This window comes from Nomascus leucogenys, chromosome 9 (genome assembly GCF_006542625.1).
Source record: "Nomascus leucogenys isolate Asia chromosome 9, Asia_NLE_v1, whole genome shotgun sequence".
Classification (NCBI taxonomy): domain Eukaryota; kingdom Metazoa; phylum Chordata; class Mammalia; order Primates; family Hylobatidae; genus Nomascus; species Nomascus leucogenys.
This window is the reverse complement of record NC_044389.1, coordinates 83,134,737-83,206,825: the sequence shown is the minus strand read 5'-3', so window position 1 is coordinate 83,206,825 and position 72,089 is coordinate 83,134,737. Positions and strand designations below refer to the sequence as shown.

General features: G+C 38.0%; 1 long non-coding RNA gene across 1 annotated transcript; it reads left to right on the top strand.

Moving 5' to 3' along the window:
- The first annotated feature begins 57,085 nt into the window (after window positions 1-57,085).
- LOC115836718 lies at window positions 57,086-63,886 on the top strand. The gene is made up of 3 exons (XR_004031740.1): window positions 57,086-57,409; window positions 58,523-58,642; window positions 61,113-63,886. It is a non-coding gene; the product is annotated as an uncharacterized LOC115836718 (long non-coding RNA).
- Window positions 63,887-72,089: the final 8,203 nt, after the last annotated feature.

Below are 72,089 nucleotides of genomic sequence, written 5' to 3'. Positions count from 1 at the left end.
ATCATCCCACATAACTACAAATTTGTACCCTTCGATCTGCATCTCTCCATTTCCTCTTCCTTCCCCCATGTCCTTGGCCTTGGTAACCACTGTTCTACTGTCTGTTTCTATGTATTCAACCTTTCTTTAAATTCCACATATAAGTGAGATCATGTGGTTTTTGTCTTTCTGTGCCTGGCGTATTTCAGCTAGCATAATGTCCTCCAGGTTTGTCTGTGTTGTTGCAAATGGCAGTATATACTTTTTAAAGATGAAATTTTTATTGTGTACATATACCACAACTTTTTATTTTTATTTATTATTATTTGAGACAGAATTTTGCTGTTGTTGGCCAGGCTGGAGTGCAGTGGCACGATCTCAGCTCACGGCAACCTCCACCTCCTGTATACCACAACTTCTCTGTCCATTTAAGGACAAACACTTAGGCTGATTCCTTATCTTGGCTATTGTAAACAGTGCTGCAATAAAAATGGGAGTGCAGATATGTCTTCCACATACTGATTTCATTTCCTTTGGCTATCTACCCAGCAGAGGGACTACTTGGTAGTTTTATTTTTAATTTTTGAGGAACCTCCATATTGTTTTCTATCATGGCTGTACTAATTTACGTTTGCACCAACAGTGTACAAGTGGTCTCTTTTCTCCACACCCTCATTTCTCTCACATTTTCAAACATCTATTTGCTTCACTTTTAATGTTCATTTAATTATGCAACACTTCAGAACTATAATTTTAAAATGTTAATGGTTTGGAAAGTGTTATCTATCTCCCTCATCTTCAAATACCCTCAACCCAGCTGATATCACCTTAATTCTTTCCTATTTGTGTTATATTTCCTTATTAGTGGCAGGTCTGAAGAAGTTTTATCAGCCCCTTCACTTATTCCTCATTTATAGTTGCAGTGTTCAATCCTTTCTCTCTGTGTAATATATTTAAATTTTTCTTTCTCTTTATTGACTACCTTCTCATTCAGGTCTTCACCCCACATAACCGTCACCAATTTGTTTGTTTTACTTGATTATCTTGTCACCATGTTCTTACCTCCTAACCGTCTTCTTTGTAAAGCAATTATGTTAGATGACCCACAGAAAGCTTAATTTAATCCTCTCTTTTTTTTCCTACTATAAGATTAGCCTTAAGAGATGATTTTTTAAAAAGGTATCTCATTTAAAAAATGAGATCACAGCTCTTAAACTCAGTGTTAAAACCATTGGTGGGATGTGACAAGTTGAGTGTTCTATTAGTGGATTTGTTACTTGAGATGGTTAACTTACCATAACTTGTAAATAATTTACTCTTTTCTAGAGAAAAATAGACTTAAATGATTTTCCACAATAATATCATTGCTACATTGCGATTCATCCTGGAATTGTGGTTAGCACATGGAGAATTGCACAAAATCCTGGGTACACTCAAGAGCTTCTTCCTCATTCTTTCCCACCTCTAGTTCTGCTCCTCATAGAAACAAACATTTGAAAGTCTGTTGTCATCATACAGTAGGAAAGAAAAGAAGTCACTATTTTCTCTTTTGTACTTTCATATATTAAATATCATCTTCAGTTTATTGATAGCATTATTGACTCCATGAAAGTCTCTATCAATAAGTATGTAAGTATCAGTTTATGCTATAGGCCTAGCTAGGATTCTTTGATTCTCAGTAGCAAAAGCTAACTCAGTCAAAAACCATTCGGTCTTACAGGATTGATGGGAAGCTGGAGACCCAGTCTTGGATATAGACAGATCTCAAGCACCCCTGAAGGCCGGGTGGCAGAAGCAGTAATGACCCTGTCTTGCAGGAGCAGCCTGACCTTTGAAAAACCTAATGTGAGCTGAGACCTGGGCAACCTGGTTCCTCTACTAGAGATTTGGATTCTATAGAAAGGGCTTTCTATTGACTGACCTAGAATCGTGAACTTGGCTAGAGATGGCCAGCTTTCCCCATTACAGACCTACTAAATTATACCCAATGGAAGGAGGTGATATTATTAGGAAGAAAAAAATTAATGCTGAGTGGTCAAAAAACAAACACCACTGGACTAAGTATTTCCAAACAAAAACCTTATTCCCATTTGGGGAAAACTACTTTGTAATCTTACATTTGGACTTTCAGAATTATTCCGTAGAGTGGCATTGTGATTCGGCAAAGTCTTGAAATCTAAACAACAATAATGATGGGAGCTGCTGAAGAGTTTCAGTAGAAAGGAGAGGCACAAGTGTCTGGTTGCCATTCTCACAGAGATCTCTGTGGGCCTTGGGTAGGCATATATGGGGTGGACTGTGCTGTTTTTTTTAAACATGTCTTGAATTCTATGGAGCTGCACTTAGCAAGGTAATGTCATGTTCAAAGTCTCTATATTCTTTGATCTTCAGGTTGGTGCAGGCTTAGGTGAATGCACAGGGAATGTAGTTTATTGCAGAAGGCAATCTGCTTGCTTTCAATGGTATTGATTACTCAGAAGGTGTAGAGTGGGAAAACAGCTTCCCATGATGAAAAAGTGCTAGTGAATTCCAAGAGCTGGATCTGGGATGACAACATTACATTAAAAAATTCTGCCATTTGTTTTAAACCATAAAGAAGATCCAGACAGTCCAAAAATATACTGATAAAACTTTGATTCTAAGCTATACTTTTCTCATATTTAATATAAAGTAAATAATTTACTCAATAAATATTTATGAAGAAATTACCATGCTCATTTTACTTCCTTTTCTTTGTTCACCTAGATTTTATCAAAGTGTAGGTGAAAAAAAAATCAGACAGAAAAAATATTTAGAGATAATAACATCCTTTGTTATTATATTCTTTGTTATTATCTCTAGTAGAGGAAATGGTACATTCCTTTCTAGTGCTAGACCTGATGCTTAGAGGCAACAACTTTTACCTCCATTAGCTGGTTCTGATTCCTCTGGTTGTTAAGTCCACAATTTTAATAAATATGCTTATGTTTCTGTTTCTTGTTGAGCAATTTAGATTTCTTGATCTGATAAATGAGTATTTGCCTCATTATACCATTATACCACCACCCCTTTCTGCGTTCTCCTGAACAGTTAAACAGGACTTTTCAGATTCTTTATTAGTTGCTTTATAACTTCGAGTAATTTAATAACACTGTTACTGCTTCCACCAAATTATCTTAGATTCTCCTGAAGCCGACTTTGTATCTGCTGATGACATTACTGGCTCTGCTATTTCCTTCACCTCTTCTCCGTCTTTCCTACCTGTAAACTTCTGTTATCTGAAATTTTATTTTTATATTGTCGAGGTTGAAAATATCCACACTGAGGTGTTCTAATCACTGCCTATAGTTTATTTCTAATAGAATTAATAAAAAAAGTTTACATTATTTAACTGTTTCAGAGTGCGGAATTTACTTCTAGAAAAGGTATTTTAATGACATTTGTTTTCTAGAGTATCTAATTTCTCTTTTTATTTCTTATACTATTTAACTTATCATAGTCTCTATATTTTCAATTCTGTATTTCAGACAGGTGTTCTACTGACTTACCTTCTCCCCAACTTAGTTCCTTTCATAGGTTCCCCTCACCCTTTCTGTGGTCAATATTTGCTTTCCTGGGTTGGTGCCAATATTTCTTGGATTCTAAATCCCCTTTACTCTGGGTCATTCCATTGTTGCACTTTGCATCTCCTTAAGTAACTTCTTAGGAAAAAGTGTTTGTAAGGCAAAATATTTGAGTCTGTGCATGTTTGAAAATGTCCTTATTCTTTCCTCCCACCTGAGAAGGAACAGATGCTGTCAGCTGTTGGCAGGCATGTTGCTGCTACTGATGCTTCCTATTTAACACAAACAATTTCATGGAATATCAACATCAGACAAGACAACGCTGTGGTCGGGTGTGGTGGCTCATGCCTGTAATCCCAGAACTTTGGGAGGCCAAAGTGTGCGGGTCACCTGAGGTCAGGAGTTCGAGACCAGGCTGGCTGACATGGTGAAACCCCATCTCTACTAAAAATAAAAAACTAGCTAGGCGTGGTGGTGCACGCTTGTAATCCCAGTTACTTGGGAGGCTGAAACAGGAGATTCTCTTGAACCTGGGGGGCGGACGTTGCAGTGAGCCAAGATTGTGCCACTGCACTCAGCCTGGTGACAGAGTGAGATGCCGTCTCAAAAAAAAAAAAAAAAAAGACATAACTTTGTGACCATGACAGTGCAAATAAAAGCAGAATAACCATAACTGTGTCAGAGCACAGACAACAGCAAATCACAAAGACATCCAACATCCTCTCTCTTAGGTAGCATGAATGACTGCCACTTCCATACGAATTAAGCTTTAGACCTGCCTCTTCCATTTCTCCTGAATCCTAGATAAAAATTCTTCTTACTCCTAGATTTCTTCTGACTCCTAGATGAAAATTATTAATATACCTAATCATAGGATTATTCCTACCTCCCGACAGCAGCCAAACCCATACTTCCTTGAACTTTATTCAAAATTCAGCACAAGCCTAAATCTTACAACAAGAATTCTCCTAACACCCTCTTGCAGAGTTGCCCATAGCTCCCCATGGACTGAGGTCTTCCTTGCTGCAGAATATATCAATTAACATAATCTTGTTCAACTTCAGGTATGTCCCAGGTGGTTGACTGGTGGACAATTATATATCTTATTGACAATTTAGCAGATATAGAATTCTAGGTTAAAAATCTCATTGTCTCAAAACTTTGAAAGTATTGTTCTGCTGTCTGCTAGCCTGAATCTTTCTGATGAGAAATCTTATGCCAGTCTGGTTTTTGTTCAATGACGTATGTTCAATGTGCTTGAAAGTTTGAGGGAAGAAGCATAGCCTTAGGTAATATTTATTGAGTATGTGTCAGGCATTAAACAATGCATTCTTCACACTTTACTGTATTTAATCCTCACAAAAGCCAAATGAGAGAGCTACTACCTGAGATTTATATAAATGAAGTAAATGGCTCAAGGTCACACAGCTAGTTGGTGGCAGAGCTGGACTTCAGCCAAGACCTGTTCTACTCTTAATCCCTGGGACCATACAATTATGCTAATAACACTTCAGGATTGTCTCATGAGCATTCTGGCATATAGATTTACTTAGTGAAAAAGCTGAAACTACTGATTAAAATCAGGATTTGAGATTACATATGGGTTTCATTGGCAGGCAATTCCCAATTTACAAATGGGCTCAGTTTTAAAATTTCCTTGTGTTTAGCCAAATGTAATCCAAACTTAGCAAAAAGAAGCCAGCAGTAAATCTAGAGAGAGTAGAATACGATGAGCTTCTCTCCACAAAAGAAGGTTGGAGTAATTTGAAACACTGACATTCCTGACTAGCATGCTGGACCACAAAAGAAATTTGCATTATAAAAACCTAGAAATTTCATTAAGAACCTTCGTATGTTTTTTTTTTTTGCATTTGAAATGCAAATATATGGTTATAACAAATGAGAATGCAAAATTATTAAATAAATCAAAGTTGATTGTTTACAATTAAAATACAAGAGGTCCATGTAAATCAAAGTGGAGTTGGAAAATGGACACATGCCAAAACTTGAGCTTTGATGGTGAAATCTCTGCATTTCAACCTCTCATCAGGGTTTCCAGTCATCTATCAGATCAAGCAAAGCCTGAAAAACTAAGCTGTCATCAAAGTCCCAGAAACCTTAATTTATTTCTCTTCTCACTCCAAGTCCTTGGGTGGACTCTAGTTTTCTGTGCATCCATGAAAAATACAAACAGCAACTAAAAAGAAACACAAGTAACCTGAGCCAGCTTTGGTGAAACCCCATTTATGCCGTTTTTCGCCATAAGAAGACTCCCATAGCACAGAGTTTGAAACTGCAATGACTTTTTAGCAGAAGTGACCAGTGGTATATTGGACTTTAGGGTGGCCACACAAAAAGACACAGGGTTTGGAATATAAGTCCTGGTATAAAGAACATAAACTACTGCTTTGCTTAGAGCAACTCATCTCTTAGAGGGTGATTCCTTCAAAAATTGTAGGCCAATTATATCTTCTCATTACCTCCCATCTCTAAAAGGCTGCTTTCAATAGTTGGTTATGATAGCTCTTGGTTTCTGGAGTGAGATACTGTTGCAGAAAATTGTGTGTTTATGTGTGGCAAGTGTGTGTGTGTGTGTGTGTGTGTTGATGTGGATGTGGAGAAAGAGAGAGGCTGATTAATTTCCAGAGTGCCTGTTCCTTTTTCACAGTTGGCTGGTAACTGTAGTGGGTAACGTGAGTGGAGACGCTGGTATAGGTAAGATCGGGGCGTCTTTGTGAGTGAGCACTGATTTGCTATATTCCTTAGTGGTTGAGGAAGCTCAGGTTCAGTGCTAATGCAACTGGCAACTTCTGCTAATCCTCAACTGGGTGCACACACTGATTAATAGAACAAAGCTACAAATTCCTGCTACCATCACAGGCAGGTTAATCAACCCTGTTTTATATAACACACACTTTCCTAGGGATACAAAGTTCCTGAAGAAGTCAAGAAAAAGGAGAGAGCAAGCAGCCTGTGAATCCCACACCATTCTGTTCTGTAGGAGGAAAATTCACAAGGATTATTCTTCCCCCAGGAAGAAAAAAAAAGCATCATTATCATTTTCACTGGTTTCTTTAGGTCTCTGCATTACCAGGTTTGATTTTGCTCTTCTATTGGCATCTTGGGATTTAGAAGAAAGAAAACATTGTTTCCTTGAGAGTCAAATCTCTGGATATTTTTAATACATTACAGCTCAATTTCACTAGCAGTTTCTGAAGCAATATGATCAGAACCAAGTATATTTAGATCAGCTGGGCCAGTCATCCCCTCCAGCAATGTGGTGGCGGGAGCTGGTGAGAGGCAGGAGTAAAACGAAGGAACTGGAATGTATTGCAGGGAGAGGAAAATCCTGTTTAGTTTCTCCTGATGAAAATGCTGAAATGCCAGAAGGGCAAAGAACACATCACACATAGAACCACATATCTTGCTATTGACTAAATAGCATTATTTGCCATTATCAACTTTTATTTGCCATTATTTTTTTCTACTTTTATTTGCCATTATCAACATGATTGACCAAAATCAAGACCAAAAAAGTCAATAAACAAAATAGGCAGAATGGCCAATGCTCCCTTCCCTCAAATGACACCTAAATCTTTTTGCAAAATTAAGTGGTAATTATTATTGCGCTGAATAGAATTATAGGCTAAAATATCTCCCCCTGGACATTTGTTACTGTTGTTGATATAGTCAAGGTGAAAAAGCAGTTACTTCATGATATCCCATGCAGCAATATCACTGCTAGTAAAAGATGGTGCTTTTGGTCAACTCTTTTGTGAACTATTATTATTCAATTGTTTAAAGGTTCCTGGAAAAGTTTCTTAGACTCACCTTGATTCAGTGGCCTTCAATTTCTGTGAAAAGATGCCACCAATAATCTTACCATCACTGTCTTTATATAAATTTCCCTTTTAATGTAAGTGATTTGTCCAATAAACTCCACTAGTAGTAGAGTAGCAAGGTGTCTGATAACAGGTATGGGAAAATCAGCTCTTAATAGATAATTTCTATGTTCAAGTGCCAACTTTATCACCAATAACTGAGCGTGATTTTCATTTATATATTGACAAAATGGGGATACTAATAATATATACCTGATGGTGTTATTGTAAGAATTTACTGAGATTATATAACATGGTTAAACTCTGTCTGACATAGATTAAGTACCAAATAAGTGAACTGAGATCCTCCCCTTAATCTAGGTGAGTAGGCTTGAAATACAATAGACAGAATAGTTGCATATTAGTCCATTTTCATGCTGCTGATAAAGACATACCTGAGACTGGTAAGAAAAAGAGGTTTAATTGGACTTACAGTACGAAATGTCTGTGGGGAGGCCCCAGCATCATGGCGGGTGGTGAAAGGCATTTCTTACATGGTGGCAGCCAAGAGAAAATGAGGGAGAAGCAGAAGTGGGAGCCCCTGATAAACACATCAGATCTTGTGAGACTTATTCACTATCATGAGAATAGAATGGGAAAGACTGGCCCCCATGATTCAATTACCTCCTGCTGGCTCCCTCCCACAGTATGTGGGAATTCTGGGAGGGACAATTCAAGTTGAGATTTGGGTGGGGACACAGCCAAACCATATCAAGTTGAGATCCCAATTTGGGCTTAAGTAGATTCAGATTTGTATTAATTCCACCTTCAGTGGAACCTTAATAAATGTAGCAGATATCGGTAGGTAATTAACTATGGAGGCTCCTGAAAGTGAACCATTTTCTCCTAACACCTATATTCACATCTTTCCTAAACCTTGAGTTTAAAACAGGGTGCCCTAACCTTCCTGCTACAACTGAAGTTCTTCTTTCAGAGAATATGGTATTATTAGGAAAATTCAAATTATCTCAAGCTCTTGCCATATTTAAAATATGTTTGACTTTTTATTGATTGCTAGAAGAGCAACAATAACAACAGCACCCACATTTGTACAAGGGGATTGAAAATGCTTTTGTGAACTATCTCTCAGATTTGAGAACCCCTGATAATGCTTCTACAAGGCACCACTGAGATACCTCAATGGCTATAAACAAAATTTTTCCCTTTTTATTTTCTTCCCAGTATCTCAAATATTTAACAGAAAAGGTTCAGGTTTTCTAACTCCTATGACCTCAGATAGCCTGAGGTGATTTCATGACTAGGAAGGGAGCTTTTTGAAGGGCAGCCACACAATAGGAACGTATTAAGTATTTGTAGAATTTATAAAGCTTCTTGAACCTTTGAATGCCTCCATACCAGAAAATGTCCTTATTTCCAGTGATTTATGACATACTATCCTATTGAAATTGCCCTTCTTGCCATCTAATCATTTGCTGTAAAATATTATTCCCTTCTGCAAGCAAATCCCTGGCAGTATGCTTCCACAAAACTCAGAGGATTCAGACATGAAGGATATGTAAAACCACTGGTAACATACTTCTCTACAAATCACTGGAAGTCTGGGGTCTTGCCTCAGTGGTTAGAATTCACTGGAACTGGACAAGAAGAAAGTACATTTGCAAGTAACACAAAACCTCTAAACATCATTGCAGAGTGTATTTTCTCTTTTATAAATGCTGTTAGAATCTAAGCATAACAATATGAGTGCCTTCTTGCTACTGAGCGAAACCTGTAAGAGAAAATCGGATTTCATTGAAATATGAGATGTTCCGAGCTCTCATTGCCTTTGTATCACTTTAAGAACAGCTCCCTCACTGCTCAGAGATATATTAATATCCCTTCACTGTCAGTTCTTTAGGTTACAACTAAGCCAAGAATGAAAATCACTGGAAGTTGTAAGTAACAGAGGATCTTTGTCATAAATGCCAAAAAATTATTATGAGAAAATGTTACATTTCATCAGCATTTTTCAAATGTTGTTTCTTTTCATATTTTACTCCTTGAAATAAAAGAATTTCATCTCTATGGTAAGTTCTGTACTTTCTTGGCCGAGGCTAAAACATGGAGTCGAGCCAAAAGTTTGCAAAAACCCTGAAACCCTGAAACAATGTTAAGATTATTTATTTAAATATGTGAAGTCAGCAGTCTTCCCATTGTAATACTGACCCTTTTGCTCATGTGTTTCTACATTAAGACAGTCCAACAAATAATAATTTACATTTACCAAGCCTCATGGCACTCCTGAAAAGTACTGAAGAAGCAAGTTATTTATAATACAGGTCTAGGAAACCTTGTATGATCGTGTGTAAATGAGAATGCGTGTGTTTGTGTATGTGTGCAAGCACGAGGTCACATGGCAACTTGCTCGAAGGAGTACTTGTTCCCTTAACACAAAGTAAGCGTAAGCAAGTTCTTTGATATAGCAAAAAATGACATTCTCCTTTACTTTCTGAAGGAAATAGTGAACAACTCAAAAAAAGTTTACGTACTTTGCATTTGATTTCAGAAACAATGACAATACAACCTTTAATCACTCCAAATTGTGTTGGACTCATTAATTGTATCTAAGCAGAGATTTCTAAAATATACCTACGAAGCAGAAATGTTTTATTAGTAGTATTCATATTGTTAATCACAATTAAGACCTATTGAAAGAGCATATATTATGCAGAGTAAGCTGCTTATTATTTGTTTTTTTTTCTTTTTACTATCAGATGAATCAATTTTGCATCTTTCAGCTAGAGAGCTGAAGGTCATCTTACATTCCAGTAAGACTTGTTGATTGTTTCTTCATAAGATTTTTCACATATATTCTTTTCTTCTGATTTCTATTGAATCATTATTGTCTAAGTTTTCAATACTTCATCCCACGACTGTTTAATAACCTCCTATCTGATCTCTGGGACTCCAGTCCTTTCTCCAATCTGTCCTTTGAAGTTATGGCCATATGCATTTTCCTGAAAGACTGAATCCATTATAGCATGCCTTTCAAACAAAAGAAAACAGCAACAAGCAAATCTCTTCAATGACTCTTCATGGGTGCAGGATGAAGTTCAGACTTTTCCAAAGTTCTGTGCTGTGACTATTTGTTTGTAAGTAGGGCTGGTGTAAATATTTATCCGTAAGTAATAGGAGCAATTTGATGTGAACTATGACGAATAAGGCCAATTAGAATTTGTAAGTAAGATATGTTTATGTAACCACATAATTTGATATAAGATAGACACAAATATAAATGCCAGAACTTCCAGTTACTAGCTGTGTGACATTAACTTCTTTTGATTGAAGTTTCCTCATCTGTAGGATGGAAATAATAATACTTAGTCACCAGGATGTTGCACATGTATGTGGTTGTAGAACTGAGGTTCCTGTCTTCTTGCTGGTCATTGGTCAGAGGTTGCCCTAATCTCCTAAGATTTGTCCTCAGATGCTACACAGTGGCCTTCTCAAAATGTGGCTGCTTATGTCTTCAAAGCCCATAGGAAGCTCTCTCTAGCCTGCTTTGCATGAGTCTTGGTGTAATGTAACAATCACACAGTGACTATTCCATCACGTTTACAGGTTCTGCCCACATTCAAGGTGGGGGATTATTAGGGGTGTATACCAAGAGTGAGATTATTAAGGAAGGAGAATCATAGAATTCTGTATATCACAAGAGTCTATGAAAAGAAATATTTAAATACCATTAAAAGGCCAGATCAATAAAACAGCATGAGGTATTGTTTTCAAAACTTTCTAAAAACCAAAAAGCATTTCTTTGTGTATAAACTGTCAATCCTTGGAGGCTGTAAGATATCGTAGGAGTGAGGTTTGAGAGTTGTTGGGGGTGAACAGTGGATGAAAAACAGTTGGAATTATTATCATAATTAAAATTCCATTTTTTGTTCTGAAAATTTTACTTTTTCTATTGTATTTATGGTTCACAGTCTACTGAACTTTATCAAGTTTCTATAAAAGTTTAATTTTAATTGAAAAACCTTGGGTCAAGCGTGGAGAAAAGGTATGAGATGAGGTTGGTCTCTCCTGCAGGCTCCTTCATACAGATGTGGCCACAGAGCCAGATGTGCAGAGCACCCTTTGCTTATCTCTGCTAGTGTGTGTTCTGGGTTGAGGCCATATTCTATTCTTTCTAAGTCAATAGCAAGGTCAATTTCATATGAATATGGAATAAGAAGAGAAATTCTCCCTCTGTTCCCCAGCAGTAGGTGTGGTTACAGGTGTCCAGGTAAAAGGGCATATGGTTGTTTTCTGGAGACTCATCATGTGTGTTAATTCCACTTGGTGCCACCCTACTGAGTAGTGGGAAACCACTTTTAAACAGTTCTGGCAGTGTCGCTTCTCTGAGACCTACTCAGAAAAGGTAGATGAAGCACCTCTGCTCATCTTGAGATGAGTAGAAGGCCCTTGTTTTATTTTCTCTCCCCAGTAATGGCAAATGCCTAATCTCCATAGTCTCTCACTTCATTAACATCCTATTTTCTTTTGCCCTCCCGTTAGTTTACCTTGTGCCACCCTCAGCTCAGGTGTCAAGGAATTTTCCTACCCTCAAGTGCTGGCTCCAAAGCCCAGTTTTCCTGACTTGTCACTTTCTGTCCAACCAAAGATGCGTTTCTAGCACTTCTCAGCCCCCAGGGGTCAGACTCCACTTTCCAAGCGGTCTAATTGTTTTACCTCTCAAGAGGCCCAGCCCTTTAAGTTATAACAGATGTTATATAACAGACAGAGGAGCTAATGTCTGCCAGGAAGGAAACTCCTTCATTAAATGTGCCCAATTCTTTGGTGACAGATACTTATTATTGGACGAACAAGACCTTACTTAAATATGATTTATTGTCTGAAAATATTAAAATAATTTTCTCCTTAGTAATGTAAAAAGTTCAAAATTTACATTTATTTTCAGAAATTCAGGTTTATTATTATGTTGCTGATTGGCAGTATGTTTATTAAGAATGTTTTATCTTGAAAAGATTAGATCTACAATGTAAACATAAAGCATCTTAACAGTTTTGTATGCTTATGTATATATCTGAATTTTTAAAAATATATCTAAATGCCCACTTTTTCTTACATATATAGCTGTTGTCCTGTCAGTGTCACTGTTATCTATTGATGCATAATGAGCTTTACCAAAACTTAAACAACGTAGGTGGCTTAAAACAAGAACAGCATTTACTTATCTCATGAGTCTGTAATTTGGACAGGGCTTGGTGGGTACAGTCTGTTTCTGTTCCACTGGGCATTAGCTGGGGTGGTTGGAAGGCTCGATTTGGTAATCACCTGAGTTTCACTCACTTGCGTTTCAGGTACCTTGTGTGTGCGGAAGCAAATAGCTGGAGGCTGAGGCTTCTGGGGTATCTCTGTCTATCTTTGTGTGGTCTTTTCATATGATTTTTCCAGCATGGTTGCTTCAGGGTAGCAGGTAGCTGTATGTTTTACTTGTCAGTTCAGACTACAAGGTGTAGAGAGAGAGAGAGAGAGAGAGAGCAAGAGAAAGCAAGAGTGTGCCAGAGGGACACTTTATAGCATTTTACTACCCAGCCTTGGCAACTGCACCATACAGCATCACTTCTGCTACATTCTATAGGTTAAGCCAGTCATAAATGCTGGCCAGGTTCAAGGGTGGGGATATGGGTTTCACACCCTGATTGGAAAATGGCAAGGATCGAAGAGCAACTGGAGCTCTAAACATTCTTGGTGCCATTTTTCAGAAATACAATCTGCCACAGTCTTGTTATTGGATTTAGGCAGGTTTGGGAACAGAGCTCTCAAAGGGGTGGATTAGAGGTAAGGATGAGAATTTATTTTCCAAGCTGAGAAATGGTGTTGGTATTGGGAATTAGTGGAAATTGTGGTGAGTTTAGAGTCCATAGATCTGGGTTTAAAACACAATTCCATGACACCCTGAATGTGAGGCCATAAGAGTGTTACTAAACCTTGATGAACCTCAGATTCCCTATCTGTGAAATAACACTACTTACTCCTCAGTATTGTTGCAAAGACAAAATTAATGTATAAATAATAGTGCCTATTATACTATAAAGTTCTATAAAATATTTGTTTAACCCAAATAACAGACACTTGGCATCTTTAGTCCTCCAGGATTTAAGGGTCATACTTCTCTCAAAGTATTTCAAAAACTGTCTTGAGCTATGTGCAGAAAAGAGTTAGCAAAGCAGGCCTGAGTCTGTTATCCTTAGAAAGTCTGCTCGCAAGGTTGGCTCTTGACTGGCATCTGGTAACTTGGATTCCAGGAAGCTTCCCAACATTTCATGTTAAGAATGACTCACTGTGTCTAAACTGTGCAAACAATGTAGTTTATGTTGAACACCTACTTTCCTTCGGAAAATCTGGATTTTCAATATGTTCTAAGCACAGGGTGCCTACATGGCCAATCCCCAATAAAAACTTTGAACACTGAGTCTCTAATGAGCTTCTCTGGTACACACATGTTGTCATGACTTGTTGCTGGAGGAATTAAATACATTCTGTGTGATTCCACTGGGAGAGGTCTCTTGGGAGCTTTGTTTCCTTTGGACTTTGCCTCCTGTTCCTTTTCCTTTGCTGATTTTGCTTTATATCTTTTAACTGTAATAAATTATAGCTCTGAGTAGAACTATATGCTGAGTCCTGTGAGTCCTGTGGGCCCTTGCAGCAAAACACTGAATCTAGAGATGATGTTAGGGAGCCCTGACACAAGCACCTAGCCCATAATTAGCAAGAATTCAATTCTCAGGGGACTCTTTTTTTCTCCTTGTAACCTCTTGCTCCAGTTTCTTACTTGTTGACATGTTTTTGTTCCTTCCTGCATCTTTGCTTGGACTGCCCTTTTCCAAAAAATTGAGAAGAAAACCAGTGGTAAAATGGACCTCTGTCCTCTTTATTTCAATGTAGCGCCAGAAGGCAATGAGTGGAATAGAGTTTTTCTAAAAGGTGAAGGCAGTGAAGGAGGATTACTATATAGCCCCAGCATACAGTTTAATATGTACTGTTCATATCCTACATTTAAGAACCCCTCAGCCAACACTAGAAATTTTCAGCACTAGAAAATTTTCTCTGACCATTGTGTTCTTTACAGACATTACTTTGTATCTTCCCCGGTCTATTTTTTGTAGTTTCTGCACAGGTCCTTCCTTATCCTTCAGCAATGCCCCTAGGACCTCCGGTTTCCTACTTAGGTTATGCAGAGCTCTTGAGGTTGCTTCCTCTGCATGTCCTGGACCCTGCAGGTCCTGCCTGGGGCACATACTGGGGAAAACTCAAAATAGAGAGACAAGATGCGGTTTTCTAAGGTAACAACAATTGAAGTAAGAATTTTATTTTTCCCACTGGACTTATTTTGAATGCTTCTATTATAATCAATTTTTCAGTTATTTAAATGTTGGTATTTTATATATATTAGTATATATGTGTACATACACATACATGCATATATATATATATATACACACATACTATTTTTTTCAAAGAACACATATTTGGTCAAGCAAATTAATATTACCTGTTTCATCATCACTGGTTCTTTTCCCTCCTTTAGTTGTAACTTGAGGTCACCTAAGGGAGGCCTAGAATTCAACTAATGAAAAAATAATGGATTCCACTATGTTTTCATTTGAAGAAGCTTTTAGGAACAGGAACTGTTTTCTGTTTCCTCTACCAATATTTTGACCAGCCTTTGGGCAGATTTTGCAATGCCCTTCTTCCCTATAGGTTTCTTTTCCTTTATTCTACCAATTTCTTGATTCAACCCACTGCAATGCAGAGTGAAGGAGGAACCAACATTTACAAAACACCTGTAAGGTACTAGGTATGGCTCCAGGTTCTGCGTGTGCATGTGTGTGTTTGTATTGCTTCATTTCATTTTCAAAACAGCTGGAGAGACATGGGCATTATTCTCAATGTTACATATGTGGAAACCAAGACTGAGAAGTTAATAAACTTGGCAATTGCCACATAATCAGTAAGAGGGGCAGAGGGATTTATAACTTAGGTCTTCCTGATTCTAGGACACTTAATCTTTTCTAGCCTATGCTGAAAGGGAAGGATACAGAACTGTGCTAAATAGTCCTGTTTTTTTCTTTTAAAACCTATGAAACATGACTGTATTTTATTCATGAGACATCCTCATCTGCAAATCTGAGCAATTCTGTTTTTCCTTTAAAGTAATCTTTGCATACGTTTTTCTAAGATGTTAAATCTCTATTTGGGGTTTTATTTTATGTGTGAAAAAGTAAAGTCTCATGTATTAGCATACCCTTTTCCTCCACTGCACTTAATGTTCAATTAGGGCAATTAACTCATCAGGATGTGACTTGTAGCATATAATGTTGGCACTGCCTTCACCATGGATGTCACCGGTGTGCTCAGCCTTCTCACAGAAGCACTGCATTTGGCTCAGGTATTTTTAGCCCATCTTTGGATTTTTTTTTAAACCATGTACTGTTATAAGGTGGGAAGACAGATTCACAGTTCGGTTTTGAGATGAAACTGGTGGTAACAAGCCTTTTGAAAATAACAAACCTGATGCTCCCCTTTGCATGTGTACATATTCCTGGGATATGCCTTGTGGGAGGGTTGCAGAACAGAGAAAGCTGTCTTGCCCTCTGCCAGGTTTCTTTCAGTTGGTTTTAGTCAGGTCGAGGCCTGAGCAGAAGAGAGAAGCTCAGAGCCTGGGAGAGTTCTGCTTCCTGACTTTACAGCTAGAAAATTAATTAACAAGCCATATCGACTGCTTGCCTCATACATAGCCAAATAATTAAGACAAAGCAGAGGAGCTTGAGGCTGCAGTGAGCTACGATTGCATGAGACTGGCGGGTCTGAAAGGCCCCTGAGTCTGGCAGAGGCAGAAAGAGGACAATGCTCCTGAGTGTACCAGGCAGAGATGATGCCTGGGACAGACCCCTACTCACAGGCTATAGATGTTTTGTTTATAGGTGAGCTTCCATCCTTTGAAAGTGTGACAGTCAGCCCCACTGATGTGTATTACTGTTAACTTACTAGAATCGTTGAGAATTTAGACACGTTTTACACCTCATTTTATTCTGCTCTTGTAAAGTCACTTAACTTCACCGATTCTTAGGAATCTCATCAACAAAATAGAGATCATCTCAATGCCTATATTCCAGGAGCACTGAAACTATACGTTTCAAAGTGCTTTGGTATCAGTAATGTGCCAGGCATGTGTTTTTTGTTGTTATTATAGGTGTTGTTTTTCCTGTTTGGATGTACAGCTTCTGTTCAACCAAGTAGAGTTAGGCCTGTCCTAATTCTTTAAGGCTTTGGTAGAGAGAATGATGCCACGTGAGCCTTCTGAGGAAACATTTGCCATCATGAGCATGCAACCTGAGAATAGTTCCTGGGCTTTCCCCAGTCTCAAGCCTGATTCTCAATTAGAGGTGTGAGAGCTCCGTAGAGAGTTTATAAGACCATTACCACCTCATTAGAGGCTCCAAACATACAAGTCACTGTTTCAATACCCCCGTAGAGAGAGAAGTAAAACTGACAATAGGCTTCAGAAAATCAATGACAAGACCTTGAGGCAAAATTGCTTTCCTAATAAATTGGCATTGCCCAAGATGATGTGATGACAGCTGTGGGAAACTCTCAGGCTCATACGTTGGTTGATTCATGCACTTCCTTCCTAAAACAATACAGTTCAGGTATTTTCAGCGTCCTCCCCTTCTAGTGTTTCCCATTCTGTGTAACTTGGCAGGTGGCTACACCTGAACCACTTTGGTTTTCTCTGCCAATAAGCTTTAATGATTGACAGGATTGACTTTGGAGATCTGGTATATGCTGTCCTCAGTTATAAGCTGTGTGTCTTTAGATAAGCTACTTAACCTCTTAAGTGAATTAATTAAGGTCAGATTGGCTCCTGTAACAAATACATGCCAGAAAGTTAACACAGTAGGGATTTATTTCTCACTTAAGTAAAACATAAAATGGTTGTTCCTGTTCCACTGGGTGACTCCACCTAACTTGTAGCTCCTCCACCTTTACCATATAATTCTCAGGTTTCTATGGAAAAAGAAAGAACATGGGATGGTATATGCTGAGTGTTAATGAGCCAGCCCTCGTGGTAGCAAAATCTTTTTTCCTCACACATTCTACTCTATTTAGTTACGTGACCACACCAACATGCAAAGGTGGCTTCCCATCTAGTCTCTAGTTATGTGCCCAGGAAAAGAAGAAATAAGTTTGGTGATTAGGTGAAAAAGCAAGATAAACATAGAAACAGTCTCCCAAGAATTGTGAGGAATATGCGTGATAATGTATGAGAATGTGACACACAGTTACTGCTTAATAAACATAGTATTATGATGATGGTGCCAACTAAAAATTTTATATAATAATTTTCAAAACTAAAAGTCTAGATTAGTGTTCATAGTATTTCAGTTGCCACAGGTGAAAATCAATGTTTCATGAGTAGTAATTCAGAAATGATAACAGAAGCTAAACTTTGTCAGGCATGCCATATGACAGACACTATAGTAACATTTACATGAAAACTCTCTCAAGGCTGGGCACAGCAGCTCATACCTGTAATCCCAGCACTTTGGGCGGGAGGATCTCTTGAACTCAGGAGTTCAAGATCAGTGCCTGGGCAGCATAGAGACCCTGTTTCTACTTAAAAAAAAATTAGCTAGGTGTGGTAAAAAATTAGCTAGCTAGCTCTCCAACTGGAGAGAACCTCCAGTTCTACTCAGGAGGCTGAGGCAGGAGAATCACTTGATCCCAGGAACTGGAGGCTGCAGTGAGCTATGATTGTGCCATTGCATTCCAGCCTCCATTACAGAGTGGGATCCTGTCTCAAAAACAAACTAACAAACAAACAAAATCTCTCTCAGGTATAAGTGACAGTTAGGCAGTAAGTGACAGAGTTGTGACAGTTAGGCAGTAAGTGACAGAGTTGTGACAGACAGTAAGTAATGAGTATCAGCACACTCATTGCTATTCTCTAGACTGGACAGCCTCCCCATAAGCTCACAGTGTAAGGAATTGTGCTCACTTCCTAGCTGAGTGATCTCAGAGCCAGAGGTGTTTTACGTTAGAATTATCCAGGTATGTTCCTAGCATCTATGTGAACACAAGGTAGAAAGGCATAGGCCTTTGTTTATAGAAATCTACAAACTGCAATGACATGAGCAGAAATATGCTGTTGAGGACATGCTTCAAACATATGTATCAGATGTAAGTGTGGTGAATACTTCTTTGATAAATTAATCATGTTCCCCATTTACTTGTTTATTTTTTCCTAATTCAGGTAGGAAATTAGTTCTATTTAATTCCTTCAGCTTAAGGTTGAGGCAAGGTAGAAATCAGAGGTAGATTTCTAATCTCTCAGGTTCTTTCGTTCCAAAAGCATTTAAGCCCTTAGTGGACCTAAGCAAAAATGGAGGAAATGTTTAGGACAAACATTAGAAAGAGGCTAGGGCCCGCGCAGAGCAGAAAAAAAAAAAAAATCCTATGAGCTGGAAAGAGGAGAAAGGGGCAGGTAATAGGAATAGAAGGATTGCTGTCTCCAAAGGAGTGGAAAGCTGGGTTCTGTTTACTAGGCAGATTCCCAGAACAGCAGCTAGATTGAGAGTTTGTCAGGAGGCCTATACAGACGAGACCATAGACAGCCTCACAAAGATTTCTTGTACCTTAGGCTTGTATAGAAGCAACACACTGGAGTGCTTCTCAAATCTAATATGCATATCAATCACCTGGGAATCTAATTAAAATGCAAACACTGATTCAGGAGGCCTGGATTGGAGCCCAAGATTTTGCATTTCTTTCAAGCTTCCAGGTGTAACAAAGCTGCACACTTAAAATAGCAATGGTCTAGAGTGTCACCAGACTTAAATAGGCAACATGGACAGGAAAAAGCACCTAGGAGTTGTGTAGGAGCTGAATCAGCCTCTGCAGACTGTTCAAATATCATTTGAGTCAATGCCATCCAATACTTCATTCAAGAGCCTAGTGCAAGTTAGTTTCCCCTTGGTTCACTCTTTCCTGTGTCAACAGCCACTGCCATCACCAGTGACATGCAACAGAGTTCAAGGTCATTAGAATCCTGAGCTTTTGCTCCACCCTCATCTGACTTATTCCATATGAACACCATTAGGACATGCTCCTGTGACACTCTTATGCCCAAACAAAGAAGCACAGAGCCTTGAAACTCCAGTGAGTGGCAGTGATGGTGGAAGTCCCCCACACTCATACTAGTAAAGCAATCCCCAAACCATAGTGAGCCACAAGAATAAAGCACTGGCTCAACAGACCAGGGTTTGCATTGTGGCTTATACCTACCAACTTGCCAGGTAGGTAATCTTGAGAAATATGTTCAATATTACTAAACTTCATTTACTTCATTAGCAAAATGGGGCTTTTGTAAGAAGTAAATGAGGGAACATTTCAGGTTCTTTCTACATGGTATGAGTGACAGCTGAGTCAAATGAGTCAGTGAGGGAATGAGTTAGATGATACCCAAGGTCTTCTTAAAATAGTTTAGAGAAGGCTTTTTTGACAACTCCAGTGATTAATCTCAGAGGTATGTTCAGTCAGTTTAGTTTGCAAGATGTAGAATTCCTTTCATAAAGGCATAAAGGCCTTAAAGGGGGGCCACTTGCAAGCCTTATTTCTCTATCAGTGAACCTTTTGTCTCTCATCCTACCTTTGCCTTGAGGCGACTTATCTGTAAAACAAGTTCCCTTTTTACTTCAGCTATGTGGTTCAAAGTCAAGACTATTTCCCTTAGTAACCTTGATCTAAAGGAAAGTAATTACTTGATATCAAGGCTGTCTTATGATTCAGATTTAAACATATCAGATCTAGACAAAATTGCCAATAAATAGTGTTTCTTGAATCTCTGGAACACATTCTCTTGAACCTGCTCCTTCTCTGTTTCTGTGCATGCAGCACTTTGCTCAACAGATTCTGTCACATTTGGTCTAGGGAAGATGTATTTTGTCATAGATGCCCAATCACTGACATGCTCAAAGGGGTATTAAAAAAAATTTGTGATTTTCTCATTACATGAATAAGTTTAAAAAGTGGCTACAGCGATAGGATCAGCAACAAACATGGCATCAGTGAAGAATCCTATGAGCTAGGTTTTTCTTTCTCTTTTTTTTTTTTTTTTTTTTTTTTTGAGACAGAGTCTAGCTCTGTCACCCAGCTGGGGTGCAGTGGCTCAATCTCGGCTCACTGCAACCTGTACCTCCTGGGGTTCAAGCAATTCTCCTACCTCAGCTTCCCAAGTAGCTGAGATTACAGGTGTGTGCCACCACGTCCAGCTAATTTTTTTGTATTTTTAGTAGAGACGAGGTTTTGCCATGTTGGCCAGGCTGGTCTCGAATTCCTGACCTCAGGTGACCCACCCACCTTGGCCCTAAAAAGTGCTGAGAATACAGGCGTGAGCCACTGCACCCGGCCCAGTGAGCTAGTATTTCTAATGAAGTACATTTGTAATGAGACATTAGAGACATGAGACATTTCTAGTGAGACATTGGAAATGTCTCATTTTCTCCTTTTCTAAGGTAGCATAGGACGTTTGCAACAACATTAGTGACTATGCAAATTAAACTTTCTCATACCATACTAGGGAAGGGAATACTTTAAACATTTTCATTTATAACAACAGCAATAGCTACACCAGCAATGGCCATTTACTAATTGTTAGTTATGGTCCAGGCACTATGCTAAGTCCTTTAAATGTAACATCTAGTTCAATGCTCACAAAATTCTTGCAGAGGTAGCACCAAAACCATGTGACATTTTCTCCATGAAACATTTACTAATTTCCTCATTACCATACAATTTTAACTTAATAATTTTGTTAGTAGCTAACATTTATTTAGTGCTTTCTATGTGAGAATCTTGGCGTTAAGATATATTTTTCCTACAATCCACTAAACCAAAAACTCCATGAGGTTAGATATTTTTCTCTCCTATTTTATTTTTACTGTTGTATTATTAACAACGATAACAGTTCCAGGCATGGAGCAGATACTCGATAAATATTTACTAAATGAATGAATGAATCTCACGATACCTTTTTATTTCACAAATGACAAAAATTTAAAAATAGAGAGTTAAATAATTAGCCCAAGGCCACACAGCTAGTAAGAAGTGAAAATATGAACCCAGTCTGACTTCAGTTATTCATATTTAGCCACCACTTCATACTTCTGATGGTATAATTGGTGTAATTAAGTGTATAACTGTGATAGATAAAACTCTGTATGTCCAGGAGTGCCGAGGTGATGCTTGCATGGCTTATGTGATCAAAGTCTTTGTAGTTTGCCTGCAGATTTTTTGTTGAGATCTTGAGTTTTGAATGATGTGCTGAAGGAGCAAGGGGCATAGTTTTATGAAAAAGGAATAGGAAAGACATTCCTGAGAGAAGAGAGTGAGTACAAATGGGCCCAAATTCAGAAACTGGACTTGTGTCTGGGTATTAAGCAAGCTTGTATAACACAAGAGACAGATCCAAATGTGAGTGGAGAAGAAGAAGCATAACTGAAAATAGATGTGCCAAAAAGGAACCTTCTTCATGATTAGGAATTTAGAAGGAGCATAAGGAATGACTGAAGTCAGCTGTAGGCTTTTAGGCCAGGAAACAGTATTATCACACTACATTTAAGAAAATGGTTTCTGTGGTTATGTGCAGCATAAAGTTTTGAAGGTAGAGATGCAGTTAGAAAGTTTTAGTGGTAGACTAAAATCCAAGGTGATTAAAATCTTTGCTGTAATTGTGTCTTGAAAATGGAAATGATGACATCTAGAGAAATGTTTCAGAAAAAAACAAACAAAAAAAAACCTGCAGGCCCTTTCCTTGGCTTGGATATTGGGTGCGACACAGAACTTTCTTAGCATTAATGTAATATCAGTACTTTGCTTTCTAAGACATGATAGAGAGGGTATATTCTTCACCAAGGGTTACGTGAATAGGAGGAGATCAGTTTGACCAGTTATGGGTCACAAAGCTGGCATGTACAATGGCCAGAATGTGGCTCATTTACAGGTTTTCTTAGGATAGCACAGTGTTTAATTAATTTCAATGACTGCAGTAAATTCACCAGAGGCCCCTCTATGCTGTTGTCTTATGTATAACAACATTATATGATAATTTTACCTACCTGGACTCAAAATGCATTTGAATTTGTAACCTCTGTCTTAGATATTTTTCGAGATCTCTTTACAGCAAATTTACAATACTGTGTTTCTAAATGGTAGCAGAATTACAAAAATTGCCTTTGCCTTTCATCCTGTGGCAGCATGGTTACACAGCTCCCACACACAGCTCTTGCAATTATGCAAACTTTTTGGAGCAGAAGAAAATAGTGTTGTTTCCATGTCAGTGTGTGGGCTACAAAAAGAACATGAGGATTCTCTGATTCTCTTGAAATGCGAGCTGGAAAGGAGAATGCAGAAAAGTGGTAACAAACCTGTGGTTATGAGGTCTTAGTAAAGAATCTTTAAAGAAAATCTACCTCCATGAACAGAGGGGCATGACAATAGGTAAAATTAAAGAACAGGATTTGACATGTTTTTTTTTTTTGGAGTCATGTGAGTGACCAGCTGTGGCCTATGGGCCTCTCAGCAAACTCAGGAAAGTACCTGAGTTCGAGGAGGCTAATATCCAGAGAAGACTAAGACAAACCATACATTTTTTCACCTTGGCTTAAATTTTTAATTATATGGTTCTGTCTTTCTCAATTGAAGTAATGGACAGCAGGAAGCTGCTGATGACCTATAAAATCTGGAAGGTATAAAGATGTAGCCAAAATGAGGAAATGTGCAGAGAAACCAATGTGAAACAAGGTTGACACGAAAAAGGTTTCAGGCCAATCAAGGGAACAGTGGCCAACAGTTTCTCTCAGTGCAGAATGCACATGGATTTTTAAAAATGATTAATTTGTCAAAATACATATCCTCTGGAAAGAGTCTCGAAGGCTGATTGTGCATGTTCTCTTTACATCTTGGCAGAAGATCACCTGATTCCCTTTCCAAGAAAACAAGTGTAAAAGCTACTATTTTTTATTTTTCAGATAAAACTGAGCACATCTTTCAGTACATTTTGTAGAGTTTAAGCCACCCCCTCCCGCCCCCTTCTGTGCTGCATCGCCAACTTTTGCATGGTACTTGAATGCCTTATTTTAACCCTGACTTTTGTTTTCCGTAGAACTATGTGAAACCACATTTTGTAACTTAAGCTCTGTCTTCACAGAATATGCTTCAGAAATGCTGGGTTGGTACATGGAAACCTTGTGTTCAAAGAGTATAATTATTTTGTACCAAGCCAATAATATGGGAGTATACAATGTAATCAAAATTCTTTCAAAGTACCCTATTTAGATATTCAGCTTTCTAATACTCTGAATGTTTACAGGTTATAGCCTTAGTATTGTCTCAGGATCAAGGAAATTTTATGGGTAGCCAAATTATAACTTTCTTTCTCGGACAGCAAACACATGATTTATCCAAGAAGAAAAGGAGAACGTGGGAGACCTTTCATTTGAAGATAACTTTAAATGATAGCATCTTAATCCGTGGATCTAATACACTCTTATTTTCCAAATACAATCAACTCATATTGAGTAACTATAATGTATCCAATACCATGACCAGTGCTTTTGCGTTTATGAAGTAGTTATTCTCTCTATAGCCCTGTAGGCTATAGAGATAAATATCATTAGTATTGTTTTCATTTAAAAAATGGAAAACACTGATTTTTAGAGGAATTTGCCTAAGATTACATAGTTAACAAATGAGAGTGGGAACTTCAACTCCAACTCTAATATTTATTTCATGATATGCAAACAAACCATTGTTCAAAATGCCTATATTTTGAAATAATTTTTTAACAAGCTCCTTTTGAATAATTTCAGTGCACTAGATTTCTAGCCACCTTGTTAGTTTCTCTAGTTGTGTATTCTCTCTCTGTGTGTATAGAAGAGTTGAAGGAATCAACTATTTTGCGAAACAAAATATTCAATATTCTTTGGAAACATTTGCTTAATCATAACCTACTCCTGATTTAAGCATGTCAGCTAATTAAACAAAATACTTGATAAATTCAAGTAATATCTGTTTTTCCCCCAAACTTAATGCAACCAATGTAGTTTACCTCATGTATTGAATATTGCAAAAGCTTTTTTGCCTTGTTTATTTACATCTACTTTTCCCAGTATATTTTTTATGCTGCCGTCAGCATACAAAATAAAGCCCCATTGTCATCATTTTATTCTTCTACTTAGAAATTTTAGTGGTTAAAAAGTCATTCCCATGTGAGAGTTCCTAGCCTTCCCCGATTTCCCATACCTATTAAAAACATTTTTGCCTTTGCTTGTTTAATTTCTCCTCTTTCTTCACTCTCTTAAGAGTTTTTGGCCCAAAGCCCTCCTACTCTGGGAGAGGGGGTCTGTAGCCTCTCCCAGGGGTCTCCACGGCTCAGGGTCCCCCTCAGGAATCCAACTTACCAGGGATGTGAAGGACCTCTTCAAGGAGAACTACAAACCACTGCTCAATGAAATAAAAGAGGATACAAACAAATGGAAGAACGTTCCATGCTCATGGGTTGGAAGAATCAATATCGTGAAAATGGCCATACTGCCCAAGGTAATTTATAGATTCAATGCCATCCCCATCAAACTACCAATGACTTTCTTCACAGAATTGGAAATAACTACTTTAAAGTTCACGTGGAACCAAAAAAGAGCCCACATCGTCAAGTCAGTCCTAAGCCAAAAGAACAAAGCTTCAGGCATCACGCTACCTGACTTCAAACTATACTACAAGGCTACAGTAACCAAAACAGCATGGTACTGGTACCAAAACAGAGATATAGATCAATGGAACAGAACAGAGCCCTCAGAAATAATGCCGCATATCTACAACTATCTGATCTTTGACAAACCTGACAAAAACAAGAAATGGGGAAAGGATTCCCTATTTAATAAATGGTGCTGGGAAAACTGGCTAGCCATACATTGAAAGCTGAAACTGGATCCCTTCCTTACATCTTATACAAAAATTAATTCAAGATGGATTAAAGACTTAAATGTTAGACCTAAAACCATAAAAACCCTAGAAGAAAACTTAGGCATTACCATTCAGGACATAGGCATGGGCAAGGACTTCATGTCTAAAACACCAAAAGCAATGGCAACAAAAGCCAAAATTGACAAATGGGATCTAATTAAACTAAAGAGCTTCTGCACAGCAAAAGAAACTACCATCAGAGTGAACAGGCAACCTACCAAATGGGAGAACATTTTCACAACCTACTCATCTGACAAAGGGCTAATATCCAGAATCTACAATGAACTCAAACAAATTTACAAGAAAAAAACAAACAACCCCATCAAAAAGTGGGCAAAGGACATGAACAGACACTTCTCAAAAGAAGACATTTATACAGCCAAAAAACACATGAAAAAATGCTCATCATCACTGGCCATCAGAGAAATGCAAATCAAAACCACAATGAGATACCATCTCACACCAGTTAGAATGACCATCATTAAAAAGTCAGGAAACAACAGTGCTGGAGAGGATGTGGAGAAATAGGAACACTTTTACACTGTTGGTGGGACTGTAAACTAGTTCAACCATTGTGGAAGTCAGTGTGGTGATTCCTCAGGGATCTAGAACTAGAAATACCATTTGACCCAGCCATCCCATTACTGGGTATATACCCAAAGGACTATAAATCATGCTGCTATAAAGACACATGCCCATGTATGTTTATTGCGGCACTATTCACAATAGCAAAGACTTGGAACCAAGCCAAATGTCCAACAATGACAGACTGGATTAAGAAAATGTGGCACATATACACCATGGAATACTATGCAGCCATAAAAAAGGATGAGTTCATGTCCTTTGTAGGGACATGGATGAAACTGGAAATCATCATTCTCAGTAAACTATCGCAAGGACAGAAAACCAAACACCGCATGTTCTCGCTCATAGGTGGGAATTGAACAATGAGAACACATGGACACAGGAAGGGGAACATCACACTCCCACACTCCAGGGACAGTTGTGGGGTGGGGGCGAGGGGGAGGGATAGCATTAGGAGATATACCTAATGCTAAATGACGAGTTAATGGGTGCAGCACACCAATATGGCACATGTATACATATGTAACAAACCTGCGCATTGTGCACATGTACCCTAAAACCTAAAGTACAATAATAATAAAATTAAAAAAAAAGAAAATTTGGGATAAGGAAAAAAATATATATATATATTTCACAAAATAAAAAAAAAGAGTTTTTAACTTAGATCTAACAGAGAAGGTAAAAAAACTTCATCATTGGTTTCACTGAACTCTAATTGAAATTAAACATTTTCAATTATAAATGTAAGTAGCAACAAACCACAGTAATATTAATAATTCCTAGGGCTTTTCACCAACAGAAATCATAGATATTCACTACTGTCAGGCATACCCATCTACTCCTAATGAAAAAGAAAACAAATCATAGATATTCATATATCATATTTTGATTATTACAGATATCTCAACATACTATTTCTACTAATCATGACTTTATAGTTATAGGAGTTATTAATCCTATCACTAGTTTTTGTCACTCAAGGTATTAATAAATAATCTATATTGCTATGATGTAGTTTTGTTTTTAATATTTTGATAACTATATATCAATATATTTAGTTTCCTTTGTGGTCTGATGTATATTTTATTTTAGATATTTAGAAACATTGTTCTGGCTGGGCATGGTGGCTCACACCTGTAATCCCAGCACTTTGGGAGGCCGAGGTGGGCGCATCAATTGAGGTCAAGAGTTTGAGACCAGCCTGGCCAATGTGGCAAAACCCAGTCTCTACTAAAAATACAAAAATTAGCCAGGCATGGTGGCGTATGCCTGTAATCTCAGCTACTCGGGAGGCTGAGGCATGAGAATCGCTTGAACCCAGGAGGCAGAGGTTGCAGTGAGCTGAGATTGTGCCACTGCACTCCAGCCTGGGTAACACAATAAAACTGTGTCAAAAAAAAAAAAATTGTTCTGAACTAAGGCCCATAGACTTCACCTTCACCAGACTGTCTATTCAATGGTATAAAAAAGGTCAAATGTCCCTCCTATAGAGAGAGTCTAATCTTTTCTAGGGCCTGCAAGATTGTATAAAGCAGAGATGATATATTAATGGAGGAGGGTGAACAGAAAAAAGGAGGAGAGATGAAACCAAGGGCAAGGAAATCAGGGAAGTGTGGGGAGGATAATATCAAGTGTTGTATGGGTTGGCGTGGAGAAATACAAGGTGAAAAGTTAGGGATAGGGAGAAAGTAAGGAAGGTAAGAAAATAGGTGAAAAATGAAAAGGGGAATTTTGAAGGGTTGGTTTTATTGCAAATGGGATCCCCTTTGATCCTCTTAGAAAAATATTTAAAAAATTGATTTCGTTTAATTGAAATTAAAAAATTTTGTTTCTGGACTATTTTCTTTGAATACACTCAATTCAGAACTGGGCTACAAGAACACTGGAATTTAATTGGGTTACACCTTTAGTGGTTTGCCGATGAACTCCTTCAAGAAAAAGTGATATTAATTAGCTTGGCATAAAAGGCCTCCAAATAGTATCCTCCTACCTCTACAAATGTACATGCCCTCAGTTCCCATTATCAGTCCTCCATTTGAGCTAATAAATACTTTTTACTATCTTTTGATCATCCTCAGTCACAGCCTACTAATGTGCCTCGGCCCTTTCTAGTTCTCTGCCTGAATTGCCTCATTTCAACCCTTTCTACAGCCGTCTCAATAACCTAAGCGTGACTCTTATACCTTCATAAAATCTTCTGCAATTACTACACAACAATAGTCAGCAAACTTAATCTCAAAAAGATCAGAGAGTAAAGATTAGACTTCGGGGCCAAAACAAGTCTTTGTTGCAACTATTCAAATCTGTCCTTCCAGCACAAAAGCATTCATAGAAAATAAGTAAGTGGATGAGTGTGGCTGTGTTCCAAAAACATTTTATATACAAAAACATATGGTAGGCCAGATTTGATGCATCAGTTATAGTTTGCTGGTTCCTACTCCAGATCACAGCAATCTCTTCCTTTCTCTGAACTCTATTAATAGCTAATTTCATAACCTCACATTCAATTCTATTACAGCCCTACCCTATTAGTTACACTCTTTACTATAAACTTCTTCAGGGATTAATTTGGAAATTTGGGTTCTATTGTTGAAGAAATAAATAAATAAATAATTTCACGTCAGTGAGATAGATGTGTTAGACCTGTACATATTGATGTAAATATTTCTAGTCCCCTATGTCTGTCAATAATTCAGCTTCAATCCCATGTAATTGCCAATGTGGAAAAACCAGCCTCGCAACTGTCAAGATACATTTAGAGCTTTTCAAAAACACTGATATTGTTGACTTGCACTTCAGAGAAGAATTAATAACTTTTTACCTATGCCGGAATATTTTTCTGTTCTTTATATCTGTTTTGTAAAACTCATTAAAACTGAATTATCAGGAACTGAATATTTCACTAATACATTTGCTTGGATTTCACTGGCAAATATACTTGTCATAAGTGCTGATTACTTTCCAGAAAGATAAAGTTTGGGATCAAGAAGCTCAAGTTTGAGACCCAGATCCATCTACTAACTCTGCTATTAACTCTGTACCATTAAGTAAGTCATTTAATACTTTGGATCTTTGCTTTTCTGTAATAACAGGATAATACACATATCCACTACCTAACAGTTAACAATGGACAATAAATGTGAAAGTGCTTTGTAATAGGTAAAGTAATATAAATGTCACTTGATGATGCTATAATCACACTGGGGATCCTTCATTTAGTAGACATTATTATATTAGTTACAATATATGTCAACATGTATAAATGCATACAGTCACGAAGTTGTTTAATACTTGCTATTCTAGAATAGAGTTTAGGGGAGTTCTAGCCCCATAGCATTGGCATTCTGGAAGCATTGGTCCAAGTGAAAGGAAATTGTTGAAGGTAAATGCAAAACATCAAGGTCAAATCAAAAACCCTCCCTTGCCCTACCAAATTTAAATAGATTCAAGACAGAGTGAAAAATCTAACTTGATGCCTATGACAGTACCTAAGGGGGATCTAGATTGAATAGAGCAGATAGGAAACATACACAAAAAATACAGAAAGGACATACTTGGGGCGTGAGGTAGAGAGCTCAGATTGATTCAGGAGATCATTCTGAGAGCAATCATCGAAGGCTGAAAACAGGCTCAGCCCTGGCAGGACTAAAGCATGAGGGGCAAACTACAGCTGGAAAAATGAACCATGGAACTAGGCTCCTCTTACTCAGTTTTCAGAGGAAGAGGGCAGCCTTGGTGGGCAAGACCAGGTCAGAAGCATTAGCTAGCAGGAGCCAGAGGCTACCACTTGACACTTCCACATCTTGACAGAGATGCTGTGATACAATAGAGACAGTATGGCTTTGAAGCCAGTTGTTTGAATCTCAAATTTTCTCCTTTTATTAGTCGTGTGATGGTAATTTTTTCTAAACCTCACCTCTTCATCTATAATATGCTGTAAAGAAATTGCCTAATGCAAGGTTGGACAAGTAGATGGCAATAAATAAATATTAGTTCTTCTTAAGACAATCTGTATCTGGTTTTAAGACAGCAAAATATTATTTCCAACCCGATTTGCTGGTTTGGTGAAAATTCCTCAGAATTTGTTAGACTGGCATGTCATTTTTGAGCAGACTTCAGGTGGCTGGCTGAGCATTGTGTGTAGCTGGGAAGAATTAGATGGAATAAGAACATTTAGATTTTTAAAAAGCTTATGTTTTTTGTTCTTAATTATAGTTTGGGCAAGACCAATTTCTTGTTTTTAGGTAAGCACACCTATTGGAAAATGTGTTAATTTATGCATACCAGTTGCAACATATCAAATTCCATTCACACGTTTTACATGTTGGCTTTGCTACAGCAGTCATTTCCTGGATTCAATATAAATTGAAAATTTGAAAGCCTAGTGTGAGTGTTTGTGTTATGTAATAATTTTCCATCTGTTAACTTAGAATTATATACATAGATCTTTCCATTTTTCTTTCCTGTCTCTTAGACATGAACTATAAATAGACTTATTAGGATTAACTTCTGTATTTATTTCCTGCAATTTTTGACGTTTATTTCCTTTTTTTGGTGGTATTCCTTTAAATTCTATGAACTTAATTATCAAGTTAAAATTATTATTTTCGTAAAAGCATCTCTGTGTGGTATTTTTATGTTTTGGAGTATACATGTTTTTGTATATGTATTAAATAGAGTATTAATTATCACTCTCTATATTAATCAGACTGAATTGTTTTAGTTGAAGGCAATAATTCTTTCTTCTTTAAACAGATTGGAAGTTACTAGGGAACATTACATGGTTCTCAGAATCACTGGGAGAACTGGAGAAACAGGCTGTAAGTTTTTAGGAGCAATAATAGAACCTCATTTCTGAACTGGCCTGATTTGGTTGCTGCTGCCACCATTGACTTCAAAACAATTCCAGCACACGACAAAAATCTATGCCTGGCTTCCTGTTCTCAGGAGCTCAGTTCTAAATCAAAGTCTCAGGAGATTCATCTGATTGATGGAATTTAAAGCACATGTCTGTACTTTACCTATAAAAGAGCCTGGGAAAGACTTTTTCTTAAAATTTTAACTTAGGGAGGTGGAATTCAAAATATAGAAACCTATCAAAATGCGTGAGGTGTTCAAAATTTTGGGAAAGCCTTGCATGGCATTAGTCCACTGCATTTTACACAGTCTTCTCAAGAATAGTGGAGACTATTGTTTTAAAAGTTTATTCAAAGGCTGACAAAAATTCTATTTACATCATTTTATTTCCATTTTTTATGACTCATATAAACACTCTTTCTCTCCATGGCTAGAAGGTCCCAATATAATGTCCAAAATTGAATTTTTCATCCTTGCACACTCCACCTCCATATACTGTCCCCTATCATTATTTTTTATCTTAGTAAATGCTATCATTATTCACTGAGAGGCAGCCTTACTATCTTTTTCATTTTCCCTATCTAATCTTTCCCTATCTTTCATCATTCTTCCCTATCTAATCACAAAGTCTTACAGATTCTGATTTTGAAATATGTTTCTAATGTACCCACCACCCTGGGCATCTGCACTGTCGTAGCTGTAGCCCAAGTTAACATTATCTTTTCCTAGACTACTGCAGTAATTTCTAAATTTATTTCCATGATTTTACCTCATGTTATTTGTTAAGATCCCCTTTCACCAAAGAAGATGATTTCCTCCTTTATATACTTAGATGGCAACCTATGTATTTCCTATAGAACTTATCACAATTACATTTTTACATTTGTAATTTATTAACTATTGTTGTAAGTTTTAATATGTCCATGTTTCCCACTGAATTATAAACTCTCTGAAGGCAGGGACCGCAACTGTGCAGTGATAGGTTCCTTATGTATAATGCAGAAACTTAATAAATATTGGTTTAAAGAATGTATGAATGGGCTTAGCATTATGTACTGACTTTGGAAGATTATGTAAGTTTTTTCAGGGATTTCTTTCTATAGCTTAGAAGGTTCTAAATAATCTTTGCCCAATGTTTGACCTTTAGGGGAATGAAACCAGTTTTAAATTTAAACATCAATCCTCAAGGAAGTAATCAATGAAATATAATAAAATACAGTAAAATAAAAGTGTATTCATTCCAGCTGGACCAATGCATGCCCTTTGTTAATAAATGGGCCTCCATGACTATTTAACCAGAGTTAACGACAATGGAAATTTTCCTCACTTTTTAAAATTTATATTTTGAATATCAGTTATGTACTAGGTAGGCAGAATGCCCAAAGCATGGTATGTAAATATGATTTAAACATCCTGAATTGCTCAAAATATTGCGGAGGAAATAGTTTTTACAACCTCTCTGTTAGGTTATCTAATAAAGAATCTATTTCTAATGGAGAAGAAATAAAATACTTAATAGAATTATTAATTTTGCTGGCAGGCTGAAGACCAAGGAAGGATCAACTTGAAGAATAACCATAATTTCACCAAGAAAAATGTTTTAAAAAAGGCATTTCAGACAGTGATAATAGGAGAAGTAAAAGTGTAAATTTCCAATGGCTGAAGATGGCTGTGTCTCCTAATCAATAACCAGCAAAATTAAACAACAAAAAAAGAGCAGATATGCAGATATTCTTCAGGCCAGATGAGGGTAAATGGCTTGCTCACTGCATACGAAGTGTTGTTCTACAGAGACTGCTCCTCACCTACTGAAAACCAGTCCTGTGCTGTTCTTTGGGTCACTAAGTGTTGATAATTTTGTACTTCTCTGTTCATTCTTGTTGACTCCACCACCTTTGTGATACTCTACAGAAATTGTAATATGGTTGGCGAAGGAGAAGATAACATATGCAGTCATTAAACATAAGTTTCCTGCTTCCTACCGAGGCCCACCATTCCCTCTCATCCCTACCACACACAACCTCTTCAGGAGCACAAATTGTAAATCTCATTCCTATCAAGGCCAGAATAATATGAAATCAAGTTTTTAACCTTGTTTCCTTTTCTTCTCAAATCATTCACTAGCACTTGTTAACAAAAGGGACACTGAATATGGAGTCAGATAGACCCAAGTAGAACTCCTGGCTTGGCTACTTATGGCTTTAGGAATGCTACTTCTCTGTTAGATGGTTTCTGCAACTGGAAAATGATGAAGGTAATGCTTCCTTACAGAGTTTGCCACCTGATCATATGAAGCAGCACAAGCAAAAGTGCACATGATAGGCTGTCAATGTATGTTCCTTATTTTCATATATAGTTACAGCAACTCTATTGTAACCTAAGTAGTGCATATGGTAGGCTATACTGTCCCAAAGCTAGTGCTACTAACCATTAGGTTAAGATGGTCTCAATGGTGCTTTAACAGTTCGCATTACTTCAGTATTCTTAAGTCTACCTGACCTTTGAAATCCAGGGTGCTATGGAGAAAGCCCCGACAACCAGACATGGGTCTCTGAAAATGATTTATTTTCCAATCTGCAACTCAAAGGTTGGAGATGGGGTGAAATTTATATTTCTCCACTGGGCCACAAGTGTGTTTCATGTGAGATAGATCTCAATATCTGTCAACAAATGACATTTATATGCACATCTTCTTCTTCCTTACCCAACCCTAAGCAAATGCCTTATGCTGTGTCTGTGAATTATATAACGTACCAACTCTTCCCAATAAAACTAAAACAAAGAAAATTGTGTTTGCCCTCATCAGTAAACCTATGCAAGCAAATTCCTCTTCCTTCCTCCCTTGTACTCTCACTCTCCCCCATCCTCCTCTTTTCCATTTATGAGGAATGAAAGCAAAGCAAGATCCTGCCCATTTCTTTTGAGTTTATTGTTCTGACTGCTAGGCATCTGTGTCCTGCTGCTCCTTTTGTGTAGAAACCATTAAGCCTTTCTTCCATTTGCTTCAAGATGCTTTAAGAGTCATGTCAGTAGGATGTAATTAAAAAAGACAAGAACAGCAGGGAAAATGCCAGACAATTACTAGGAGACACACGGTAAAAGCAAGGTTGAGACAAACTAGTTTATATGAAAACAAATTCTGATTACCACCATAGTTATTATTGGTATTTAACATTTATTGAGCAATGACATGGAGTTACACACTGTACAGAACATAGAATTAAACTTTTTTTTTCTAGCCAGGAATTAACATTTAAAAAGCTGTGAGACTCTTCCAAAGCTGCTAGTCTCAAATGATACTCTCCTGTGAGAAAGGATGGAGGCTTCTGATCCTACGTAGTTCTAATGAGGAAATAAGTAAGATAATAAACATGAAAATTAGAATTGCTTATAGTGAGTGCTCAATACAAATTAGTTACTCATAGGAGGAAGGCAGGCTTAATAATTCCTAATAGTATTAACCCAATTGAAGCTGTTGGCTTGCTTGAGAATGTTGCTTTCCCATATATAAAGCTGAACTCTTCAAATTGTGCCTTGCTGTTATAAAATCTCTGCAAACTACTGTAATTCAGTTTTTCTTGAGAAAGTGTTTAGACATTTTTATAGCATTTGAATATTATCAAATGTAAATATTTAAACCTGGGTAGGTCAAATAATATTATAAGTCCTTTGAAGGCAAAAATTTATCTTTTTCATATGTGTAGATCTCATACCTGAGGGAGTTCCTGGTAAATAATAGGTGATGAAAGAGTGAATTAAAGAAGAAATGAATTGGCTGGGCGCAGTGGCTCACGCCTGTACTACCAGCACTTTGGGAGGCTGAGGCGGGCGGATCATGAGGTCAAGAGATGGAGACCATCCTGGCCAACATGGTAAAACCCTGTCTCTACTAAAAATACAAAAATTAGCTGGGTGTGGTGGCACGAACCTGTAGTCCTAGCTACTAGGGAGTCTGAGGCAGGAGAATCACTTGAACCCAGGAGGCAGAGGTTGCAGTGAGCTGAGATTATGCCACTGCACTCCAGCCTGGCAACAGAGCAAGACTCCATCAAAAAAAAAAAAAAAAAAAAAAGAAAGAAAGAAAGAAAGAAAGAAAGAATAAAGACAATAAAAAATACTTAAAAATTAAACTACAAAAAAACTTGAGTTTTGCATTTTCTATAAAGAAAGCTACTTGTAGAAAAAAAGCTCTTTAGTCAGCCTCATCAAGCTGTGACTGTGGGTGCCACAAAACAAAACTAATATTTTCATGTGGCAATGAGATAACACGTAAAAGCCAAGAAATGTCTAATGTATGTTTGCGATTAGCCCAACTCTTGTTAAGTTGAATCACATTTATTTGGTTACTCAGGAATGAACTTATTCTTCTAAGTGCATTTTCAGACAAATAAAAATTACTCTTTGGAGTGCTGAAACTATTTTGGATAGATATCTTTCCAAAATATGTATACACCTCTTTTCTTTCAGAAGTAGAGCATAATCTGTTAAGTTTTGATCTGTACATTCTGGAAATCGTGTTGGAAAATTGGAGCAGATTTAGAAAATAACTTTCCGCAAGCTTCACAGTCCAGGACATAGATCCTGAGCCTGTTGCCTTCCATCATGCAACAAGACATCTGAGAATTCAAAATTCCAATCTGGTTTTTTGGGTGGTTTTAAAGGATGCTTTTCTAGGTAGGAAGATATAATATATTTTATTTAATAAGTGGTTTTTAAAAACTTGGACATTTTCAAAATTAAGTGAAACTCTTGAATGCTACTCTTTCTCAGTTCTGCAGAGTATATTCTGTTGGCTATGACTGCATAACTTTTGGACACCCATCGTTATGAAAGGCACACCTTAGGAAAAACAGTTTAACGGAGTGAAATCATGAAGACTTGCCTTTTTGTTTGTTTGTTTGCTTGTTCTAGGACAGACTTAAATATCTATGATTGCTATTCACATAAAAACAGGGTAAAGTGACTTTTTTCTCTGCTCATGCATAAAAAGAAAAGAGATGGCTCATATTTCCTCAACTAATTGAGTGAACGGAACTGGATGTCTCTACCAGTGTTTGTGACATGATTTACCCTGCGTTTGCCTCCTCCATTTTCTTCCCACACTCACTGGTAGTCAAATATAAATGAGTAAATGTAGACTTAGCCAAGGAGCATATTTCTCCCAGTTGGTGGCTTGCTTTAATTATGTCTGCTCTTTAAACTGTCCCTAAGTTTCAAACTTAGGCCAAGCAATCCACTACTCCAATCATTAGCCCCTCCCAATATAAGTTTGTCCCCTCAGTCTGGGCCTGACTTCTTTTCCTTTCTAAAGCTGAGCCATAGCCTGAAATTTCTCTTTTGCAAACTGGAAACTTGCAAACAAACTCTAGTTGCCTCCTTTACTTTTCAACAACACATTCTTGGATTATCATTTGCCCATGACGTAATATGAAGGAATAGAAAATATACTTCTCTAAATAACAATTTGTTAGATATTAAACAGTTTCTATGAACTATAAACACTTAGAAAGGGAATTGGAAGAACAACTCTCACAGAAAATGAAAAACGTGTGAAAATTATTTTTATTGCATTAGTTTCCACTGCTGCAGTATTTTGAATACTTGCTAAACTGTGTGAATAATTAACGTGGTCTCAAAGGCAAATATATTGATTCATTTGTATGTGAGAAATAAATTTATTGTGTATGGCTTATTTCTTCTTGCATTCTTACATAAAGTAAACATAGCCCAACTGACTAAAATATTGCTGCATGTTCTACCACAGGGTGATCCTAAATTCACAGTCATAGATTGTGCTTAGCTTTTTAACCCATAGCTAATTAATAGCTGTGACAGGCTTACATGGCAGCCTGCCTTAAAGCAGAGAAGTCTAGGTTGTTGACATGAAAGAAAAGCAGGATTAATAACAGAAAAATATCTGCCTTTGATACAAGTAGAACATGTATACAGTTTTTGTTCCCCTTACTTTGACAAATGTAGAAATATTATTGCTGATTCAAGACCCACAGCTATAATTATTGCCAAGATCATTTAGAAGTCCCAAAGGTTGCTGGTGGTTCTCACATTATTGCATTGTGCTCATTTGTGAATGCCTCAGGTGAACTGTTCAGTCTTCCTTCAGTGGAACTACTAGACCAAGTTCTTCTGCAGGGCACTATAAGGCATACTTCCCCATCACTGATTCTCAATAAAGCCTAGTGAATATGGTAAAACGAGCCCTGAGCACTTCTGAATATAGTAAAATAAACTTTGAGTGCTCTTATGGCACTTGGGTCCATATCTTGATCACTTTTGGTTTGTTTGGCCATAGGTTTCCACTGAGCCATCAAAATGAGCTTTAAGGTGGGGAATTCTATTTCAGGGTCAGCCATGTGATTCTTAACTGGAAGACTGCAGAAGGCAAGAATGCCCTTGCATTCCCTGCAAGGGAGCAGAAGTGTTCTGCTCCAGACACTTCTACGGTTTGACCTAGAAGTTAGGAAAACATAAAGCAAAAATTGTACAAGAATGGAACTTGAAAGACAGAAAGGATGATTGTGTCATCATCAGAAGTAACACATTCTGATTTAGAGATTGATGTGAGATTCAAGGGTCAGTGCCACTTATTCGATATAACAGTGTTGGAGTCAGGCAGACTTATGTTTGGATCCTGGCTCTGCTCACTGCTACCTGGCTGACCTTGGCCAAAACACTTAATATTTCTGCACCTTCGTATCTTTGGTATGCACAATAAAATATATATAAAAACACTAACCAGACAGATTTATTATAGAGTTAAATAAAATAAGGACCAGCACTTAGAATAGCTTAGATACTCTGCAAGCAGACGTTATTTTTGTCCATTAATATAATGGTAGTATTAATAAAGTTAAAATAAACCCCTATCAAAATTTAAATAAATTTATTTCCCCTAAATCTGAAAATGCTGTTCAAATGGCTGAAAGTAGAGAATGTCTATTATAGTTCTGATAGAAAAATCATATTTCAAAGCTTATAACATTACAGGTAGACTCATGGGAGGGTAATTCACTTAGGGACTTGGTTTAGCTAAAAAGTCATTTCTGGGGATATTTTAATCTTTTAAGTCATTAATCATCTCTGCAGACAGGAAGCTTGTTGGACATTTATTATCTTAATGGACATGTTTTGCTTATTCTGGCAATTTGAGGCAGTTTAGTGAACAATGAAATTTTAGAAATTGTGAAAATAATAAAATATACCTGGACTGGAGATTCAATGAATAACCTTTAACAAAAATCTGGGCAACAGCTTGCTAACCAAGTTTGAAATACTGTCAGAGAACAGGGGACACAAGCTTTGGGTTTTACTTACTTTGTGACTCAGCCAAAAGCATTATTTGTGATTTTCACGAGAATGAGTATATGACATTAATGTGACTTTTACTTGCTATAAATTTGATGAAATCTTTATTGTGGTCTTTTTTTTTTTTCTTCAGTGATTATTTATCTTCCATCTCTTTTCCCCTTCAGAGTTCTCTATCCAGGAATAGTCTATACTTTTCATTACTGTTTCTAGCTCCATCAACTTTTCTCTTCCACTATCATCTCTGAAAGCCTATGATACTGTGCTGCCAGCAAATTCCTGAAATTCGGATTTGGGACTTATTACATGGTGATATCTCAACTTTCATCAGGCAATAGTTTATTACATTGAAATACAGAAGGCAGAATATTAACTAATGTTTATACCCTAACTCCACACAGATTTACCCTTGGTATCGCAACATTTTGTAAGTATACAGAGGAATAAATGATAAAATCAGAGCTATCTTGCCAATACTGATATGGGAGGGGGCAGGGAAGTGCTAGGTAGAGAAAAGCAGGTCCCTGGTTAGTGCTTCAGCCCCCGGGCCTGTGCCCATGGACCTAGGTGAGGACATGCACTCCTGCCTTCGTGCCCATACATTGCATTTTCCAAGACCACCCTGACCCTCCATGTCCCCATCCCGTGCCTATAAAAACCCTGAGACTCTAGTGGACAGAGACACAAGTGGCTGGACGTTGAGAGGACGTCAAGGGGAGCATGTCGGCAGAAAAGCACACCAACAGACGTTGGCAGGAATGGAGGCCATCGACCAGCGGAACAATGCAGAGTTTAGCCGGGGCAGTTGGAGAACAGCCTGGCCCCTGAGTGGCCCAACTCCAGGGGAAAACCACTTTCCCACTTCCTCCCCTTCTGGCTCCCCCATTTGTTGAGAGCTATCTCTACTCAAGGAAACCTTGCACCCATTCTCCAGGTGTGATCCAGTTCTTCTGGTACACCAAGGCAAGAATCCCAGGATACAGAAAGTCCTCTGTTATTGTGATATGGCAGAGGGTCTAATTGAGCTGATTAACACAAGCTGCCTATGGACAGCTAAACTAAAAGAGCACCCTGTAACACATGCCCACTGGGGCTTCAGGAGCTGTAAACATTCACCCCTAGACACCGCCATGGGGTTAGAGCCCCACAACCTATCCGTCTGCATGCTCCCCCTAGGGGTTTGAGCAGCAGGGCATCGAAGAAGTGAGCCACACCCCCATCGCACGCCCTGTGAGGGCCATAAGGAAACATTTTCCATTTCAATATCATCTGAAGGAGTTGGTAGTTGAAAGGACGATATAGAACAATGAAAGCACTACTTTAGTAAATCACAAAATATGTGCCTGACATTTATTTCCATGCAATACATTTATCAATATATTTCTAATAAAGGCAAAACTCAAGGGCATTATAGCATCTCTAGGCTCATTTTTGGAATAGCTGTCTTTGATTTTGGTTGATTGTTAGAATTCTTAGTAACAAAGCACAAAGTTGCTGAATTACTTCCCTGTGGTCACATAGAACAAGGCAGGAGGTGTTAGGAATAGCATTTGAGGACTCTTGATGTTTAGGTTCTTTTTTTTTTTTTTTTTTTTTTTTTTTTTTTTTTTTTTTTTTTGAGACGGAGTCTCGCTCTGTCGCCCAGGCTGGAGTGCAGTGGCGCAATCTCGGCTCACTGCAAGCTCCGGCTCCCGGGTTCACGCCATTCTCCTGCCTCAGCCTCTCCGGGTAGCTGGGACTACAGGCGCCCGCCACCACACCCGGCTAATTTTTTGTATTTTTAGTAGAGACGGGGTTTCACCGTGGTCTTGATCTCCTGACCTTGGGATCCGCCCGCCTCGGCCTCCCAAAGTGCTGGGATTACAAGCGTGAGCCACCGCGCCCAGCCTGATGTTTAGGTTCTTGGCAGTAATGATTAAGCACATATCCCGTCTATTAACTATACAGAAGGCATATCTGGTGTTGTTAAGTAAACCGTATGTTTATCAGGCAGAAAATGTGCAGCACGGTTTATTTCCTTTTGCTGTCAGTAAGTGCAGTGCCACAATTTTGAATCAGAAAACATTTGAAATGCCATGAGGCTTTTGCAGATAATCAGGCTTGGAGCCCTGGAGGGTTGAAGAGAGGAAACTGCTACCATTAAATGAGTTTACTAACCGGTACAAGCTGACATTTCACCCCCCTGCCTTCTGGCACATCCTATGGAAATAAGAAATCAATCTGGACATGCAAATAATTTTAGAAAATGTATATTACTGTAACTGATTTTATAACGCTGTCACCTATTTCCCATTTAACTCATCCTGTTTAGTAAAAATAAAGTAATATGTGGCCACAATGCTGTGAGAAGCCACTGATTACAGGGTATAGTAAAAATAATACCCCAGTTAGACTCTGGTGGTTTGTTAGAACACGGAACACCCTCAGCTTTGCTTTGAGCTATTAATTAACCAACCAGTCATTAACTGCTGCTAACAATTGATTTGGAAGGAATTATTGCTTAAATAGCAGGAGGCATTTAAGAGGAAAATAAATTAAAACAAAGAACTGCTTGATCCCAAGGAAAAAAAATAAGAGTTCTTGAAATATAGAGAATAGCTTCAAGGGCTCTGTAATTATCAAGTGATAAACAATTCTTTAGAAGCATATTTCTTTATTTTACTTTATTTTTCTAGAAATAGAGACTGTGTCTTATAATCAAGGACCCAACTGTCTTTGAATGATCCAAAATGAAATGATGTTATCAGAAGCATAACTGAAGTAGTAAATTGCTATTTTAGTATGTTACCACAAACATTTACATAGATAACAATTATACTCTCTTGGCAATGTATTATGGAAATTTAGTTTGCAAATAAAATTTTTGAATAAACAAAACAAAACAACAACAAAGTATCTATTGTCATGAGCTGAATAACATGGTGCATTTAATGCATGATTTCAAAGCCAAGATTTTTACCTTCAATCTGTCCTTGGGTTGGTTTATATTAAGGCCATAACCTCTCCTATGATTCTGCTTATTACCTTGAGAATAGGGTTTGCAGGAGTTACTGGTTTTGATGTAAAACAGCAAAAGGAAACTAGTAGTACACCAAAGAAACGAAAGAAAATCTGTGGTTTTTGAGTGAATTATTTTCCCCTATACTGAAATCAGTTTAGGAATTACCATACCAATTATCCCAATTTTTTTTTTAAGCAAAACCAAGTTTGCCTGCCTTGAATTTCAATTAAATTTATTGAGCATTCACTATATATGAGGAACAAAGGTAGGCTTTCTCTCTGTCTGAATGGCTAATGGACCAAGATTTTATGAGCAATTTAAATCTGAACGTTAAAGGTCAGAGACCCCTAAACTTTAAGATACTTGCTTTGTCCAGTCATTATATGTATAAAAAATGTCTTCTGAAATTTAATATAGTCCAATTTGTATTAGGACTTTAAGTGGGTAGTCTTTATGGTATCTTCTTAAAGCTGTAAGTGGTGATTTTGTTGGAGGGTATCCTTTCTTAGAAGTATTTTGAAAATTTGGTGGGGGTTGAATTTATGTTTCACAGTATGGGGAGAGGTCTTCTGACATTTAGCAGACAGGGAGCTAGGGAAATACATATAAAGTAATTTTTGAACATTTAATACATACCAATTTTCTTAGGAATGCAAACACTATGAAAACTAAAAATGAATTGTTCTTTGTTTTGTTAGGAAATTTACCAAGAATGATTTACAATTTTGGAAATGCACATCACTGACAATGATGCTATTTGTGGTATTAGAGCTGCTAATATATACACCCGTGTCAGCTTGCATTTGTAGCTGTAACAGTCAAATATGTACAGGCAGTCTTCATTTTGCATGGCATCATGTTAACTGAAACCTGTGCATATTGAAGCTGTGTCCTTGCTTTGCACAATTCTGATATACTGTTTCAGTTAACACAGTACCATACAAAGTGAGCACTACTTGGAATGAAAGATATTTGAAAATTTGAGATTTCCTTAACAGATTGACTTAAAAATAAGCATTATTCAATAAATAGAAAAAAGTCCAGGAATATCACTAAATGTAGTTAATAAATTCTGTTTTAAATGTAATTAATAAAGTCTGTTTCAAAAATTCTTTTTTTTCTGTCATAAACAATTAAATGTGTAAGTCAGTTGGTAATAAATGTCATGAAAGTTATGTTGAAATTATTTATTTATTTGTGTTTTGGATGCATCTTGATTTATCCTGACCTCTTATATTCCTTTTTTTTCCAATCTACCATTAATTTCTAGTTGCCTATTGAAGGATATTGCATCCAGGGTTGTGATAATTAATTTTATGTGTCAGCTTGGAGGATGTTTTTGGATTAAATTAACATTAAAGTTGGCAAACATTGGGCAAACCAGATTGCCCTTCATAATGTGGATGGGCCTCATACAATCAGTTGAAGGCCTGAATAGAACAAAGGCCTGCCTTCCCAAGCAAGAGGAAATTCTCCAGAAGACTGTCTTTGAACTTTATCTGCAGCATTGGCTCTCCTGGGTCTCCAGTCTGCTGTCACACACTGCAGATTTGGACTTACCAGCCCCCATAATCATGTGAGCCAATTACTTTTAATAAATCTCTTATTATACACACATACACACACACACACACACACACACACACACACACACACACACACACACACACACTACTGGTTCTTTTTCTCTGAAGAACCCCCTGACTAATACAACTGTCTCTTTTTTTAAATAAACATACAGTAGAGTTGGTGTCTTTTGTGTATGTGTGTGTTTGTATAGCAGTATGAGTTTTAGCAAGTGTATAGATACAGAACAGTTCCAAGATACAGAATAGTTCCATTGCTCCAAAAATCCTTCTCAGATTGCCCCTCAGGGAAGTCACACACTTCACTCCTGAGTCCTGGCAATGAGTGATCTATTTTCTTTAAGGTCAGTATAGGCTTTGTCTTTTTTAAGAATGCCATGTAACTTGGATCATACAGTATATAACTTTTTGACATTGTCTTCTTTTACTCAGGATTATGCCTTTGGGATTCAATTAAGTTGTGGCATGTATCAATAGTTTGTACCTTTTATTACTGAGTGATAATCCACTGTATGCCCAAAGGCTTTTTTATATAAGATATTTCTTCATGCATTGTCATATGTTGGGATTTTTAAAGTAAGAGATATCTTTTCTTTGATGCATTTTTTACTTTACATAACATGATACATTGAGTAAATTCTTTTGACATAAGTGTTATAAGAAAGGCTCAGCTAATTTGTAAAAATATACTTCTGCATTTTTACTTGCTTTTTAATTATTTAATTAATTTTTAATAACTACTTTAAGGTTTTTTCTTTTTTTCTTTACCATCATAACAAATCTACCATGTTATTAAATATCCTATCATTGATTCTTTTTTTTATTATACTATAAGTTCTAGGGTACATGTGCACAACGTGCAGGTTTGTTACATATGTATACATGTGCCATGTTGGTGTGCTGCACCCATTAACTCGTTGTTTATATTAGGGAAATACCCTATCATTGATTCTAATTCCAGTAACCTCTTGGACTTATACACTTACATTTTCTTGTACTTCTTTTATATTACATTGATGCCTTCAGATATAGTCTTGTCTGTGCATTTACATGTTGAAATACATGTTATTTTATTGTAACACTGAAACACATATTACCTCATCAATATATTTTATATCTCCTTTTTATAATAATTAGGATATTGCTTTAAATTTTTAGAAAGTTACACTTACTGGTGCATAACATGTATGAATTTCATTTCAACATACAGATAACTAATTTTTCTAGATGTAGGGCATTAAGATAATTTTGAGAACTATTGCTTAAATCTTATGCCTATAGCTACTTAAATATTTCTTGTTTTTCCTTCTCTAGAGACATTACAACCTACTAGTTCGGCTAGATGATCTCTCACTTAACTTTGTATTCAGAGAATTTAGAGTATCTACTTAAAGGTATGAATGTGGGTTTTTCATTCATGGTCTATCAGTCAGCTGAGGCAGAGTAATGCTGCAACAATTAACAGCCCCTAAGTCTTTGTGGCTTTCAGTAACAAAAGTTTATGTCATGCTCTTATTACCTGACCATCATGGGTCAGCACAATGCCCCATCAGAGTGCCCTTCTGTGGGGAACCCAATCACATGGATGAAGGCCAGGAATATAATAGGTGTTTAGAGAGTATTGACTACAGTGGTCAAAAGGAGGTAGAAAAGGGAGCAAATTTTTTTTTGAGAAATATTGCTGTGGGAACATGTGAAATCAGCTTTTAAGTTTAATATTTTTTCAGCATATCTAACAAATGTACTTGCTGATAATTTTATCATCTAACATTTAAAAATGTTATCATGCCTTATATTTGCATATTTCTGATAACTTCTCTTACCTGGTATACCTACTCCACCAATCTCCCACACCTTACTCAAAATGTAAAAGTCCTACAAAGGACTTTGCCATGAAAATGAATAATAATGGTAAGAACAATTGGCAATATTTGTTGAATGTTTGCTCTGTGCTAAATATTGTCCTAAGTACTTTATAGGTATTAACTGATTTAAACATCACAACAAATCTAAGAGCATAGTATTGTCATTTATCCTCAAATTTGTTAATTAAGAAAGTGAGGCATAAAGAAAACAAAATGATTATTATTTTAGATGATGCATTCGGATATTTAGAAAGCTAAAGCAACAAACTTAAAACTAATAGAATTAATGAAATAACAATGGTGTCAGGAAAATACCACAGTAGACAAGAGTATTGAGAAAGATTTATCACCTTCCCTCCGTATAGGCTCTCTAAGAATCTATTAAACCATAACCCCAACCTCATGACCTCAAACAACCAGGCCAGGGAAGCACACCTGGTCTGATGTCGAATAGAAAGCTTATTTTGAGAATTGAAGCCAAGAAACTTGGAGACTATGTCAATTTGTGATTGAAGTGTGAGGACCATGTCAAGCCACTGGAATGACCTCAAACCAAATCCAGCCACATGCTGGAGAGTTTCATGACAAGTAGAAACTATGGGAAGGCAGAGAAAGCGAAATGTTAGAGAAAGAGAAGAGAGAATTGAACAGACATTTAGCCTGAGATATAATTAAACGGAGCTCTCAACTCAAGAATGTGGGGCAAAACATTCCAGGAAGAGTGGCAGCAATTGCAGAGGTTCTGAGGCAGAGCACACTTGGTAGGTTGAAGACACAGAAAGAAGGACAGAGAGGAGGAGCAGAGTGAGTTCAGGGAACATGATTCTGGATGAGGTCAGAGAGCTAGCAGCCAAACCCAGAGCAGGCTGGTGGGGCCCTGTGAGAGGCCTAGATTCCTTCATTGGGAAGCCCAGCCCAGCTCAGTTCTGTCTCCCTTTGAAGCTGTTCCTACTGGCTTTGTTGAATGAAATCTCACCTTCTTTGAAACTTTCATAGTATATACCTCTAGCAATTGGCATACAAAGTCTGAAACACAGATTTTTTTTTAAGTGCTTTATTTTCTCGAGGATGTTAGGTCTTAGAAATCAGGGGTCATGACTCCTTGTACCCTCTACAGACAGTAGTGAGTTGGCATTAACTTGGTACTCAGTAAATATTTGTTGGCTCTAAAAGGGGATAATTATCAAGTATTCCTAGTCAGTGTCCAAATTTCCTTACTGCAATCTCTCCATGAACGTTTTAAACGCGTGTTATGTGGCACAAAATTTTTTTTTTTTATTATTATTATACTTTAGGTTTTAGGGTACATGTGCATAATGTGCAGGTTTGTTACATATGTATCCATGTGCCATGTTGTTTTGCTGCACCCATTAACTCGTCATTTAGCATTGGGTACATCTCCTAATGCTGTCCCTCTCCCCTCTCCCCACCCCACCACAGTCCCTGGAGTGTGATGTTCCCCTTCCTGTGTCCCTGAGTTCTCATTGTTCAGTTCCCACCTATGAGTGAGAACATGCGGTGTTTGGTTTTTTGTCCTTGCGAGAGTTTACTGAGAATGATGGTTTCCAGCTTCATCCATGTCCCTACAAAGGACATGAACTCATCATTTTTTATGGCTGCATACTATTACGTGGTGTATATGTGCCACATTTTCTTAATCCAGTCTATCATTGTTGGACATTTGGGTTGGTTCCAAGTCTTTGCTATTGTGAATAGTGCCGCAATAAACATACATGTGCATGTGTCTTTATAGCAGCATGATTTATAGTCCTTTGGATATATACCCAGTAATGGGATGGCTGGGTCAAATGGTATTTCTAGTTCTAGATCCCTGAGGAATCGCCACACTGACTTCCACAATGGTTGAACTAATTTACAGTCCCACCAACAGTGTAAAAGTGTTCCTATTTCTCCACATCCTCTCCAGCAGCTGTTGTTTCCTGACTTTTTAATGATGACCATTCTAACTGGTGTGAGATGGTATCTCACTGTGGTTTTGATTTGCATTTCTCTGATGGCCAGTGATGATGAGCATTTTTTCATATGTTTTTTGGCTGCATAAATGTCTTCTTTTGAGAAGTGTCTGTTCATGTCCTTTGCCCACTTTTTGATGGGTTGTTTGTTTTTTTCTTGTAAATTTGTTTGAGTTCATTGTAGATTCTGGATATTAGCCCTTTGTCAGATGTGTAGGTTGCAAAAATTTTCTGTAGGTTGTCTGTTCACTCTGATGGTAGTTTCTTTTGCTGTGCAGAAGCTCTTTAGTTTAATTAGATCCCATTTGTCAATTTTGGCTTTTGTTGCCATTGCTTTTGGTGTTTTAGACATGAAGTCCTTGCCCACGCCTATGTCCTGAATGGTATTGCCTAGGTTTTCTTGCAGGATTTTAATGGTTTTAGGTCTAACATTTAAGTCTTTAATCCATCTTGAATTAATGACACCCTAACATCACAATTAAAAGAACTAGAAAAGCAAGAGCAAACACATTCAAAAGCTAGCAGAAGGCTAGAAATAACTAAAATCAGAGCAGAACTGAAGGAAATAGAGACACAAAAAACCCTTCAAAAAATTAATGAATCCAGGAGCTGGTTTTTTGAAAAGATCAACAAAATTGATAGACCGCTAGCAAGACTAATAAAGAAGAAAAGAGAGAAGAATCAAATAGATGTAATAAAAAATGAAAAAGGGGATATCACCACCGATCCCACAGAAATACAATCTACCATCAGAGAATACTACAAACACCTCTATGCAAATAAACTAGAAAATCTAGAAGAAATGGATAAATTCCTCGACACATACACCCTCCCAAGACTAAACTAAAGGAAGAAGTTGAATCTCTGAATAGACCAATAACAGGTTCTGAAATTGTAGCAATAATCAATAGCTTACCAACCAAAAAGAGTCCAGGACCTGATGGATTCACAGCCGAATTCTACCAGAGGTACAAGGAGGAACTGGTACCATTCCTTCTGAAACGATTCCAATCGATAGAAAAAGAGGGAATCCTCCCTAACACATTTTATGAGGCCAGCATCGTCCTGATACAAAAGCCTGGCAGAGACATAACGAAAAAAGAGAATTTCAGACCAATATCCTTGATGAACATTGATGCAAAAATCCTCAATAAAATACTGGCAAACCGAATCCAGCAGCACATCAAAAAGCTTATACACCATGATCAAGTGGGCTTCATCCCTGGGATGCAAGGCTGGTTCAACATACACAAATCAATAAATGTAATCCAGCATATAAACAGAACCAAAGACAAAAACCACATGATTATCTCAATAGATGCAGAAAAGGCCTTTGACAAAATTCAACAACCCTTCATGCTAAAAAACTCTCAATAAATTAGATATCGATGGGATGTATCTCAAAATAATAAGAGCTATCTATGACAAGCCCACAGCCAATATCATACTGAATGGGCAAAAACTGGAAGCATTCCCTTTGAAAACTGGCACAAGACAGGGATGCCCTCTCTCACCACTCCTATTCAACATAGTGCTGGAAGTTCTGGCCAGAGCAATCAGGCAGGAGTAGGAAATAAAGGGTATTCAATTAGGAAAAGAGGAAGTCAAATTGTCCCTGTTTGCAGATGACATGATTGTATATCTAGAAAACCCCATTGTCTCAGCCCAAAATCTCCTTAAGCTGATTAGCAACTTCAGCAAAGTCTCAGGATACAAAATCAATGTACAAAAATCACAAGCATTCTTGTACACCAATCACAGACAAACAGAGAGCCAAATCATGAGTGAACTCCCATTCACAATTGCTTCAAAGAGAATAAAATACCTAGGAATCCAACTTACAAGGGATGTGAAGGACCTCTTCAAGGAGAACTACAAACCACTGCTCAATGAAATAAAAAAGGATACAAACAAATGGAAGAACATTCCATGCTCATGGGTTGGAAGAATCAATATCGTGAAAATGGCCATAGTGCCCAAGGTAATTTATAGATTCAATGCCATGCCCATCAAGCTACCAATGACTTTCTTCACAGAATTGGAAAAAACTACTTTAAAGTTCATATGGAACCAAAAAAGAGCCCGCATCGCCAAGTCAATCCTAAGCCAAAAGAACAAAGCTGGAGGCATCATGCTGCCTGACTTCAAACTATACTACAAGGCTACAGTAACCAAAACAGCATGGTACTGGTACCACAACAGAGACATAGATCAATGGAACAGAATAGAGCCCTCAGAAATGATGCCGCATATCTACAACTATCTGATCTTTGACAAACCTGACAAAAACAAGAAATGGGGGAAGGATTCCCTATTTAATAAATGGTGCTGGGAAAACTGGCTAGCCATATGTAGAAAGCTGAAACTGGATCCCTTCCTTACACCTTATACAAAATTGTTAACTGAGGCTCCCCTTTATCAAGTTGGCTTCTCAGTGAACCTCATGACTGTGGATTAATAACCTTTTATTATGGGATTGTATATTCGAGAGGCTGGAAAATGGGGAGCACCATATTGTAAATCCAGGCAAACAGGGGTTGTGCTTAATGGTTGATACACAGTTCTTGTTTGATCTTCAAACAACCCTAAGAAGCCACAACTACTATGTGGGAAAATCAGTCACCCAGTCAGGCTGGTTGAACCCTGAACCCATGTGCTTCACCACCAGGCTAAAGTTGCTCAGTTTGCCCTAACGAAAGAAGGTGATTTTCCTTTTCTTTTGTCGTCAGGCCTACTTACACATCCAGCACCTTCACTCTGGTGCAGGCTATACTTTACAGGTGGGTGAGATTCTGATTTTACTCTAATATTTATAAAGCCAAATGATTCAAACTGTAAAAAATGAAACTAAACAGCAGTCTTGCTCTCCTTGTAGTACCTTCCTATTCTGCATTTTTTTTTCTGATATTGACTAAGAAATTTTAGTACAGTCAGCTGTGCTTAGTGCTTATAATTGAACTACATATCAGCAAAACAAACTGTTTCATGAGACCATATTTACAAGAAAAGACATGGAAAATTGTGTATATTTTTCTACTTCAGAAGAAAAATGTTCCATAAGATCTTCTGAAATCTTTGACAATGGCCCTTATTTGTTTTTTGTGTATATCTGAGTTTCACATTAAATATTTGAATGTTTGATAATAACTGGATTGATGATGATTAAATTGTTATCCAAATGGGTAGATCATAATGTGTAAACTTATTTTTTGTCTTTGAAAATGGTAAGCAGGGCTGGGTGAGGTGGCTCACGCCTGTAATCCCAGCACTTTGGGGGCCTGAGATCGGTGAATCACCTGATGTCAGGAGTTTGAGACCAGCCTGGCCAACATGGTGAAACCTTGCCTCTACTAAAAATACAAAAATTACCCGGGTGTGGTGACACATGCCTGTAATCCCAGCAGCTGCTTGGGAGGCTGAGGCATGAGAATCGCTTGAACATGGGAGGTGGAGGTTGTAGTGAGCCGAGATTGTGCCACTGCACTCCAGCCTGGGTGACAGAGTGAGACTCCATCTCAAAAAAAAAAAAAAAAAAAAAAAAGCGAGAAAGAGAAAATGGTAAAGAAAATGGTAAGCAGGATTTGCAAGAATACTCTAGGTATAAAGTAACAGTTCATTTTATGAATAAGAGCAATATGTCAACCAAGAATGTATTTTACAAGCTTCTCCAAGTTAGGAACAACCCCACCAGACTGCATATATGATTTAACTATGATTTCTTATCTATGATTACGTTATCTAACTTAACTATGATTTCCAATGGAAGTTGTGGTTTGGCCATCTTTCCTTCAGCCTAGGAGAACCTTCAGGGCATTATGTTCTTGGCCCAGGGCTTGTCTCTGGCTGTTGTTGGCTGTAGATGGTCCTTGAGAAAGTTTTAAGTCTGTGCTTCTCATGTAGGCTTACCCACACTATAATAGTAATGTGAAGCCGGAGGCTGAAAACATCAGTTTTAGCCAATAAAAGGTAAATAAAAGAATCATTTTTATGTTATAATATGCATTAATATATGATGAAGTAGACAGCAAATGTGGTACCAATTTTTAAATATAAATATTAGTGAAAAAGTAATTACGTTTTCGCCATTACTTTTAATGGCAAATATAACAACCTGATACAACGAAGGATTTCCAACAAAAGTCACATTTAGAATGCCTAGGGTCAGGTTTCAATTACCTCTGCCATTTATGAAGCAATTGACCTTATTGTTTAAGACCCAGCGTTAACCAGACTTCCATGGTTTGAATCCTAGCTTTGTTCCTTCCTGACTGTGTGGCTATGAGCAAATTATTTAATCTCATTGTGTCTCTAGGGAGGTGTCTCAGTTCCCTTTTCTGTAAAATGGGGGTCACACTAGCTATGCTTGCCCCCTAAGCTTGTTATGGGGATTATGTGAATATTTGTAAAGTGCTGAGAGCTCTTCTGGCATATAGTAAGTGCTATATAAGTGTTTGCTAAATAAATTAAATTAACTTAAATTGGGACCACAGTAGTAAATTTTGAGAAAATTTAATTTCTGCTACCATGGGAGTACTGACTCTAAGAACAGCAGAAAGATGCCTAAGACCCTGTTTTGGCTGCTCCTGTTTTGCTTTCCTTTCTCTCCCTCACCCGGGGAACTGATCTGTAACTATGTTTATACCATCACCCTCACCAAGCACTTGAACCCATCTTTTGATTTCAAATTCTTTGTTCTTTCAATTGTCCCATATATTCCAAAAGATATAAATGTGTCTCAGTTTGCTTCTCAAACTTTCATGTGTCTATAAATCACCTAGGGATGTTGCTAAAATATAGTTTCTGATTCCATAAATCTGGACTAAGGCTTCACATTCTGCATTTCCAACAAGCTGTCAGGTGATGCTCTTGCTGCTGGTTCCAGGGCCACACTTGAGTAGCAATGCCCTAGTATATCTCACCATCTTTATATATATATGTGTGTGTGTGTGTGTGTGTGTGTGTATATGTATGTATATGTATGTTTATATATATACATACACATACACATACATACATACATACATATAGCTGGCACCAATTTAAATATGTGCTTCCACTTTGAGCTCCAGGCCCTTATAAGTCATCACACATTATTGTGGCTCCCTACTCTTGAATGTCTCATGAATACGAGGAAATTAGCCAGAACATAACAGTGACATTTTAGATGCCCACCCATCTGCTCCTTTTCTGGTACACACTGCTGGGAGGTGAGCAGAGTTTCTAAAACCTTGTCCCCAAGTCAATATGCTCCATGAAAATTTGGCCATAGCATCTTCAGAGAATTTGTGCTCCAGAGTTGCAGGCAGAGAACCTTTCCTGGACCCAGCAGCAGATGGCAGTCCTGTGGGTGGTGCCCCTGAGGGGTGGGAAAAGTATGATTCTCTGACAGCCACATAGAGGCTTTGCCAACCTGAGGCAGGGCTCTCAGCAGGAGTAGAGATGGGTTGGGCTCAAGAGGAGAGATGGAGCAGGAACTCCTTCCATGCGCTGCGCCAGCAGTTTTGGGCTCTGCCCTGGGCTGAGTTATTAACACAATCCAAGGAGAAATGTATATAGAGATTTTCCCAGTGAGATACTCACAGGAACACTCTTTCCAACCTCTCCACCCCCTTCTAGAGTTCTGTGAGAACACATCAACAATGCTATGAGGTTAATGAACCCATAAAATCATCATTAGTTTTTCAGCTTTTAAAATTATCTGCAATAATTGGCTCTTTGGATGTTTGTCAAGGGAGCAGTTGCCAAAAACTTCTTCCCAGGAAAAGTTTTATTCTTCCCAGGAAAAATTTGAAATCTCACCTTCAAAATAATAGTTGTCCTTCAATAGCTTAAAAATGTGAATATTGCAGGGTAACATTACAATATACCCTTTTGTAAGAAAATTAGATGTATAAAAATAGAATACAGATTCAAAAAACATGTATCAGGAGATTATGTACCTTCTATGCACTGGGAAAACTATACTGAACCTAATATAATATTTTCCTCCTTTGGGGGGCTTCCTGGGCCTGTCCAGAATAGCTGAACTTAGAGTATACTGTCAGGCTATATGGGTAGGCGCCCCAGGCTAACAGGCAACTATGTCCAGCAAGTGCCATCTGCTGCTCTTGGCAGTGACCAAGCCTGCAGGTTGAAGTCCTTCTACAAAACCTCGTCTCCCAGGGCTCAGCAGCAGGGAGTTGGCACAGGTGGCTCTGTCAAAACGTGCTTTCCTGTGCCCTGTGTTCTGAAAAAGTTCTGGGAAAATTTAATTCACACATTACCATTTTTTGACCACTCTCTCTGATTATTGTTATGGCTTTAAAATAGTCTCAAATGTCATCCAAAGTGCATGGTCATGCCCAAAAGAGGCCAGAGAAAGTCACAAACAAAAACTCCTCTGCCACATTGTAAGACTAGCTTAGGAGTTAGGGTTTTCTCATTCCTGCATTCTTTTCTTGGGCCCATATTCTCTCCCTTTTAGTTCTCTTCACTCTAACCCTTTCCCCTTTGAACATGATACTCCTCCACTACATAACCCACCTAACCACTGAATCATTCACCAGTGGGGCAGCTTTTCATTGAACTCCTCAGGGCCTTAGGTTTGGTGTTTATAAAATGGGCATAATATAATAATCTTGCAGGATGATGTCAGTGAAACCATTTTGAAAATAAATGTTCGTATATTAACTTCTTCTACAATTATTTGATTAGCAAACAGAAAACAGAAAAGCTCTCATAAGAACTCTAGTGATTCTGAAAATTTCTAAGAGAAGTTGGGGGTCTCTAAAATGCTGTAGCTACAAACATCCTTTCATTGGATTACAAATATTCTGGAATAATTATATTTTCTTTGATTTGCTCTTTTCCTACTTCCCTGCTATTCTGCCTGACTTTTCTATCTCTCTTCTCCTCTTTTCTCCATTTTTCCTAAGTATTTCTCTCCCCAATCTCCTGCTTCTTTTTCTCTACAGGAAAAAAAAAAAAAAAAAAAGAAAACACAGGGAAGATCTTGCTTGGTTTGGAGCACTATTTCTCAATGGGTGAATGAGTTAAGTGTAGACTGAGATCATCTAAAACAATAGTTTATACCCCTACTATGGTGGTCCTTAGTGCAGCTTGCCAAGTATTTCTGGTGCTCTGCATTCTGGGGATATGGTAGGATTGCACTTCCTAGGCCACTGTAGTTGGCTGTGTGACTAGTTCTGAACAGCTGTGAGCAGATGAGATGTATGCTACTTCTGGGCAGGAACATCCGATTGCTTATATGAAACCCTCCAGAACTATATCTCCCTGGGATAGCAACTAGAAATGTTTGAGATGATACCTGTTCTATCAGCCTGGCCCATGATTAATTACAAAAAACAGAGGTCTTAAGAGACATGTAAGAAACATAGATCATGAGTGAGAAATAAACTTCAGTTACTTTAGGAGACTGAGATTTTAAGAATTAGTTTTTACCGTGGTAGAAGTTAGCCTGATGCAACTGATGCATTTACTAAACTGTGAGCTTCTCTAGGGAAGAGAAGAAAGGAAAGAAAGCTGTTACTTCTATTTCTGTGAGGCACTTTCATAACAACAAATTGTTATGAATAACAAAATGTTATTCTTCATTGTTGACCCAAAGGATTCAAGCTATAGCTTTCAATAGTTTTTTTTTTTTATTGCTTTGTAGTATAATATAGTCTTTAGCATCTTTTAACATAATGCTTTTTAACACAGAGGTAACTAAGATAATGAGCAACACTTCCAAGTTGAAGACCTAGGTCAGTAAACATAAACTCTCATGGTAACAATCTAAATCTCAACAGAGAATTTGAAGGGAAATGGTCACCATTTTATTTACCTGCTGTATTCATTTTTCAAATATTTATTGAGCACCTACTTGGTCAGGTATTATGTTATGTACTGGAAAAATAGTAACCAATTTAGAGAAGTACTTTACTGTACTTAGAGCAGTTTTCCATATATCACCTAATTTTACCTCATAATAACAGAATGTTTGCTCTATTTCAAAGATAAGGAAGCTGAGACACAAGGAATTGAGTAACTTGTCAAGCTCACTGAGGTAGGCAGTAAAAAACCTGGGACATAACCCCTATTTTCACACTGAAGTCTCTGTTAAGTATTTCACAGTTACAAGAAAAGACCACTGGAGCAAAGTGGAAAATGAGAATGTGATTATAAAATGTATCATTATTTGCATGCTGGTAAAAAGGAATTTTTGATGGTGAGTACATGGAAGACTTATTTTGTGGACCCCCGAAATTGCAGACAACCCATAAAAGTCCCTGAAAGTAGTCAATGACCAAAAAACATTAAGAGCAACTGTTCCACAATTGCATAGCAATTATATAGCATAGCAAAAAGATACCAGAATTCTATTTTTTGACATTATATTTTCCATGAATTCCAGCACTGATAAAGAAATAGTATTACATTTTCTTTATTTATTTGTACTTATAAAATTCAATAGATAGAAATAATGTGAAAGGCAAGACAAAAATTTTATTTGAAAATTTTTCCCTATTTTATTGATGACAGTCCTTGAGAAGGGGTTCTTGAGTCAATTTTCTCTTTCATAGAATTACTGAATAATGGAGATGGAAAAGAACATAAAAATTAATCTCTTTAGATAAACTTATTTAAATGGTTCAAATAAATTTTGTTTAGGTTGTGTACACTGATACCCAGAGAAGGAAGCTATTGAGTCAGCGATGGGCCTGGGGCTGGAACTCAGGCCTTCAGACTTGCTCTCATCACGTTTGAGTCCATTTGAAGAAAAAATACTTCCTCCACCTTTAATTTTTATTCAAATGGCACATGAATAAATTTTGAAACATTTTATTACACTTGTATGAAATTAGAATATGTGATAATTTAGGTATCTGAGCCATTTAAAAAAGTGTTATATTTGGAGTAAAGAAATAAGAATTCTGAAATGTAACATTAGCACAACAAAAATTACACAACAATAACAAAACCCTTTGCTCTGTGTCTTAAGTTGCCATCTATCTACTTAATATACACATCAAAGTCCTTCTCTGAACACGTCAATAAATAAAAATTAATTTACACATAAAATTTGCATTGGAATGTGATTGACATACTTAAGTTTATTCTCCATTTTTACAAGCCAACAACACACGACCTAATCTGGCACTGTGGAACAACTGAGAGCCAGGCCAAGAGTCAGGACACCTGAAATTCATGTCTATTTCAACTCATTTAGTTGCTGGTTGTGAGACCTTGGGTGAGTCACTTTATTTCTCAGAAACTTGGTTCCCTGGTTTTTAAAACGAGGCTACTGCACTCCAGTCTCTAAGATGCCTCCAAGTTCTAACACTCTCTGATGGCCTATCAGTCAAGCTCCTGGCAGGGTACAGAATTTTATTTAGATGGTTCAAATAAAGAGACTGCAATGAGGGGACTACTTTCAGAATTTTGAGCAAACAAATGATGATGAGGTGCTCAGGAACTAGCATAGTGGGAGGCTTTTGCCAACCCTAGATTTGAAGGAGTAGGTGAGGAAATAGAGTCATTAGATCCCAAGGAGTGCTGAGATTCTGGCCGAGGCTTTGCCGGGCGGGCTCTAGTCAGAGATGTGTATGGAGGGATGGAACTACTGCCAGAGGTACAGCCTCAAAACAGGGAGGAGTCAGGAAAGAAATATTCTGGCCTCTCTCTTCTCCAGTCTTCCAGTACCCTTTCACTGCCAAACCCAACCATTTGTCTCCCCTTCCTATGGAGTTTATACAACAATTTTACATACCTCTTTCATACCACTTTGTTCATAATTCAGGCACCATTTCTAAAAACCACTATAAAACCAACATATTAAAAAATCATTCCCCTTCAAAGGAAAAGAAATGAAAGACATTATTGAAATTTAGGTACAGTAATGTGCCAATATAATGACACATTGGTCAATGATGACCATTACACAATGGTGGTCCTATAAGATTACAATACTATATTTTTACTGTACCTTTTGTATGTTTAGCTGTATTTAGAAACACAAATACTTGTCATTGTTTTACAATCACCTACAGTATTCAGTACAGTAACATTCTGTACAGGTTTCTAGCCTAAGAGCAATAGGCTATACCATATAGTTTAGGTGTGTTACCATAGGCTATACCATCTAGGTTTGTGTAAGTACAGACTACGATGTACTAATAATACTTAATGATGCATTCTCAGAATGAAGCCACATCATTAAGTGACACATGACTGTGACTGTAAAAACAGCAGAGGTGGGCACTGTTTATTCTAATGAGGTTATGAGTTTGTCAGGTTTCACATGTAATCTGGAACTGGAATGTAGCTGTGTCAAATGTTGGATTGTGTGTTTTGTGCACACCAGTAGGTGACATGCATAAACACTGTGCAGCACAGCACTCATCTGCCTGGGATCCCTTCTACTGAAAGGTCCCTGCAGGGAGCATCCCTGGTGCCAACAAACAGGTTTTGCAGAGAATTGCACTTATTTCTTCCTTTGATTCAACTCCCTGCAGAGGTTTTTCCAGAACACAATGTCACTATTTCCAGGTCAGTCAAGATTCTCCTGCCAAGCAGGGTGCCATGAAGAAAATCTAGCTTAGAGTGTGAGCCAAAAGAAATCAAAGTGGAAACAGAAATGTCAGAGGACTAGAGAGGAAATGACAGGAGTCTCCATAGTCATCATTAGCATCAACGTTTCACATGCAGTGGCTTTATTCAAGCCCACACAAGATACAGGAGTCATTGTCAGTAACGTGAGGACTAAAACAGAGCAAATGTCACCTTGTCCCTGCATCAGCTCCAGAAAGGTACACACAGTGGGAATTACTCCTTTGTTGCATGCTTTTGGAGGGGACAGAGGGACTATTACTGAGCTGTGGAGACAGAAATGGAATTTGTACTTTCACAGGGTAAAGGGTGGGTCTCTGCTTGTAATAGTCACGTTGAAGTTGGCCTTTAGAACCAGGAAATTGAGTCTATCTCTGATATCCCTCAGAGGTGGAAGGCATACAACTTTTCATATGTAAATCTCATGATTTGACTTGTGCTTCACAGATACCACATAGCTCAGGCTTGGGGCTTCTAATTCTCAGGAGAACTAGCGGTGTTTGCGGCCTCCACGGTCAGTATGCTAGATATACTGGCTCCTGTTCTGGCACAGCATGGCCATTGTCCTTTGAGGGAGGAATGAAGAATAACATGCTTTGTGTTTATGTTTTTAAAATAGCTTCTGCATTTGTTTTGAAAAATTCTACTTTGAAATGCGTACTGAATTATTTAAATATTTTTTTCCCTACTTCCCTCTCTGAGCAATTGTCAATAGCTGACTGTCCTGGAGGTGGACCGTTCCATCAAAGAACAGTTGGGAAAATATGTAAATTTGTAGTTTTAAATGAGGATCCTCTAATTTCAACTGTAAGATGAATAAGCAGGCAGTCATACAGCTCAGCATCTACCTGAAAAGTGCAAAATTATATTCTAGAATGTTCTCTATTTCTGTTGCTTTAGTCTCCTCCCTCGACTTCCCCCATCCTGCCCCACGTTTTCTTCAACTCTTTCTCCCCAACATGGCTTCTGCTTCATCCTTTGCTCTGAATGCTTTCTCCAATCTTCCCCTCATCTAAATATTACTCATTTGAAGACTCAGTTCAAGCCCCTTCACATTCATAAAAATTTTCCTGACCACTGCAAACCATTGAATGTCTGAATTCTGTTTTGACTTTTAGTAGTACTAACATATTCTCTAATAATTTCAGGTGCTATTACATTATTTCCCTAAGCAGATGGCAAGCTGCATGATGCCTAGGGATGTGACTGTATTATTTTTGTATTTACTATAGGAAGTAGCCCAGTGCAAGGCATAGTAAGTGATGTTAATTACTCACTAGTTATTTTCCTTTCCCATAATATTTTCTTTTCAGAATTTTCACATGGTTCCAGATTATTTCTTCACAGTATCATCATATTCTTTATCTACATCTTCCTGTAATAATTAACACTTTTATAAACCTGGGTCCTGTCTTTGCAAGAGCAATAGATGGGTAAGTATATCGAATAGAGAAGTAGATTTTCTCTCTAGCCCCTCTGTGTGAGTGTGCAAGTGTGTGTGTGTGTGTGTGTGTGTGTCTTTGTGTTTAAGCAGGCTATGGGAAGGGCGAGAGAAATGGGAAGATTACGTGACTGGCTGTTATTTGGATGACAGTAAGATCACTGCTCAGAAAAGAGTTAAACTTTGGACAGTTCTCCATTAGCCGATAGTGTAATTATCAATTGACTAAAACTGCTTTTTTTTTCTATCAAGGAAGAAAAACCAAGTTTGGATTAAAAAATGGGGACAATTTTCTACGTGCAATATTTTTCAGTTTTGGAACAGAATCTAATAAATGAAGCAGTGGAAATAAATTAGAAAATGGTAAATGAAAAGGTATACCACTTGACAGTCAGTCTTGTCCACATATTATAACTATGGAAACTGTACAAGCTCCCTGAGGACATGGAAGGACAGCTTGGATATTTTAAGGATTAGATTATTTATATCTATTTATAAAAAATACATTGTGACATTTGGATTTAATGAATATAAAACACTAGTCATAAATACTTGGTGAAAGAGTTAGGTTAATTTTGGAACCTAGAGGGATAATTTTGTTTAGGTCATAAAAGCCAGCATTGGATCCTAGTGGTGTATTGAGTGGATTAAGGAAATTACAGAATCTAAAAAGGCTGTGTTTTCTCTGACCTTGTGAATATTCCCATTTTATATGACAAAATGTCTTGTCCTGGAATGTGGCTGTTGAAATCAGTTACCTGACCCATATAAGAAAATATGTTTTCCTGTATCTCAATCTGTTCTCTAGCTAAGTATATTTTCACCTATACACAAACGTATCTGCATGTGTGTGTGTGTGTGTGTGTGTGTGTGTGTAGATGTAAAGTTTTTCTTGGCATCTTGAAACCAAGTTTGGAATATTTTGAAAATGCCATAATTAGTTGTTCGTAATTTGATTTCTAGGTTGTTGACAGTCTTTCTTTCTAGGCTGAAGGCTAACATTTTAGACCCACAGAGAAGAATATCTGGTCAGATATGTTTATGTCACCAAGATGAACAGAAATGACATTAGTCTCTGTGGTGTGATTTGCTAATTAGGAAAAGGCACCCCCTCCATATAGGTATAACCCTGTGTGCCACAGCTTGGCTCCTGGGCCTGGGTGGATTTCAGCCCCCACTCCCCGCTCACAGCCTGGCATCACTGTACAATTCATGCACTTTACAAGGGTATGTGGGAGCTCTAAATATTAAGGTGTGAAATGGCTAGCAGCACAGGAATAAGTCTACAGGAGGTTTTCCTTGAATAGTAAATATAGAGGCCATGATTACTGATTACTTAATGGCCATTCCTAGATATTTAAACCAGAGATCTGAAGATGGGGAGGAGATGGGTGAAGATGTTCTCCACCTTTTTAGCCAGACTCTCTTCTATTATGTTGCACTCATATGGCTTATGTTTTGAGATAATTGGTCTAACTAAATTTATTTAATAACTTTGTTTGCATATATTGATCTCTTAACCAAATAGACATAACTGCCAACTTTTGAGAGCTTTTGAGCAATATATATGAATATTTTCACATTGGGTTCATGTGATTTTTAGGCCAGACAAAATAATTCTTTTATTAAAAAATTTTTATTTAATCCATGTGTCCATGCCCCAAGTAAATGTATGATTTTCACATGGTGTTTTGCTTTTGATATTTATTTATCTATCCTAAAGTTTGGAAATTCTACATTAGAAATAAGTAAACAGTGCCACAAGGGACCTGTTGCTCTTAAACATATTCTATTCTCATTATTGATAATCCTGAGCGACAATGTAGGCAACACTAAACAAGCAAAATATGGGGATTGGGTTGCTAAGAAGTGAAGATCTCTCTAACTCTTTAATCTTCCAGTGTGTAAATATTTGATAAAAACCTGCCCTTTTGTTTAACTTTAATTTTTCTTTTGAGGAGAGAAAGCATTTTAACTACATACCAAAGAATAGACAGATGCAAACAAGCCTTGACTGCTACTTGCCTGATAAAGGGAAAAACTGGTCGTCTGGTCTGTTTACTGTTTTGTAAATTGAAAGATATATAAAATAATGCTTCCAACACGTTCTAGTAAAGTCATCAGGATCTTAAATGACTTGGTGAGACTTAAAGGGAGAAAAATAAATCCCTAAGGAACATTTTTAGAGGCATGAAATATTGTGATTGTGAATAAGAGTAATGTTTTTATTTATATGAATACATTTAAAGAAATATATGCAACCCTAGTGTGTGCATATATGTATATATTTATGAGTGTGTATGCTTGTATATATGTATATTCTAGAAATATATGTATTCATTTTAGAAAAAAATATAGATACGGTGGTGCTGAGTCTTTGTTTCAAATAGAAAGCAAAGACCAGGTTTTTAATAACAGGCTTCAGTAATTGATCATATTTTTGTCCATTCTATTTTGGACAGATAATATAGCAACATTTGAAGCAGATGCTATCAGTACTCCAGCAATTCTCCTCAGATTCTTCTGACTCTTTCTGTGTGCCGATCCTCTGGCTTCAACATGCTTGGCTCCTAGAGACTGGCATCTCTAAGTCTCTTTGAATGACTGCCCTTGGGCTACTGGCACCACGGTGACTGCATGCACAGTCAGCCAGCATCCATGGTGGTAACATGCCCTCAAGGATAGCCCTTACCAAGGACAGACAGGCACAGATTATAAAATCTCAGCAACCTTGCCCCAAGGAGGAACAAATCTGAGGTTTAATTTAGGTTCCAGAGCTCCCTATCAGGATTAACCTGAGGTTGAAAGTTAACCTGAAATTATACCCTTGCTAGTCTTCTCCTTCCTTCCTTGCTTCCCTCATCTATTCACAGGCATATCCTATACTGTACTATACTGATTCCAACTATACTGAATCACTTGCACACAAACTCTTGTCTTATTGTCTTCTTCTGGGAAACCTAAAATCATATCTAGCTGTCACTGTGGTAAAAATTTCACAGGCATATAGAGGTTTATTATGTCTTGGATGCCATGCTAATTTTAAGATGTTGTGATGAAGTTACTCCCTCCCTCCCCCCTCAGCAATGACTGGGAATCATGGCTAATGGTTTGTAAAGCATAAATCAAGCCAACTTTTTCCCCTGCTAGAACCACAGGAAATGGTGGTATTGTTTTTGATTATACACTTCCCAGTACATCAGTGAGAAGATTAATCCACAGAGGCATAAATGACCAGAATTATGAATTGAGGTAATTCTAGGCATAGGAGATCAAAAGAAATAGCCAGGGACCTTATTTTTCCTGTGAGAAGAGAGCAAGAGAGCTGGCAGATGCATGGCAAGGTTGAGACTTGATTTATGCCTGAAAGTAACTGACCGGAGGTAACATTTGGCTCTAGCCCTGGCTCAGTTCCTTACTGTGGATTCCTGAGCAAGCTGTTGTGCTGGTTCTCCTAGACCTTAGTTCACTCACCTGAGGACTTGCACTGAATGATACATAAACTTCCTTCTGGATTTTAGTTTTGTGATTCTGTTTGCACAATCATAAACAGCCAACAGAAAAGCCATACGTGAAGCTTCAGAAGCTGGAAAGTTTAAGCACGTATCACTTACTCGTGAGTTATACTTTTCTGTGTCTGAGAGCATATGAGGAGCTTTGCTTGAGTAGTAGCAAAGGAGCTTGTTAAGAATTCAGAAGCACAGGAGTAGTGGAGTATTAAATGGCTAAGAAAAAGACACCAGCTATCTCACTGGTGACACAAAGCAGAATTTCGCAATTTAGTCTCATTCCCACCAGGAGTCTATTACACATTCAAGACCTTGAAAGACTACAAAGTCAAGAATGGAAGGAACAGATTAAAGGGGGAATATTACTTTCAGAAGGAAAGGGAAAGAAACAAAACGAACAAAATGCAGATACTGTTTAATTTTAGTGAAAACTCTTTCTTAAGCCAAAGGAGTCTTACTTTTCTCAGCCCGCAATATCTGTGGGAATGTCGATGGAATTTTCTGTTTCCTCATCTTTAGTTTGTGAGAGGCATGTGTCTGCCCCATTGCAGCTCTTAAGAACTCACCTTCATACTACTTGTCAATTCCACAAATCCTGAAATGCATTATATGATTGGGCTGGACCCATGAAAATGTTGAATATATCTTTGAAGTGCCAATGACAGTGCTAACTCAAGTCACTACAAGTGTTCAGCAAAGGCCTTGTAAAACAATTACTCAAAACACCCTCATCCCTGCCCTTTGACCTCATTCTTATGGCTTCTGGTATGGGGACTAACTACATCAAGTCATTCTGCAGAACAAACCTGTAGAAGAAGTGTGAATAATTTTTTTCATTAAGATATTTATAATCAGAAGTATTTACCCCAAACCGTAAACCATTCATATATTCCAAAGATGTAACGTGACTTTTCTGATATTAGGACATTAGAAGTATATGGAAATTTAAATTTGTTTTTGTATCAATTTGCTTTTTAAAATAAATACATTTACGTGATACAAAATTTTAAAAGCATAAAATGAAATTTTCCCTCCTGCCCCTGTTCACCCAGTATTCCTCTGTGGAGATAACCAGTGTTATCAGTTTATTAGTTTCTTTCAGAGATATTTTATATAAGCAAATACTCTTGTGGGTATGCATTTGTACATTTTACATACTGTTATATACCTTCCTTTTCTCACATAGTATACATTAGGAATTATTCTATATTGGTACTGAAAACCTCTTCTCATTTTAAATATAGCATTTCAACACTTCATGCTCTCTGTCTCTCTTACCTGCTTAAATGAAAAACCAGAACTAACTACCATTTTTTATGTGTGTATTGTCTCTGACCCCCAACTAGAATGTTAACTACATGAGAGTAAATATTTTCAACTGTTTTATTCACTACACTCATTATTAACGCCCAGTACAGTGCCTGGCATACAGTAATTACACAATAAATATTTGAATTTATTCAATAAATGAATATGTTAGACTTGATAACTAATTTTATTCTATTGTATGTAATTAATTAAATGTGTTAAGTCACTATTCTATTAATGGGCATTTAAGTAGTGTCTGGTCTTTTGTTCTTATAGACTCTGCTGAGATGTGCATTTTGGTACATACATCATTAATCCTAGAGCCAGTTTGTCTTTAGGGAAAATTTCTAAAAGTGAAATTGTAGTTTCAAAGAATGCAGAATTTTTTTTTTTGAGACGGAGTCTTTCTCTGCTGCCCAGGCTGGAGTGCAGTGGCCTAATCTTGGCTCACTGCAACCTCTGCCTCCTGGATTCAAGCGATTCTCCTGCCTCAGCCTCCCGAGTAGCTGGGACTACAGGCGTATGCCACCATGCCCGGCTAATTTTTGTATTTTTAGTAGAGATGGGGTTTTCACTTTGTTGGCCAGACTGGTCTCAAACTCTTGACCTAGTGATCTGCCCGCCTCGGCCTCCCAAAGTGCTGGGATTACAGGCGTGAGCCACCGCACCCAGCCTGAAATTTTTAATTTTGATAGATAATGCCAAATTGTTGTCTTTGGAGGTAATACTAATTTTTACATTTACCAGCAATATATCTATGCATAAATGCAATTGTCTTTAATTTAAAGGAATATATATTGAAAGTAATAACAAAACTGCAATTACTTTTGCGCCAACCTAATAATATTTATTTTTGAAGATGCCAGAGCATTTAAAAGAAACTTCAACCCAAATTAAAACAAAATCTAACAAGCTTCAATAAAGAAAAATTTCTCCTATTGATTGAGTTCTTGATGTGGCTAAATCTATATGATGTGTCTTCCTTAGAGAGAGGATTTTCCAAATATAAGCAGAGGCAAGATGAGTACTTGAATGGTAATAACACTAGCCCGGCCCTGAAAGTCTAGGATCTGATAAACCAATAGCCTTTTCAAGGGTCAAAAAGTAGGTACTGGAAAGAAATTATGGTACATAATCAAATAGGTGAACTGCTATATGATTGGAACCAAGAAGTGATGGATTTAAAATGGCAACAAGCCAAGGTCCAGGAAGATAACAGACCCAGGAGAGATGTGGCAGTTTTAGAGGGCAATCATCTCCCAGACTGAGGTGGAAAGGTATGATTACTGATAAGGGCAAGGCAGGATGCAATTCTTGAAGAAATGGAATGGCAAAGTAGAGACTTGCAAAAGTGACAGCCCAGCACATCAAATATGAATAAAAAGCAGCTTCAGCAAAATCATTTTGAATCTTGTATAAGTATTTTCTTTCTACTTGCTTTTAGCCCTCCTACTAACTACTCTTCTCTATTTTGTTTGTTTGTTTGTTTGTTCTACCCACTCACACACTGCTGGAACAGAGTCATGGTGTTCATATATCTCCGGATACCTGACCTAACTTGGCCACAGGTTGTCTTTCTCGTGAGTCCGTTCAATCCTGATGCACACAGGCTCAGCAGTGAGTCTTTGTATACTGGAGCCTAACTATGAGTACTGGATTTTTCCTGGAATATCTTCTGTTGATCCACTCTTGTCTATTGACTTTTGGCTTAAGCAGCTCAAGATCTTTTATTTTGGAAGACTCTATTTGTTACCATTTCACTCTTGGTCTCACTCTCTAGGCTACCTCCCTTGCCCACCCTCTCGCCCAAAGCTAGAGAGCAACTTTCCCTGGACATACTCAAAGATAAACATTGATAGTCATTCAGGCTCTGGGGAAATACGACCTGTGTCCCATTATAGTGTGATCCAACATTGGCAAATACTGATAATGATGATGATGATGATGATGTTGATAAGGATGATAATAATAGCTTGGAAACTAGGCATTGTGCTGCTTTTTACAGAGTTTCAAATTTATTTCTTATAAAGCCCCAGCAAGTTAAATGTAACATTATTCCAATTTTACAGAAAAGGAAAATGAGGTAACTTGCCCAAAGGCACACAGACAGCAATCCAGAAAGCAAACCAGGCAGTCTGTCTCCAGGGCCAACCATTTTAAACTGGGTCACAGGATCACAGCAGTAGTATAAGAAAACTTGACTTCTTGCTGATAACTTATTTAGTGACCTAGATTTCTAAAATTAACTTAAGAAGAAACGGGATCGGCCTCAGAGCCCTGGGTGTGCTGAAACATAAAGCAACAACTAGGTTTGACTTAACTGAGCCTCCAGGTTTTTTTGCTGACTAGAAACAATAAGAAGGCTGCTGGTCAGTTTACCAGGAGCTTTTACAGCATGTATTGGCAAAATGGGAAAATTCTTATTTGTCTCACAGAAGATAGAGTGCCAGACACTTGCTAGATACTCAACAATCCTACTTCTTCTTCTTAGACATGCAGAAAAGCCACGTTTCACAATCACCATTTCCGTAAGTTTGAGGCTACAAGAACTGAGCTCTGGTCAACAAAATGAGAGTAAAAGTAATGTATACTCCCTAGAGATCTGGCCTCTCAAACAACCTACGTGATCTCCATTCATGCACTCTTGTGCACGTCTTCTCTCTTTCCTCTATGTAACTGGAAAAACAGAGCTCCAAGATAACTAAAAGGAACACAGTGGAAAGAGGCTGGCTCCTGAGTCTTTCTCTCAAGGAATGTTTGTCAGGAGAGGGCCTGACCCACATGGAACTGTGTCAAAAAAGACACATGCACACGTATGTTTATTACGGCACTATTTACAATAGCAAAGACTTGGAACCAACCCAAATGTCCAACAATGATAGACTGGATTAAGAAAATGTGGCACATATACACCATGAAATACTATGCAGCCATAAAAAATGGTGAGTTCATGTCCTTTGTAGGGACATGGATGAAGCTGGAAACCATCATTCTCAGCAAACTATCGCAAGGACAAAAAACCAAACACTGCATGTTCTCACTCATAGGTGGGAATTGAACAATGAGAACACATGGACACAGGAAGGGGAACATCACACACCGGGGCCTGTTGTGGGAGAGGGGGGAGGGACAGCATTAGGAGATATACCTAATGTTAAATGACGAGTTAATGGGTGCAGAACACCAGCATGGTACATGTATATGTATGTAACAAACCTGCATGTTGTGCACATGTACCCTAAAACTTAAAGTATAATTAAAAAAAACACAAAATAAACTTTTTTTAAACTTTCTTTTTCCTTTTGCGCATGTTAAACCACTTTAATTAGGATTGTTCATTATAGCAGCTAATGTTAATTTGCCCTGACTAATACAGATAGCAAATAAAGTTTTTCCTTGAAGCAAAAGGGCAGTATAACCCCTTAGGGAAACCAGTCCCTTTCTGATTGGGTCGCTTTCTGCTTGAGTCTAGGGAATACTGGTGCTTAAAAGTTTAAAACCCAAGTCAACTAGAGAGTCTGCTCTCTGTTTTCCCAGGAACTGGACCCTATTCCTACTCTTCACTGCCTTATTTCTGAATAGAATTCAGAACAAAATTCGGAATATTATATGATCCAACATCTCTCAGTGCATGCAAAGCTATGGCATAATTTGATCTTGGATCACAACCCCCTTTCCTTTCTATATTTTAGTTCTGTGGATAATTGCTTTATAATCAGGCTTGCATACCCAATCAATCCAGTATATTTGATACAGAAGAGTTGAGTAAGGACACTGGTGGACAAGAACTTCATACCTCATTGTATTATATGTGTTAACAATAAAACTTTCAAGGACAAGTGGCTAGGCCAGAATGTCATATGAATAGAGACAAACTATGGGTCTAGGACCAGGCACCAAGGACACTTCTTATCTTGTTTCCATGGAATTACCTTTGCAAATAATATGCTTCTAGAAATTCAGAAATTATATGGGATGAACATAGAACCGTTCAGGAATAAAGAGAAAAAACACCTACCCAGCCTGATGGAGCAAATCTACCCTGAGGTCCTTAGAGTATTACAAGTGTCACACCTGGATTTTACTTACCTCCGAAGGTAAAGAGTATTAATGAGGGATACAAGAGGAGGAGGAGGACAGAAAGACTTATGAAGTGCCCTGGAAAATATTTCCTGTTATTGTTCTTTGATATGTTTTTTAACATAATTTAATCACAATGAAAAAAAACTATTTTCTCTATTTTTTTTTAGTCACAGATGACAAAAGACTATCTATGTCTAAATTTAGGAATGAATGCAAGTAAGTTGTGTGATGTAAGTTCTTTCCCAGGTCAAGAAATGGCTATAAGTGGAATAACATCTTCTATATTCCTTGATGAGTGCATTCTCTTTTTCCAATATTAGAATCAACAACAGGGTCAACAAGTTTTACAGGGAAATACTTCAATGATCAGAAGATATATTGTCTATTCTAAATTGTATTAAGAAAGAGAACATTTGAAGGCAGAAGGGATATAATGAATTGGATGGTTAAAAAGCAATGAAGTTGAAGTTTAAAGAAGCAGTGCAAAAATTAAACTCTTTAATTAGCAATCATACCTTAAGTTGGAACATTTATATCAGCGATCTAGAAGTGCTGACCTGACATTTGCTTTATTCTTTATGACATGTTGACAGATGCCCTTGAAAGGGCACATTTAAAATATCACAAGTACAGATGTGATCAGCAAGTTTGAGGTTTTATTGACTTACTATTGGCATCTTATTTGCTATCTCCGTTTTAGCTGCCAAGAGGCAGATTTACTTATGCTTTATGACTCAACATTAGCTCCATACATTGGGCATACAGAATTTTCTTCTAAACCGTTCTGTGAATATACTGCAATATATTTATCCATCATACTGATGATGGGCATTTAAATTGTTTTAAGACACTCACTATTATAGATAATCTCATAATGGGCATTGTGTGTATTTCCCTGTGCACATGAGCAAGAGTTTCCTAAGAATATATACTTAGAAGTGTTATTGATGGGCTGTAGGTATGGACATTTGCAACAAATTTGACTAAAATTTGTTTTTCAATATGGTTGTACCAATTTGTTTATTCAGATATTTTCCAACATCTCAGCATAGTCTAACTTTATAATGTTTACCAATAGTATCATATTTGCACTGCTTTGATTACTGTTGAGGTTAAATTGAGAGTCATTAATTTATTGGACATTTGGATTTTATCTTGAGGAAACTATATCTTCTGTCGTTTTTTTTCTATCAGATTATCAGTTCATAGAAATTATTTTCTTTGTAGGAATCTGTAGGAATTCTTTAAAAATTTGGAGGAATTCTAATCTCTTCCTAGTGTCAACCTAAATAACAGACAGAGATGTCCCCTAAAAGAAAATGATATTAATTTGTGATTGAGCACTGCAATGGGAATTCAATGGACATATTCAGAGAGGTAAAGGGTTTTTAAAGGAAAATTGAGGAAGAGTACATAGGTTGTTTTGAGATATTTTTGGCTACAAGGATCAATAACAAGGATGTTGTCAGTCCAAGGTTGGACAGGAAGTTGCTGGGCAGATGTCCTCACAGAGTAATTTTTTGTGCAAGGTTGCACTGGTTTTTGTGCAAAATTGTGGTTTTTGCAGTCTTTTATAATAGCTGTTGTTATCAGGCAACATGAGTGAGCACCCTTCTTCATGGACTTCCCCAGCTCCATTTGTCAGCTTGACACAAATGATTCTGTTTTGTTTCTGACAAGTTTCATATTCATTACATGAATTGCATGTATCTTCTCCCACTCTGCGGATTTTACTTTGTTTATGAAAGCGTCTGCTCTATAGCTGTCTATCATTTTGACATGGTTAATGTTCTTAATCTTTAATTCTAGAATTTGCACTTTTGTGTCTTAAGCTCTTTCTTTTTTTCTTTTCTCCAGGGTGGTGGATTAGAGGCCTTTAGCATACCTCAGCCACTTGGAAATAGCATAAAGATTAACTCTATGAGCTTTAATTCAAGAAGAAAAACAGGAATCCACCAGAATTATGAAGGATGTCCCAAATCCCAGGGAGGAGAACATGGGCGAAAAGCACCAGTGATGGTGTCCAGCTGATAAAACTGAGCTAAGTCCTTTATATGATAGGCAGAGAGCCTCTCTGTGTGATTCACTTTTCCACTGGGGTTCTGAGCAACCTAAGCCAAGGGGGAATACTTTGTTTCTCTCAAGACCTAGAGCTAAATTGGGAAGATGCTTGGAAATGCTCAGAGGGAAAAACACCAGGAAAAGCTGCAGGCACTTTTCTAGACCCTGGACCAAGAGCAGGATGACATTCTTAATCTAACTGCATACAAAGTCAGTCATTTCTTGGCGACCTGGCAGCATGCCATGCAGGCAGTTTAATCTCGAGTCAGAGATTGGAGTGTTCGCTCTGGAGTGGAGTAGAGGCCTTGACAGCCAGATTTATGGAAAGTGCCTCAGCAATGTGTGCTTCAATTGTGCTCTTCCCTGTTTTGGTTTCTCCTGGACAATAAGACTTGTACCCACGGCCAGGTTTTCAACCCGGAACTGGTCTAAATGTGTTGCTGGGTCCTTCAGCCTGCTCCCTGAGATTGTGATGCAGCAGGGACCTCTCTGCTGCACTCACAGGTAGAAGTCCAGGCATTTGGAGCAGCGTGGTTGAACCAGCAGCTTGAACTGCCCTACCCTTCTGTGTAGAGATTGTGGTGCTCAGAGCCCTCTCTGCTCCACATCCAGGCAAGTCTCCAGGCATTTGAGATACCCACTCACCTAGATCACCATTCTGAGCTGTATCACCCTTTTTGTGCATAGATTGTGATGCAGTGAGGCCTTCTCTGCTCCATGCCTAGGCAGGTCTCAAGGCATTCAAAGCACCTGCTTGCCCAGACTGGCAGCTTAAGCCACTCCACCATTACTTTTCAAAGATCCAGGTGCAAGGGAGCCCTCTCCACTCCATGTCCAAGCAGATCTCCAGGCACTGGGAGCACCCACTTGCCTGACTCAAAAGCTTGTCATTCCATCCCTCCTGTACAAAAATCCTGGTGCAAGGAAGGTCCTTTTTGGTTCATGGCCAGGCAGATTGTCAGACATTTAGGACACCCACTCAGCCAGATTCACAGCCTGAGCTATCCCTCCCTTCCAATACAGAGATTGTGGTGCATCAGGGCCTTCTCCACTCCATGACCACATGGATGTCTAGGTATTTCAAGCACCAGGGCCTTCTCCACTCCATGACCAGGTGGATCTCTAGGTATTTCGAGCACCACTCACCTAGAACAGCCTCAGCTGGCCCATTTTTCCTGTGCATGGATCATGATGCAGTAGGGCCCTCTCTTCTCCATGCCCAGGCAAATCTCCAGGTATTTGGAGCACCTGCTTGCTTGAATCAGATGCTGGACCTGCTGCACACTTCCTTTGCAGAGATCCTGGTACATAGGGGTTCTCTCTGCTACATGCCCAGGCAGATCACCAGGCAGTCAGAAGACCCATTGATATGGTTTGGCTCTGTGCCCCCACCCAAATCTCACCTTAAATTGTAATAATCCTCACATGTCAAGGGTGAGACCAGGGGGAGATAATTGAATCATGGGGGCAGTTTCCCCTGTACTGTTCTCTTGATAGTAAGTGAATTCTTACGAGATCTGATGGATTTTTCTAAAGGGCTTCCCCCTTTGCTCAGCTCTCATACCACCATGATTGTAAGTTTCCTGAGGCCTTCCCAGCCATGCAGAACTGTGAGTCAATTAAACCTCTTTCCTTTATAAACTACTCAGGATTGGGCAGTACTTTAAAGCAGGGTGAGAATGGACTAATACACCCATTCTCCTAAATTAACAGCCTGAGCTACTCCACCCTCCCTCTGTAGAGATAGGAGTGCAGTGGGGCCATCTACATTCCATGCCTAGGCAGATATCCAGGTATTTGGAGCACCTACTCTCCTGAATTAGGAGTTTCAGTAGGTCACTCCCACATCCCCACCATGCAGAGAACTTGGGGCTGAGGAAGTTTTCCAGGTTTATGCCTAGGTGCTCCTCTGGGCACTTGGTGACCACCCACTAGATTCTCCTTCTGTGCTAGTGTTTGTGTCTGACATCAGGAGACCTATAGGTGGCTCTGCCCAATCTTGCCTTACCCATCTTGCCCCCCACCACCCCAGGGCTGAGCAGGGAGCTCATATCACTGTCACTCCATGGATCAGACCATTGCCTGAGGAAACAGAGAGCTTCTCCCAGTAAACAAGGACCAAGTATATACCCAGCCACATTGCCCACAGTAGGCTCTTACCTTTAAGCACCTTCTATTGGCCTGTAGGCTGAACCACACAGCCCAGTGTAAAACCTGCTGGCAGAAGTGCCTAGGGAAGCAAATTCCAAAGACCCTACCCAACAATCTCTATAGTTACACCCCAAGGGATGAGGTGAAAGGGAAATTTAAAATAATAAAAATATAGGGAAAGAAAAATAAAAAATCCTAACCACATAAAAATAGTTATAAAAATTAGTAGTGTGGCCAGGTGCGGTGGCTCACACCTGTAATCACAGCATTTTGGGAGGCCGAGTGGGTGGATCACCTGAGGTCGGGAGTTTGAGATCAGCCTGGCTA